At 43.7% G+C, this 69482-nt stretch overlaps 6 protein-coding genes across 18 annotated transcripts; 2 read left to right on the plus strand and 4 right to left on the minus strand.

The window, feature by feature from the left end:
* Positions 1–8574: 8574 nt before the first annotated feature.
* On the minus strand, positions 8575–19733 carry LOC128681063 (uncharacterized protein). 2 transcript variants are annotated; one of them, XM_053764629.2, is made up of 14 exons: positions 19502–19733; positions 19127–19158; positions 17847–18321; positions 16826–17377; positions 16429–16489; positions 15731–15789; positions 15359–15464; positions 14939–15098; positions 14588–14671; positions 13932–14057; positions 13462–13624; positions 13003–13118; positions 11645–11756; positions 8575–9475 (listed from the first exon to the last, which is right to left on the minus strand). In XM_053764629.2, exons 1-14 carry the CDS (start codon positions 19515–19517, stop codon positions 9468–9470), a joined length of 2070 nt encoding a protein of 689 aa, XP_053620604.1. In that variant the 5' UTR covers positions 19518–19733; the 3' UTR covers positions 8575–9467. The 2 variants fall into 2 exon arrangements, with proteins under 2 accessions (XP_053620604.1, XP_053620603.1); XM_053764628.2 differs by having other exon boundaries at positions 13034–13118; positions 19502–19732.
* Positions 19734–20091: 358 nt separating this feature from the next.
* On the plus strand, positions 20092–25333 carry Syx17 (Syntaxin 17). Of its 6 annotated transcripts, XM_053764630.2 has the most exons (8): positions 20095–20342; positions 20873–20983; positions 21812–21896; positions 22005–22067; positions 23109–23179; positions 23524–23673; positions 23790–23869; positions 24090–25333. In XM_053764630.2, the coding sequence occupies exons 1-8, from the start codon at positions 20223–20225 to the stop codon at positions 24277–24279; spliced, it is 870 nt and encodes a 289-aa protein (XP_053620605.1). In that variant the 5' UTR covers positions 20095–20222; the 3' UTR covers positions 24280–25333. The 6 variants fall into 6 exon arrangements, with proteins under 6 accessions (XP_053620606.1, XP_053620611.1, XP_053620605.1 ...); XM_053764631.2 differs by lacking the exon at positions 22005–22067 and having other exon boundaries at positions 20092–20342; positions 21804–21896; positions 23484–23673; XM_053764634.2 differs by lacking the exon at positions 22005–22067 and having other exon boundaries at positions 20096–20342.
* Positions 25334–27158: 1825 nt separating this feature from the next.
* On the plus strand, positions 27159–44569 carry LOC128681083 (RNA-binding protein 25-like). 2 transcript variants are annotated; one of them, XM_053764671.2, is made up of 19 exons: positions 27159–27513; positions 28610–28784; positions 29037–29261; positions 29617–29772; positions 30702–30808; positions 34250–34422; positions 36047–36145; positions 36485–36556; positions 37805–37999; positions 38134–38296; positions 38467–38712; positions 39431–39523; positions 39746–39814; positions 40504–40594; positions 41151–41222; positions 41715–42016; positions 42696–42803; positions 43016–43164; positions 43281–44569. In XM_053764671.2, the coding sequence occupies exons 1-18, from the start codon at positions 27436–27438 to the stop codon at positions 43154–43156; spliced, it is 2565 nt and encodes an 854-aa protein (XP_053620646.1). In that variant the 5' UTR covers positions 27159–27435; the 3' UTR covers positions 43157–43164; positions 43281–44569. The 2 variants fall into 2 exon arrangements, with proteins under 2 accessions (XP_053620646.1, XP_053620648.1); XM_053764673.1 differs by having other exon boundaries at positions 28643–28784.
* A 566-nt stretch (positions 44570–45135) lies between these two features.
* Positions 45136–47800, minus strand: LOC128681084 (uncharacterized). Its single transcript, XM_053764674.1, has 4 exons — positions 47650–47800; positions 46648–47379; positions 45944–46239; positions 45136–45357 (listed from the first exon to the last, which is right to left on the minus strand). The coding sequence occupies exons 1-4, from the start codon at positions 47786–47788 to the stop codon at positions 45160–45162; spliced, it is 1365 nt and encodes a 454-aa protein (XP_053620649.1). The 5' UTR covers positions 47789–47800; the 3' UTR covers positions 45136–45159.
* Positions 47801–48623: 823 nt separating this feature from the next.
* On the minus strand, positions 48624–51059 carry LOC128681102 (uncharacterized). The gene is made up of 5 exons (XM_053764708.2): positions 50869–51059; positions 50160–50597; positions 49920–50074; positions 49371–49495; positions 48624–48858 (listed from the first exon to the last, which is right to left on the minus strand). The coding sequence occupies exons 1-5, from the start codon at positions 50954–50956 to the stop codon at positions 48765–48767; spliced, it is 900 nt and encodes a 299-aa protein (XP_053620683.1). The 5' UTR covers positions 50957–51059; the 3' UTR covers positions 48624–48764.
* Positions 51060–52083: 1024 nt separating this feature from the next.
* LOC128681246 (uncharacterized) lies at positions 52084–55729 on the minus strand. 6 transcript variants are annotated; one of them, XM_053765014.2, is made up of 7 exons: positions 55456–55729; positions 55172–55232; positions 54547–54650; positions 53916–54020; positions 53441–53553; positions 52872–52990; positions 52084–52238 (listed from the first exon to the last, which is right to left on the minus strand). In XM_053765014.2, the coding sequence occupies exons 1-7, from the start codon at positions 55562–55564 to the stop codon at positions 52154–52156; spliced, it is 696 nt and encodes a 231-aa protein (XP_053620989.1). In that variant the 5' UTR covers positions 55565–55729; the 3' UTR covers positions 52084–52153. The 6 variants fall into 6 exon arrangements, with proteins under 6 accessions (XP_053620989.1, XP_053620987.1, XP_053620985.1 ...); XM_053765012.2 differs by having other exon boundaries at positions 53916–54023; XM_053765010.2 differs by having other exon boundaries at positions 52085–52238; positions 53916–54050; positions 55456–55720.
* Positions 55730–69482: the final 13753 nt, after the last annotated feature.

The raw sequence follows: 69482 nt of genomic DNA on the forward strand, positions 1-69482 counted from the left end.
GATCTCTGTCCAGAGTCGCCAATAGCTCTTCTCGCGCCCTGTCTTTGGCAGTGCGAATGGCCACCTGGAGTTCTTCCTTTGCCGCTCTATACTCCTCGTAGAGTTCCGCCTCGCGAGCAGCTGTATCTGCGGTGCGGCGACGTCTTCTCCTATGACGAGCATAGAGGCGGCGACGAAATATGCACCTTCGCCGGAGTTGGGCAATCTCTTGGGACCACCAGTATACTTGCCGTCGGGACGGTGCTCTCCGTACTCTGGGCATCGCCGCGTCGCACACAGCGGTTAACGTGTCCCTAAACCATTCCGCCTCCTCATCCACGTTTATAGGCTCAGCAGGAGGTGCCGACGCCCAGGCCTGTACTATCGTCACTTCCTTTAGCAGCTCCTTGTCGATCCGTTTTATGGCCCAACGGGGGCTGCTTACGTCAAGTCCGGTAGGCGTAGCTGGCTGGCCGGAGGTCTGGGCGGAGACACTGAACCGAATATACCGGTGGTCAGAGAGCGTCTCCACCTCCTCAACAACCCGCCAGTCCGCAATTCGTCGAGATAGGGAGGGGCTGGCGAACGTTAGATCAACAATTGAGCCACCCCTTTGTCGAATACAAGTGTGGGTCGTTCCCCGGTTCATGAGTGTGAGACCGAGTTGCAACGCCCACTCCTCAACTAGCTCGCCTCTCGCGTCCGCAACCGGGGAGCCCCACGCCAAGGACTTGGCGTTGAAGTCCCCGGCCACGATCACGGGGCGAGGATGGCTGCTGACCACGACAGATCCTAAACGTATGAGAAATGCCTCATAGTCGGCTAGAGCCCTGTTGGGCGAAAAATACACGCCGACCACTACGCAATCCCCTATCCGCGCTGCAACAAACCCGTCGTCCCTGGTGATGTTTTCAGGGAATTGCGAGCCTGAGGAAGGCGACGAGATGATGGCCACCGAGCAGCTAGCATCCCCCACCCAATCGTCACGAGGCGGAACAAAGTATGGCTCCGCAACTATCGCCACTTTGACACCCCACTCCGCCATGCTCTGACACAGAAGGTCTTGTGCTCTGGCAGAGTGGTTGATGTTGCACTGCAAGAATGTCGTAATTTGAGACATTATGGACATTCCATCTCAAAAGGTTCCACACCTTGTGACGATTCGGTGGGGGGTATTTTAGGCCGAGAGGCTGGGGCCTTTTTGGGTGTCTTGCCCGTCTTCTTATTGGCTGCCTTACATAGTTTACTGCCGATTGCATGATCGGCGGGCTTATTGGCCTCCGCGCATACGGGGCAATGGGGCGCCGCAGAACACGTCCTGGCCTCGTGGCCTCGTTTGCCACATCGGAAACAGAGGCCACTACAGTCTACCGCAGAATTGCATTGCGTCGCCACATGCTCACCCGTGATGCATCTGTAGCAGCGCATCGGCCTTTGCTTTAACAGCTTAACACTGGCAGACACCCAGCCAACTAGGAGCCGACGGCCATCCTCCAGCTTTTTAGCCACAGTCACCGGGCACGCTACAATCGAGGTCCCCATACCACGCGGTGCACGACGAATCTCGCCTACTTTAAGGTCCAGTTCAGAGCAAGCTCCAGCCTTGGCCAGTGCTGCTGTCAGCTCTTCCCTAGTCACGGAATCATCCAGGCCAGATATTCGCAGGTCTACCCGCTTTACCGGTCTGGAGACCTTCACTTCCTCCGGATTCAGGGCTTGCCTCAGCTTGTCGGCCAAGGCGTCGGCTAGGGGGCCACTAGAACTGCCGGGCACCTGCAAGAGACGGGCACCAGTGGCCGTGACCTTGCACCGCATGCCCTCGATACCCAAGCTCACAGTATCCACCTGACTTTTTGCTCGACCCAACACCTCCTCATATGTCACGCCATTTTGAGAAGCGTGCGGCTGCAGGGTCAAAACAACCGCTGCTGACCGGGGCGGGCGAAGCCTGGCTTCCTGCCGTTTCTTCTTCTGGGCCTCTTTTCTAGTGGCCTTCTTTTGGGACTTCTTTTGACCCACAGTTTGCCAGGCACCCTCTTCCGCTTGCTGTGGGGCAGCTGCCGCGGCCGCATCAGGTGCAGTCTTGGAAGACTTGGCCTTCTTCCTTTTAGCCTTCTTGGTTTTAGCTGGGGCTGTGCTTGTACTCGGCTGAGAGGGCGGGATGTCGACCGCCTGCGATACCTGTTCCACAGGAGTCTCTGCCAAAGTCGGCCTGGCCGCTGTCTTCTCGGCAAACGTGGCCATAGTTGGAGCTCTACCTTTGCTGCCCCGGTCAGAGGCCAATGTGGGTCTGAGGACTTTCCCCTCCAAAAAGTTTACTTTCGTAAGGACCTCTTCCCTGAATCGACCGAGTTCTTCTTTAAGGAGACTCGTCAGCTGTTTCTCCAGTGCTGGCGTGTCCCGCGGCGCTTCAGTCTCAGGCTGAGCTGAGCGCTTCGACTTGTAGACCTCCGTTCGAATCTCGTCTAACTCTTGACGAAGGTCAGCCATCTCCTGTTTTAGGCGAGCGTTCTCCGCCTGCAAGCGGCGCGTCTCGCTGGAGGTACATCTCTCCATTAGCTCGTGTGCTAAGTCTTCGATTGAGGCTGCCGCATCCTTGAGGGTCTTCTGGGCGGTGCCCTTCAGGCCTTTGGACATCTTCCCAACCGCTCTTATTGCCGCAACAGAGTTGTTCAGCCTCTCCTCTATAGACCCGGCAGTTAGGTCTTCCGGCTCGAATTCCGCCTCAGACCGAGTGGAGGCGCGTGACGCTGCCCTCTCACTCCTGACCGCCACCTTTTTGGCGGCTTCAGCCAACTGCCGATCCTCCTCACCGATGCGGACCTTCAGAAACTCGGCACGACGTGTAGCCTGAAGAGCCTCCCTTGCCTTCCCGAGGCCAATACATTCGCCGGTTGTCGGCGGTCTTCCTCTACCTCTCTTACCGCGCTGAGCGCGCGCCTGTGGAGGATTATCCTCATCCGTCGCAGAACTCAATTCCGGGCTCTCCGTGTTCCGCCGTTTCCTGAAGAAGCGGGACTGTCCGCAACCACTACTGGCACTCTTAACACTCATTTCAGAGTCTGAAACCTGTGCGACAACATCTCCCGCATTTTTTCCCACCACTTCGTCTCCCACCACTTCGTCTCCCATCACATCGTCTCCTACTACTGCATCAACAATTGCGTCCGAAGGCGCAAGGCGTAAATTGCCCCCCCCAGAATACGAGGGGCAGCCGGTGTCATTAGACACCGGGGTGGATTCTCCGACCGCGGTGCGGCCGGTACCACCCTGGGGTAGATTTTCTTTATTCACGACTTGCATTTTTTGAACGTTCCTTTTTTTAATTCAGGTGTGCGGTCACCCTAGCATTGACCTAAGCTCAATTACCCGATCCCACCCCAAACGACTGATTTTTCGAGTGGTTTACTCCACCGGACAGACTGAGGAAGAAAGGAAGGAAAAGGGGGAAAGGATAGAGCGATCCGCATCACCAGTCGACTCTCATTATGAGAGAAGTACCGGGAGCAGACCGACTCTTTAAGGATGGGAAGAGGACAGAGGGAAAGGAGGGAAAGGATTGCAGGACATTGGCCAGCAACCAACAAGACCCCGTAGGGAGTTATTGATTGCCGTTTCCAGGGTGCACCGTCCTGAGCCCTTGTTAGCCCATTAAAGCTTTCAAGGGATCAGGCACTCGGGGAGGTTTCCTGCACTAGCACCCCACCCCAACCTAACCTAACCTAACCTAACCTAACCTAACCTAACCTAACCTAACCTAACCTAACCTAACCTAACCTAACCTTTTTTTTTTTTTTTTTTTTTTTTTTTTTTTTTTTTTTTTTTTTTTTTTTTTTTTTTTTTTTTTTTTTTTTGTTTTCGCAGGGGAATGCATTTACGCACTGAGTGTGGGACTCCTGGGCCGCTATCCAGCCCAGACTACCCACTAAACCCCTGCGGGTGCCATCGGCCGCTTTACAGGGAGGCGCCTCGGATCTATCTAACACAAGACGCCTCAGCGACTGGCCGGTCTCTTTCGCCAGAGACCGGACTCACCATTCTCAGGGGCCCACCGACACCTGGTGGACCCCTGCCGTCGGGTGGGACTAGTCCCACCGATTTAGGGGGGCGCCTGCAGGCGCGCAAGGTAGCGCCTGCGTCGCACCCCCGTCCGCCTTCTGCGGATCGGCTCCGCGAGGGGGTGGTCCTCGCGGTTCCTTTCCTCGGCCTCACACACACCGCTGTGAAAGCGTCGCCGAGACGGTCAGCCGCGTCGTCCACCCCCATTCCGTCTAGAGGCGGGAGGCTCCAGCGGCCGACGATGGCCGCCTCTTCCGCCAGCTCCCGGTCAAGCCGCGTAAGGGCCCAGCGCAGGAACCGGCTGCGCACCCGGGACGATGATGCCGCCTGACATTGGGGGGCGGCCGACACCTCGAACCGAATATACAAGTGGTCCGAGAGTGTCTCCACCCCCCCTTCCACCCTCCAGTCCGACACGGAGCGCGCGGCGGAGGGGGTGGCGAACGTCAAGTCCACCACCGATCCGCCCGTCCGTCGCACGCACGTGTGGGCTGTCCCCTGTTTAGGAGAGACAGCCCCGCGGCCAGCGCCCACTCTTCCACCTTTCGCCCCTTGGGCTCCGTGGCCGGGTTCCCCCACGCCGTTGATTTGGCGTTGAAGTCACCGGCCACGAAGACCTTTAGGGGCGCTAACCGCCTTATTTCCGGCCCCAGGGCATCCAAGAACCGCTCCAGGGCCGGCAAATCCCGGTTCGGGGAGAAGTAAACACCAATTATGGCGTACTCTCCCCGAACCGCCACCACAAAGCCGTTCCCTCTCTTCTTAATCGCGAGGGGAGGGGCGGCACCAGGCCTAGCCACGATGGCCACGAGGCCATCCAGATCCCCCGCCCAGTGAGGCAGGGAGGGAACCGCGTACGGCTCCGCGACCACCGCGACATCCAAATCCCACTCCGCCATGGATTGCAGGAGGAGATCCTGCGCCCTAGCGGAGTGGTTGAGGTTGGCCTGGAGGAAGGTGACCCCCATCACTCCTCCATTTGGCCGACTGGCGCCTCCCCTTGCCTTCCCTCGCGCGGAGGAGGGGACGGCCCTTTCCCTCGGATCGGGGGTGGGTTGCAGGCCCTACCCCCCATCACGTGGCCCGCCGGCTTGCCGGCGTCGCGGCATACCGCGCAGCGGGGCTCCGCTGTGCAGGAGGCGGACAAATGCCCTGCCTCCCCGCACCTATAGCAGAGCCGGCTGCGGTCCGTCTGCGAGGGGCACAGCGATGCGGTGTGCCCCTTCCCCATGCACTTGTAGCAGTGCATGGGGCGCGCCTCCAGGTGCCGGAGCTGCACTCGACTCCAGCCTACCGTGAGGCTGCCCGCCTCGATCAGCTTTTTAGCCGTCGTGACCGGGCAGCGCATCAGGGCAGAGCCAGAGCCCCGCCAGTCTGAGCGGATTTCACCCACCCAGACCTGGTCCTCCGTGCAGCTCCCGGCTTGCGCGACCGCAGCCTTTATCCGCTGCGCCGTTGCCGCATCATTCAGGCCCGTCACGCGGAAGTCCGCGGTTTTGACGGGCCTGGAAACGTCCGCGACGCCGGAAAGGGCCGCCTTCAAGGCCGATGCAAGCGCATCTGCCTTGTCTGAGTTGGAGGGGCCAGAGACCTCGATTAGCCTCGCTCCGGTCGCACTCGGGCGAATCCGAAGCGAGCCGATTCCTAGCCCCTCCAGGCTCACCGCCTGCTCGGCCTTGAGGAGGGCGGAGCTGTATGTGGCCCCTTTTTGCGCTGCCTCTGGCTGTAACTTGAGAATTACAGCCGAGGAGCTAGGGGCCGACAGCTTGGCCGCCCTCGCTGGCGCCGCCCTGGGGGGTGCCTTGGGCGCCGTTGCAGTGGCCTTTGTTGGGGCCGCCGCCGGTCGCTCCGCAGGTTTGGGCTGGGACTTCTTTCCCACGCCCTTCCCCTTCCCCCTCCTCCCCCGGACTTCGACCCAGGGGAGCTCCGGGCATTCGTCGACCACAGCTGTTGAGGTCGACGGCCCGAAGGGCCCCCACTCTGTCGCTCCCCCAGCACCTACCCCCTTACAACCCCGCCTCTCAGAGGCCGGGCGTGCAGGGGCCCGAACCTCCAACTCCACCGGCTGCTCAAGCCGCGGCGCCGGACCCAGGCCGGAGGCCTCCTCAATGGCCGTCCTTGCAGCCCTCGCCACCTCGGAGTTGTCACCCGCCAGAGGTGGACGAGTGGCACTCCGAGGACATCCAGCCAGTCCTAGCGCTGCCAGACGGCCATCAATTAATCTGGCCATCCTCTGCTCCAGCTCATCTTCCACTGGAGCTGCCTGCCGCTGTACCGTCCGCGCAGCCTGAGCAGCCTCACGGCGGGCCTCCTCGAACCCCCGGCGGAGCGCAGCGACCTCAGCCTTCATAATGGCCACCTCCCTTTGGAGGCGACCATTATCGGCCTTAAGGCGTCGAACTTCGTCCGACTCGCTGCGCGCCACCAGGGTGTCCACGATATCCCTGATATCCGAGGAGGCCCGCATAATTTTGGAGTTGAAGCCCCCCTTGAGGGCGGCAGTCTTCCCGACGAGGCTGGTTATAATACCCAGCCTCTCCACCGCAGTGGCCATGAGTCCATCAGCACCCATGGCCCCAAAGTCCCGCGCATCAATGGGGGCCACCACCACATCATCGTCCCCACCATTCAGGGGTCCTCCCCTCCGGAAGGCCCGAGCCCCTAGAGAGGCCGAGAAGGAAGCCTCGGCATCCTCCTCTTGACTCCTCCTCGCTTCAGCCCGGGCCCTCGTCAGGTGCGAGGCACCCCGAGCCTTGCCCCTCTTCGCCACTGATTGTGCCCGTGGCACACCGACCTCAGTGTCGGTGCCGGAACCAGTCGCCACCTCAGAATAGAGGCGCTTGTTGCCCAGCACCGACTCCGACAACGAGGTGATGGAGCCCGCACTTCCCAACAGGCTCCCCATCCTCTCTTGGCCCACAGCGAGGCCACTCCCGTCAGTTTCCTCCCCAGCGGAATGTTCAGACCCTGAACATTCCATTTCCCCCCTTCCCTTTGTTTGGCCCTGAGAAGGGCCTTTTGGGTGGCCCTGAGAAGGGCCTTTTGGGTGGCCCTGAGAAGGGCCTTTTGGGTGGCCCTGAGAAGGGCCTTTTGGGTGGCCCTGAGAAGGGCCTTTTTTCAGGAAACGCCCGCGGGCGTCCCTCATTATTTGGTCATTAGACGACATTCTTCACAGTTCGCAAATTGCTCCTTCTGCACAGTGCACTTTAGCCGTCGGCCTAACCACTCCGTTACGGTGGTTAGGACGCGACGTTGCCCGGGGAACGCGACGTGGACGCAAGCACTGTGGGGTGGTTCCCCAACCTAACCTAACCTAACCTAACCTAACCTAACCTAACCTAACCTAACCTAACCAACCAACCAACCAACCAACCAACCAACCAACCAACCAACCAACCAACCAACCAACCAACCAACCAACCAACCAACCAACCAACCAACCAACCAACCAACCAACCAACCAACCAACCAACCAACCAACCAACCAACCAACCAACCAACCAACCAACCAACCAACCAACCAACCAACCAACCAACCAACCAACCAACCAACCAACCAACCAACCAACCAACCAACCAACCAACCAACCAACCAACCAACCAACCAACCAACCTTTCGAAGTCTATATCACGTACAAAATTTTTTAAGCGCGTTCTAATTTGCTTTATCGCCATCTAGCGTCACAATATCAAATTATTGTCTTCGCGTTTATGAACATTGTCACTTACGGACGTCTGCAACCCTCAGTTTTTTGCTTTGCTAAGGTAGTGACGACACAGCACGTTCTCAAGCAGCTCCGTTGTTTGCATCGATTTACGATTACTACGTTTTTCGTTTCTTTCATTCTAATATTCGAAACTTATTGATATAGTGCAAAAAATTAGTACTAAATTTCACGCTTCATTGCAGCATTATAAATTGTAGTGTGAAAAAAAAAAAAAAAAAACCAAATTCCACGAGTATTGTCTAAATTAGACAAGTATCATCATGCTGGCTCGTAGGTTCTCCCGCTGTTCAGTTGAATTTAAAATAACGCTTTGCAAAGTCTACTGCACTTCTTTGTACTTGGGAAGCCTGTGGGTTAACTACACAAAGAAATCGTACAACACCCTGCGTGTACAGTATAACAACGCCTTAAGGGCGCTATTGCAGTGTAGCAACAGCGCCCTGAAGTCGATCGCCGATAGTGGGGATTGTCCTCTACTTGGCCATTCCATTTAATAAAAACTAGTAAATCCTTAGTAGGATATAAGTACTAACACAATTCGTTTTTAAGATTACTAACACCACTGTTAAATATAACAAAATACAATAAATTGGCATGGGATTTTGGTATATTATAATTAGTTCAATGGATCTAACTTCAATAGATCTACTTGTTAAATCGATGTACGTATTTTCAGAGAATTTTGATCGTTGTTGAGGTTGCGATAGAGTTGCCTTCAAGGCATCATCATGGGTACATTCTGAGACTTGAGATCAATCAGAATGAATTGGTAAGAGGACTTTAAGTGGACGAAAATAAAACTACTATATAAAATTAATTTATGCTTTATTTACTAAATCACTTAACTAGCGACTTGCACAACGTTCTCTCCGCGAGATCACTCAAAGACAAACAAATAGTACAGACCATTGTATTAGTCAAATTAATTATATTACAAATATAATTATTACGTCAGAATATTTTCAGCAAACTTTCGGTCGTCTGATATCATTTCACTGCGATATCAAATTTTTTGCAATGCAGAAACCATCAGCCCCGACAGAGGAGCGCCTTCTCGCAGACAAAAATGGTTTACATGAATCGAGTTGATGTTTTCGTAATTATTTTAAAGTGTTTATTTCAATACTTAATTGCACCGAACGTATTAGGATAAACTTAACTAAGCAGCATCACAACAAGTCCACTGCTGGACAAGGGCCTCCCCACTGAATGGCGTCTTACAATATTACTATTTTTAACTTTACATTTAAGTTTAACTAAAAGGTCAAGCGCGAATCAATTATGCGCACTTAGGAATACCATGAGTCTACAAAATCTCAAAACTTACGCTTAAATTATACACGCTCAACTCACGCTTGACCAATTTTCATTAGTCCCGTCATGCCATAGGTGTCGTTTGTGCTATAAAAGAATAATTTTCTGTAAGTGCGAACTATTCAAATTCTATTTCGATCGGACAACGCCGAATTTGTATGGAGATTCGACGTAATAGGCAACGCACATCAATATCAACACAAGGAAAACAACGGAGCGGCACGAAGCAAATAGGGCCTGGCTCTTAGGATTCCTATCTGAATTGTGGTCTAGAGCGCCATCTTGCGGCCCTCGATGGAGATCTCGACGGCGCGCCGACTGCCGCTGCGCAGGCGCTTCTGGTCGATGAAGCGCTTCATCTGCTTCTCGTAGCGCGTCATCTTCTTTTTACTCATCTGGAAATTCAGCATTTATTTTTAAATGTCATGTCAGAAAAATTTAACGAACTTAAAGTTCAAATTGATTTATTCAATATACATTATGGCCGTAGAAGTTTTTGTGCCTATAAAACCATGTTTGGGGAATTTACCCCAACGATGTGGTTTTATAATTGAAAGTCATTGATAACCCTACCTATATTTCTTGATAAACTTAGTATGAATTTGATGAAACTCTGATAATGATCTGATTTTATTATAATTGCATAGAAATCGACTTACTGCAATTTTTATGACTTAACATATTGTACGTGCTCGTACAAGTACATATGTCGTTTTATCGATAAATTGTTGTCTCATAATTCTATTCTATTTACACCGTCGGGGCTTGTTGGACGGCAGCGGCGCGCTAGTGAGACTCACCCGGGACATGTCCACGTCGGAGGTGGACTTGGGCCGGTACACGTAGTCCTTGTTGGACGGCAGCGGCGCGCTAGTGAGACTCACCCGGGACATGTCCACGTCGGAGGTGGACTTGGGCCGGTACACGTAGTCCTTGTTGGACGGCAGCGGCGCGCTAGTGAGACTCACCCGGGACATGTCCACGTCGGAGGTGGACTTGGGCCGGTACACGTAGTCCTTGTTGGACGGCAGCGGCGCGCTAGTGAGACTCACCCGGGACATGTCCACGTCGGAGGTGGACTTGGGCCGGTACACGTAGTCCTTGTTGGACGGCAGCGGCGCGCTAGTGAGACTCACCCGGGACATGTCCACGTCGGAGGTGGACTTGGGCCGGTACACGTAGTCCTTGTTGGACGGCAGCGGCGCGCTAGTGAGACTCACCCGGGACATGTCCACGTCGGAGGTGGACTTGGGCCGGTACACGTAGTCCTTGTTGGACGGCAGCGGCGCGCTAGTGAGACTCACCCGGGACATGTCCACGTCGGAGGTGGACTTGGGCCGGTACACGTAGTCCTTGTTGGACGGCAGCGGCGCGCTAGTGAGACTCACCCGGGACATGTCCACGTCGGAGGTGGACTTGGGCCGGTACACGTAGTCCTTGTTGGACGGCAGCGGCGCGCTAGTGAGACTCACCCGGGACATGTCCACGTCGGAGGTGGACTTGGGCCGGTACACGTAGTCCTTGTTGGACGGCAGCGGCGCGCTAGTGAGACTCACCCGGGACATGTCCACGTCGGAGGTGGACTTGGGCCGGTACACGTAGTCCTTGTTGGACGGCAGCGGCGCGCTAGTGAGACTCACCCGGGACATGTCCACGTCGGAGGTGGACTTGGGCCGGTACACGTAGTCCTTGTTGGACGGCAGCGGCGCGCTAGTGAGACTCACCCGGGACATGTCCACGTCGGAGGTGGACTTGGGCCGGTACACGTAGTCCTTGTTGGACGGCAGCGGCGCGCTAGTGAGACTCACCCGGGACATGTCCACGTCGGAGGTGGACTTGGGCCGGTACACGTAGTCCTTGTTGGACGGCAGCGGCGCGCTAGTGAGACTCACCCGGGACATGTCCACGTCGGAGGTGGACTTGGGCCGGTACACGTAGTCCTTGTTGGACGGCAGCGGCGCGCTAGTGAGACTCACCCGGGACATGTCCACGTCGGAGGTGGACTTGGGCCGGTACACGTAGTCCTTGTTGGACGGCAGCGGCGCGCTAGTGAGACTCACCCGGGACATGTCCACGTCGGAGGTGGACTTGGGCCGGTACACGTAGTCCTTGTTGGACGGCAGCGGCGCGCTAGTGAGACTCACCCGGGACATGTCCACGTCGGAGGTGGACTTGGGCCGGTACACGTAGTCCTTGTTGGACGGCAGCGGCGCGCTAGTGAGACTCACCCGGGACATGTCCACGTCGGAGGTGGACTTGGGCCGGTACACGTAGTCCTTGTTGGACGGCAGCGGCGCGCTAGTGAGACTCACCCGGGACATGTCCACGTCGGAGGTGGACTTGGGCCGGTACACGTAGTCCTTGTTGGACGGCAGCGGCGCGCTAGTGAGACTCACCCGGGACATGTCCACGTCGGAGGTGGACTTGGGCCGGTACACGTAGTCCTTGTTGGACGGCAGCGGCGCGCTAGTGAGACTCACCCGGGACATGTCCACGTCGGAGGTGGACTTGGGCCGGTACACGTAGTCCTTGTTGGACGGCAGCGGCGCGCTAGTGAGACTCACCCGGGACATGTCCACGTCGGAGGTGGACTTGGGCCGGTACACGTAGTCCTTGTTGGACGGCAGCGGCACGCGCGCGCGCGACACCCAGCCCGGCTCCCCGGGTCTCACCGCACTACACACACACACACACACACACATATATACATACACCAGTGAACTAATATGTACGACCCGACATGAAAAGCATTCAAAGTTCGAAACATACAACTATACAACTGCTATTTCTGTGAAAACAAACAAAATTACGTATTTCCCAATTTTTTCGATATTCACTTCGTTTTATTCATGAATTGTGCACCGCATTTATAGCAAAATAAAGAATTAGAATTTGAAAATTCCGTCTTTCACTCTTTGTCGTTTTAGGGTTATGTACCTCAAAAAGTAAAAGCAGAACCTTTATGATCAATTTGTTGTCCGTCTGTCAAGGCCTTTTTTCTCAGGAATGCGTATACGTATATAGCAAAAATTTATATGACATATCCAGGTCGATGGTCATTTTAAGCTGCGAGAAAATCAAACTCGTAAATCAACGCGATTAAAATTTCTCGTCGACCTAGACTCGTGAAATTTAGCATCAAGTTAGCAATTACAGTACAGATAAAGGGAACAATCCTAAAATTATGTAATTTATAACTCGTTCAAAAAATTACCCACAGCATGCAACTGCCGCATGTTTTACAAAATGAACACCAAAGAAAGATGTGTAAAGGCAGAAATATACATGCATACTGGCTGCAAGTAGCTGGCACGGGGGACACGTCACAGCTCAACTGTTTGGTATATCTCATCAGTTTAGCTGTAATGTATCGTGTATCCCAGCGATCGGGGGCTGACCATGTGCAGTATTGTTTTAACATTACTTTTGAATTTGGCGCCATGACAGCTGCAAAACTATAGTATTATATTCGTTTTGTATTCGCTTGTTGTTTTGATGACGTCACCGCGAATCATTCGCTCATCACTTTTTGACATTTGATCGCAAAAATGACATTATGTCATTTTTGGGATCTTAAAAAAGTTGGTCGATAAAATTGTTTTGTGTTGTGAGAGGCATTGTAGAGGCGTATTTTTTTTGAAAATAATGTATTTGTGATATTTCTTCGACATGTATACATCAATAGAGGTCATTGTTGTCATTTCGTGAAAAGTGCGATATAATCATTCCGAAAGAAGTTAAAACAATCAATACAATCGGTTTTGATCGCCAATCAATATGAAATGTTCGAACTCTGGGAGGAAGAAGACGATCATGCTTCGTTGGTAAACATGGGTACCTACGAAGGTAATATTCATAACAGACATCACTGTCATGGTACCATTCGAAACAAGATTGTTACAAGGCCAGCCCCCCGCGTCACCTGGTTTGGGGTCGGGGTCGGGGTCACTGACCGCGGGTCGGCGACGGGCGCGCGCGGCGGCGGTCGCCCGCCCGCCATCGCCTCGTCCCGCGCCTGCCGCTCCTCGCGCGACATCGCTGCGCACACGTGTCTACATTGTTCTCACATCTCAACAGGCAAAAGGATATTGTGCGGTTCTATGACGAAACCACCACGCCGCGGGCAAATAATGTTTAGTGATTTTATTAACATCTTGACTCTTTCTTTACTGAGAGTAGATTGCAAACAATAACAAATTTAAAAAAATACGTTTATGAGGATGTATGTTTGTTACTCTTTCAAGCAAAATGTACTGGACGGATTATTATGAAATTTCATACACGGATAGAATAGACTAACACATAGGGTATTTTTTATCCCGAAAATCCCACGGGAGCGAAGCCCGGGGCGCAGCTAGTAAAATATAAAAGTGATGGTCACCCTTGAAGTCGGTGGAGAGGTTGAAGATGGGCCGCGCCCACTCGGAGATGAGGCGGCCCGCGCGCTCGCGGTTCTGCTTGGTCTCCTTCGGGTGCTTGTACAGGTACATCACCGCCTTGCCGATGCCCGACTGCTTCAGCAGCGACTTGTCGATCGCGGGGAACTGCGGGGCCCACTACCAGGTCTCACTATCGAGTCGGGTCGCAGCGAGGCGCAGCGAACCGACTCGATGGTGAGATGTGAATAGCGGAGTCACATTACGCACATCGCCACAAATAAAAGTAGCTCTTTGTTAAAATGTCATAATTAGAAGTTTTCGTTGTCAAACACGCAAAAAAGAAAATTGAAGTAAATAAAGTTACTCTTTCAGTGTGTTCTCGATCGCGCGTTTTACGCGGTGCGCTTTGAAAAGCGGTGTTTGGTATTTAGGTTCCCTATGAGGATACAGAGACGGTCACCGCAACACTGACATCGTGCAGCAGCTTGAGCACGGAGTCGCGGATGAGCAGACACGGCAGCGCGCGGTTGGGCATGGGCGCCAGCCAGTCGCACAGCACGTTGAGCACGTTGTGCTCCAGGAACGCCAGCTGCAGGTCCTGCAAGCGCGTGTCAGCGTCTACAACTACCTAGTATTTCAACTAACAAATGTCTTTCACGACATACGGACGGACGAATAATAGATTCGTCCGTCCGTATGTCACAGCCACTTTTTTCTACAACTATATTGTTGAAACTTGGTAAGTCGATGTGAACCGCATTAAGATTTTACTTAAAAATTGAAAAAAAAAACAATAAATTTTGGGGATCCCCATACTTAGAACTGAAAGTCAATTTTTTTTATCAAACCCATACGTGTGTATCTACGAATCTTCAAAAATGATAATAAGGTTTCTAATATAATTTTTTTCTAAACTAAATAGTATAAAATTGATCGTTCAGAAATGCGTACACGTATAAAGTTGAAATTACATAAAATATCAAGCTAGAAGGTCCCTTGAAGCCTTGAAAAAATTAAACTTGCAAGTTAACGCGATCAAAGTATATGACCACATGTTGAGAATTTTATAATTTCACTGGAAACTCAAAACCGTTGATCTAGAATCATGAAATATCAGCGATCGACTACCTTCTTGATGAGCTGCGACATGGCGGCCTTCAGCATGGACACCTTCTTCACGGCCGGCTGGTTGCGGCGGTTCAGTTCGCGGTCCTGCACACAAACACAGATTGTTCATTAATGTTCATGAATTAGGCGTATTTCGTTATTCGTTCGGAAAGGGCGGTGGAGAATCGCGGCTAGTTGAATGTAATGACCACTTAGGATCGACCCCGATTCTTCAATTTAATCATCAATTTTCTCTATTTTTTCTGCATATAAAAAAAATTATCGTCGAAAAAGTTCGATCCATAGATTTTTTTTGAGAATGAAAGTGTAAAGGACGTCGAGAGCCGAGATAAGAAGGAGTGCAGCGGTGACCTCATCGGCGGCGGCCCGCATCTGCTGCAGCAGCTGCGCGATGAGGTCGTCGTTGTCGTTGATGATGTCGATGTCGCGCCGCCGCCGCTTGCCGCGCCGCTCGTCGCGCTTGCGCGCCAACATCAGCTCGAAGTCCGACATGCCGCCCGTCGCCTCCATGCTGACACACACGACAGAGCCGACACGATATACATCAATCGTTCATTTAGCACCAGTCTTTATCGATACGGATCAAAGTTAAATAAATGACTATTGTATTTTATCAATTTTATGGCTCCTACACACTATCGGTGAATAGATATATATATATATAGCTCATGTAGTTAGTCGTATGCAAAGATAAATTTCAAAAATGGCAATCTAAAACACGACAGTGTAAAAGCGATCATCATTGGTTGTCATAGAGCAAGCGTCACTGACCTGCCGGGCGCGCGCTCGTCGTCGTCGGAGCCGAGGCCGAGCGCGGGCGCGGGCGCCGGCGCCGGCTCCTCCTCCGACCGCAGCCGCGCGCCGCGACGCTTCACGCCTGAACACATTACATTTCTCACCTCATTATTTCAATTACGTAAGACAACATTTCAGGATAAAAAGTACATTATGTACTTATACAAATTATAAATTCTAGCCGGGTCACGATTTCATTACAATCTGACTATACAATTTTTAAAGTAATTTTTACGAGCATGCTGTGTTCCCATCTCTCGTAGATGTGATGACCAGACCCATCTCTCGTACATCTTATGCATGACCAGTCAGTTTTGTGAACCCAAAATAAAAAATAATGTGTGTTACCTCTCCTGGACGGCGAGCCGGAGCCGGAGCCGGAGCTCGAGCGCGAGCGCGAGCGGGACCTGTCGGCAGTACGTGTGACTGGATCTTACACACTGACTTTACTCGTTACTCACAACACTAAATCAAAAACTAAATGATGAGTATTACGAGCTACTAGATGTTGCCCGTGGGAATTTTGAGATAAAATATTGACTATATAACAATCTATATTGACAATATAACAATCTTGGATAATGTACTTTTCTAATGGTGAAACCAATTTTGAAAATCGGTTCGGTAATTTCGAAGATTACCCGCCTCAAACATACAAACTCACAAACGTTCGCCTCTTTGTTATAATAGATCTCATAACGTGTTGGCCTCAAAATGTATTTAAATAGAGGATGAAAGAGAGAGACGGGAGCAGGACTGGGCCACAAACAATCCTAACAATGACTACAAATATTTTATTCAATGCATGAAACAATTCTTAAATTAAAATTAAATTCTTTCTCAGGTCGATCTCAGGTCATTGATCTCAGGTCGATCAATTTTATAGTTCTCAGAGAAAGAATTTCATAGTTCTCAAACAAAAAATAATCTTAATAAAAACCCTACTAAAGTCATCCTCCGGTCCGCCTTTGAAATTTTCAATTTATTCCCGAAAATATAGCACATTTTATAGTAAATTGAATGATTCATCTCAAAGCCTTTATTACCTGGATCTCGACTTGGAGCCGGGCCTGGACCTGGAGCGCGAGCGGCTCTTTCTGGAACCTTCTGCCAACACACCGTACAAATAATACATATAATAGTAAAACATTCAGCGCCCCGAAAGGTTATTTTTGAAATATATTAAATGAGAATGTGTGATGTACAACACCACGAAGAAATATTAAAAAAGAAAAGAGTGAAATAAAAAGTGTGTCTGTACATATGTTTGTTTGTCCCTTAGGAACGGATTTTGGTGAAACTTTTTTTTACTACTGATATATCCTTTCATCGTCACAAAGCCGTCGGCATGCCTCGGGCTCCGCGGCGTTGTGTGTGCTAGCATCTAGTATTCAAACTTTTTGATAGACATACTCAATAATTACTTTTGTGTGCATTACTAACCCGCGCCAACAGATTTGGATCTGGAGCGGGACTTCCTCGAGCCCGAGCGCGACCGAGAGCGCGCCTTCGCGGACCCAGACCGCGATCTGGAGCGGGACTTCCTGGATCCGGACCGCGATCTGGAGCGGGATTTCCTGGACCCGGACCGCGATCTGGAGCGGGACTTCCTGGACCCGGACCGCGATCTAGAGCGAGACTTCCTGGACCCAGATCGTGATCTAGAGCGAGACTTTCTTGACCCAGAGCGGGATTTTCTTGACCCAGAACGGGATTTTCTTGACCCAGAGCGGGACTTTCTTGACCCAGAGCGGGATTTTCTTGACCCAGAGCGGGACTTTCTTGACCCAGAGCGGGATTTTCTTGACCCAGAGCGGGACCTTCTGGATCCAGAGTGAGATCTGGATCGAGACTTGCTTTTCCGCGACCCTGATCGGCTCTTACGAGATCCGGAGGGGGAACGAGACCGGCTCTTATGTGACCCAGAGCGGGAGCGGGACTTGCTCTTCCGAGAACCGGACCGAGACCGGGACCGGGAGCGGCTGGCGCGGTCGCCTGTTTGTAACAATGACAAGTCTAAGACTAGGATTATCAAATCAACTAGGTATCTCATGAAACGTGAGTCGACGTCGATATGCTTATAAATACGTCTTTGGAGAAAAGACTGCGGTGGAGTTTGTTACTTTTTCATCTGCGCTTTTTCGATGTCAATAAGTGATGTATATCATCCTAAGTTTAATAAAGAATTTAAAATTTAAATTTAATTGGAACTAAGGAATAGGATGGCAAACTCATTTAACAGGATTAGTGTGAGATACTCATAACAAAATTGATTTGGATGAATTGAGTATAAGATTGGGACATGACTAGGACAATATCCATCAGACCTTAAAGCAGTCAGACTCAACTCTTTCATCCATCAACCCGACATGTACAATTGTATTAATATGGTAATTAAAAATGTACATTTAAATTTTGATTTAATTTGAACCATTACCTAATTATAATAAACAAAAGGTGTTACCTGCAGGAGATTTAGATCCCTTCTCCGCAGAAACACTGCGCGAGCGCGCCCGAGTGTCGTCGTCTACATCCATCTTCTCGGGCGACTTCGAGCGGCACTTTGAGCGGTCAGCGGGCGAGGCGCTGCGGGACTTGTGGGGACTTGCACTGCGGGAGCGGGACTTACGGGACCCGGAGCGCGATCTACTACTAGAGTTAGCCGGCGACGAGCGCGATTTAGATTTCGAGCGGGAGCGGGAGCGCGCGGGCGAGCCGCTCGGGGAGCGGGACTTGGCCGAGCCGGAGCGGGAGCGGGAGCGGGAGCGGGAGCGGGAGCGGGCACTTCCGGAGCGGGAGCGCGACACGGACTTGGACTTTGACCGCGAGCGAGAGCGAGACGCGGACTTCGAGCGCGAGCGCGAGCGAGACACACTGCGCGATTTGGATTTCAGCGAGTGAGGCGACCCGTCATGCGACATCTTGGAAGCAGACTCCACCTGTTATGGAGGGCTTAATGTTCAAAATCAATACATATATTAAAACAGCATCATGTTAACATAATGTTCAAGTCTTTTAATTTGACTTTGGAATAAACAATTTTTGTTTCGCTGCACCATCGTGGATTTACATCAGGTGTTCCAGATTTTCATTTTTATTTATATCTCAATAGAAAATGCTATCAGACTGAATAATTTCTGTTAAGTCCTTAATTCTATACTCCCTATAGTTTAGCTGTACCATCATAGGTCTGTGCATCATGCTCATCAGGCTGAATAACTTTTGTTAAGGCGTCATTTCAATATTTCCTATAGTTTGTGTAGTCAGGTGTTCCAGTTTTCAAAATCATTTATATCCTATATGTTGACCAGGCTTTATAGCTATACAACAAAAAAATTTCATTCAAATCCGTCCAGTAGAACCAAAGATTAGCGTGTGCAAACAAACAGACTTTTTTAAAATTCTTATTCTATTACTGATTCTCTATCAATCTCAATTTTTTTATTTAAATATCTTCAATGTACAAAAACACTTTTTTTACTGTTTTATTATATATGTATTGATGATTGATTGATTAATATTCTCTTAAATTTCAATTTTATTAATATATAAAAGCCATGCTCCAGAGTATATTCCCAAGCAAATTTTGTAAAAGAGAATTTCCATGTATATTATATTTCCACCCATAAAGATCTTAAATTTTTGGGCTTTGAAGAGAATTTTCCGGTTAAAATTTAAAGTTTAAAACCCTGGTTTCATAAGATTTAGAGAACAATTCTCTAAATGTAATAAATAACAACTCACCGATCTGCTGCGAGAGCGAGACTTCCGACCATCTGTAAACAAACATATTGCTCAAATACAAATAGGATATACCTACTCTCATTGTCATACAAATCTTCTTTCAAGATACAATAGACAAAATGAAATTGAAATAATATTAATTATCCGGATGTACCTATCACTACGTTTTAAAAGAAATAAGAAGGTGTAAACAAACAACAGAAAATACAAAATGAACTACCTACCTGCATGTTTTTTATACATTGACTTGAAAGCGATAGCAACAAGTACCGATAGAGGATATAAAGGAAATAATATGAATAATGAATATTCGCTGTTTCAAGTATTGTATAAGATTTAGGAGATATGGAAATAATACGACAACGGCAAACATACCTGTGTCCACGTCCATTCTGAAGTTTATACGAATTTCAGCAAAATACTGGGCTAGTTACATCAAAATACCAATAGGTAAAGAGTAATTTTTGCTTCGCCAACACCAATATTCATATCATAATTTGCTCGCCACCACTACAATAAGTAATTATTATCAATGCTTTTTAACCTCGAACTTACTCGAACGAAAAAGTAAATTTTCAGCAAATTGACGGCTTTTTCGTTTGACAGCGTTTCTTGACAGATGACAGATATAGTCTGACAGCCACAGGTGAATTTTTTTCACTCCATCATTCAGAGAGTAGGTAGTGTATAACAGTCAATAACCTACCCAAATTCATTGCAGGCAAGGCAGACACGACATCTTCATTGGCTGGCTGATGGATCACGCGCAACCCAAGAATACAGATGCGCACCCCATGATGATGATATATCTGTGGATACGAATGATATATGAAATGCTTTAAATATCTGTGTTTAGAATCACATATCTAAAAATATTAGTACCATGGAATTAGTAGACGTACTGTTGTACCTACAACATGTAGACGTCAGTGCCCAAAAAAGTATAAAGTCAATGTCATATCGTTTTGCTTTGTTTTGTTGTCATTCGTTGTTTTACCTTGTAGGTACTTTTTTGGTACTTGTTGATTGTTTCTAAATTTTAGTAGGTTCCTAATAAAAGTTATTATGAGAAATTAAATCTGATAAAATAAATACTATGGATGAAGAAAATAAGTTGCCATTGAAACGCGTGGAGCTCTCTTTGTCGAAGTTCAACGAAGTAGCTATTCCGCATCATTTGGACTTATTGCGCCAGCATAAGGCCAATATTCTCAAGGTTCGTCAATTTTATTAATTACCTACTTACAACTTACAAAACATTATTATGCCATTGTTAGAAAGTGAACTACTATATTCATTTCCCCTATAAGAAGATTTTATGTAAAGTACCTATGTCCGTTTTTTTCTTGTGACGACATTAGTGATCTATTAATAAAAGCGCGTGTCTAGTGAGTGAGAGTTTGGCAACAATTCTTAACAGCGTCGTATCTATAACAATACATGTAAGGATTACTTCTGCATCATTGATAAACCTTTTTCTCTCAGTGGCAGTGTCTTTTTCAGTACTTATTGACAAAACTACTTGCTACCAGAATTACCTGGCCTACAGACCAACATACATTTAATGTCCCACTTTACCATATCTTGTCTGACCTTATTGTTTATTTATTATGTTGATAATTATATTCTCTAGGAATTTGATTTTCCTAAAGGACCAATATTTTTTTGGGATGAAAGGCATTGTTATGCATCTTATGTCCTTTTTTATACTTCCAAAGAAATGAGATGAAACTGTAACATGTGCAGTATGAGGAGAGCGGTGAGTACGTCCGCGTGCGCGCGGAGCAGACGCACGCGCGGCGCGTGGCGGCGCAGCTGCGGGCGCTGCTCGGGGAGCTCGACGCTCTGCGGCGGCAGGTGAGGCCTATTTGCATACACATACCACATATTTCATAGTATTCTCAATAATTTGTTATGCATCGTCTGAAGGTCTACCATGAAACATACAAACACGAAGCATAGCATGTTAATAACGTCCACATGCTGTCACTTATTCCCATATTGTGTACGCAACATGTGAAAAAAGAGATATGCAATGATATGCAAATTACACATTTTAAGCTTCATTCAAACTGAGGCGAAACCCGCGCGTCATTATATTTGATTTCTCAATAGGAAAGAAGAAAATCTCAATAGGAAAGGTTCATGAGCTGAGTATGCAACATACATTTAGAGAGTTTTACACTTTAATACCCACTTTACGCAATGATTACTTATTTGATTAATTTAACTAAATGAAATATGAAAGTACATATATTTGATTACTTATACTAAATATATGATTACTTATTGTAAAAATAATTCAAGGTTAAAGTTAAACGGCACTTCAAAAAAATCAGTCGCCCGCTATCCAGCGTATATTTCGCTGCAGCTCATGGACTTCGCGTCAATTTGAACACGTCCATAAAAGTTAGCTGACGCAATCGGCGCGAGCAAATCGGGTCCCGCGCGGGTTTCCGCCTCAGTTTGAACGAAGCTTTATGTTTCATAGTAGTTAATATTTTGACCCAATAACACATGGAGCCATATGTTATTGGGTCAAAATATTAAAGTCTTTCCTTAAAAGTCTTTACTGCAAACATTTTAATTTTCTAAAGTACAACAAATCTGCAGTTTATAAAGTTATCTTATTTGGAGTAGTAAAGAGCATCAAGTAGAGACGGTGAACACAGAACAGTGTCGCAGGTCCGCTCGGAAGACCGCAGTCGCTTCGACGAGCTCACCAAACGCTCGCGCGACCTCACGCTGCGCGCCATCGTCGACTATCTGGGTAAATATATGTACTTTCATATTTCATTTAGTTAAATCAATTTAATACTTATAACAAAATATGAGAGAAAGAGTTACTATTTATAAATTGACTATTGATATATTATAGGCATCATAGAGAGCAGTTGTAGATCGCTCGTGTCTATGGGCAGCACGCCGCGCCGCATTCTCGGTGAGGTGTAGCGGGTGTTCATTGTTTGAGCGTATTTCTTACATTATGAGCAAAAGCTTCATTTAAGAATACTAACTAGATGGAGAATAAAAGCAATATATTTGTCATTGAAGCATGATGGTGGAAGTCTTGATATCGCACCAAGAGTACCCACTCTTGAGTAACATTTATGTTTCAAACTCATACTTCTATTTGGTTAGAGGTAATCTCATTCATTATCTTTGTGGCGATTGATTGAAGTGTTTCGTTGTTTGGATTGGCTTTTTTATAAAAATTAATATGATTTGAACTTAATGATAACAAATGTCTTCATTCTTCTTCATAGGCCATATTGTGCTTCAACCTTTCATTCACCTCAGCATTATGAACCAATCCACACTCACATACATATACGAGCATGTACTTTGTTGAGTATTGTCTGTGATAGTAGGACCCGTCAATCACTATCGTATTTCAGATTAAGTTGTTTGATGTCTACTCATCTAGAAAGCCCTACTTAAATCAAACAATAGTCCATTTAGTATGGGTCCCTAACCTAATCTGGACCTAATGCGTGATGGTTGATCTGACACTGAACCAAAGTAACATTTTGCCAAACATTGGATTGGAGCTAAAACAGATAAGCGTGCCAACTAGTAGTTCCCGATAAGGGTAGCGCTGCTATTGAGTTATAAAATGATATTTGGAAAAGGCTTTATATTCTCTTTGGACGCCGGGCGAAATGTTATATATTCCGTTTATCCTTTCGTTGACATTCGTTTTTCCCAAGAACAAAAATCTTTTGATTACAAAGAAAACTTATGATGACAAGCTAGTGTAGCCAAATCATGAGACGAAACATTTCCATATAAATTCCCGGTTCACCGCATTTAGGGGTTGTAAAACTTGCGATGAGCCCTCTGTCCCGATTCTTCTCGTGTAGGTATATCTAATATGCATTTCTCTTTCTCGTATGAGCGAAACGATATGACGAAGTTTATGATTGTCTTCCTACGGTATCATAATGTTCGAGTCAAAGAAAGTGCGCTATCGCTCCTACAGAGACGCCGCCGCAGCCCGCGGCCGCGCGCTCCTCGGACTCCGTGGGCGTGCTCGCGCAGCTCGACGACAGGGTGAGGGCTGCAGACAGACATCAACCTTACAAGTATCATTTTCATATGCATTCGTTTGCAATCACTCGAACCGCATTCGTTTGCAAAGACTTTCTCTCTCACATCTACACCGGTGTTTCCGGTCGCATTCGGGGTGGTGGTATCGCGAAACCCAGGGTCGGCGTAAAAAGTAAATCATAAAACTGTGAAGACTCGGCTGGGATTTGACAACCGGATGCCTGGGATCTGACGTCACCCCTCGCGATTGCTGTAGTTGACTAATGCCTATAAGCTACCAAGGTTATGTGGAGTGGTCCTATTCTACAGCGGAGATATACATGGGCCGTGACGTATTGGCTGTGCAGGAACAGCAGGAACAGCAGGAACAGCAGGAGCAGGAGCTGCGGTCGCGCGAGGCGGTGCTGCGCGGCTGGAGCGAGCTGCAGGGCGAGGTGCGCGCGCTGCACGACGCCTGGCAGCACGTGCAGGCGGCTGCGCTCGCGCAGAGACAACTCGTAAACACTTTGCGAATCTTATTGCTTTCGATTACATGGAGATTCTAAACATCCATCATTATTATGTCCATCATTATCTTTACGATTCATAAATATCATGATTTTTCTGATCCTAGGTTGATTCGGCGTCTAGCAACATCGAAACTACTTCTGACAACGTGGTTGCCGCTCGCGCCGACCTGTCCGTAGCTGAAAAGTAAGTCTAAATATTTTTTTAATTAAAGTGGAATTACGTTCTCATAATGTTCTTTCATTTGAGTCGGTGTTAATTCATTCATTCAATCTTCATTATTCGCTAAAATAAAGAACACTTTAAAAAAATACTTCAGTATCCATAAAACTTACTTCAGTTTCAATATAACTTAGTTGTTTAAATTTCAAGATAGGTGGAAAATTGTTAGTTGTTAAAACTCCAGACTGCGTGTGGGCGCATACGGCGCAGGCGGCGCACTGTGCGGGGCGCTGGTGGGGGGCCCGCTGGGGGCGCTGGTGGGCGCCAAGGCTGCGGCCGCGGCGGGGCTGGCCGGCTCCGCGCTGGGGTACGCGGCCGCGCGGCTGCTGGGCGCGCGTCGCCGGCGACAGATTGATTGTGACAAGGACGAGTGATTGTGATTATGTAGTGCCAGTCGATGTATTTTGATACACAAGTTATTATTATTTCATGCCGATTGGAGTCAAACATATGAATATATTCCCCTTCTGAAAAGATCCCACACATTAGAATAATTGCAGGTAAATTACAAGTCTTAAGTGTTTCATTTAAAACTAGTTAATCACTTTTTAAGATATGTCTGAACTGAACCAACGTTTTTCATAGAAGAATAAATGTATAGTCAGTATGTAAAAATTAGACTAATGTAACTTAATTGTATGATAATGTCTAATAGCACTAAATGTATTGCCTTTAAATAAAATTTAAATGTACTTATGTTTAGTTGTGTTATGTTGTTAATGTGGCACTCATAGTTTATTTTTGATTTTATCATAGTTCATATATATTATTATTATTTAATTACAGCACAATATTATTTACTTTCGTACTTAGTACAAATAAATATACATTAGGAGCCATTTGAGAGCGAGTAATCACATTTATTTAAGAATACTGTTTTATGTTCTTAGCAACATTGTACAATTTATAAGTTACTTTTTGAAAATAAACAATCTTTTTTAAAATAATGTTACTTTGTAGGTAAATGAATATCAAATAATAGTCATTATGCTGTGATATTTAGCAATCGTGTTTGTGCTGGTTAGATGTATAAATAGACCCCAGACCATTTGTGTGCGTTCATATCAAGTGAAACATATACTTTCTGAGTAAATATCTGAAAACTTATCAGTAGCTACCCTCTGCTTTAGGAATAATTTCTTTATTTAAAGCCTTCAAGTGTGCGACACCGCTTGCTAGCCTAGGGCTACCCTCCCCTCCATTATTTCCATTTGGTCCGGTCCTGTATTTAAGATTTTGCGGACCCTGTCCAAATCATGTCGTTTAGGCACGAGCTTTACTAATTTTTAATCTGACATTTTAGTGATCTGACAAAGCTTGAGTCAGATAAACTACATGTGTTATGTGGCGCTTGGTCTGAGGCGTAGAATATTATGAGAGACTATTTTATATTTCTGTATTGAACAATAAATACAGTTTTATAAACTTTTTGTAGTTTTATTCAATATCTACTAATTTTGCCCAGGGTTAATTTTCATGTTACGAACAAATGAAGCAACTCTTTATTATAAAGATACAACACCGATATATCCTTACACCAAATATCGAAATCCGTCCAGTAGGTTTCGTGATTGCGCTACCGCCATCCTTGAACACTTTCTTTCGCATGAAGTTTTAATTAGGGTGGGCGAGTATTCCTTGTTTTATTATAAATAGGGCAAAATAATCACCTCACTATAGTCAAGGAAATCGTACATTTCAGTAAGAAAAAAGATGATGCGCTTGCGCATTGCGTTTGCAGGTCTTGTAAAAAATGATAATTTTGGCCTCATACCATCGAAGTACTTAGTACATATTAGGTATGTTATACCTAGGATGATCATGATGTGGAAAGCGGTTACATCCTTTTTTAGAGTTCAGTACCTTAAAAGGTAAAAACGGAACCCTTATAGGATCACTTTGTTGTCCGTCTGTCAAGCAAGGTCCTCTTTCTCAGGAATGCGTACGCATAAGTATATAAATAGTTGAATTTAACATGACATAAATCCGTCGATGGTGCATTGTAGCTGTGATAAATGAAACTAAGTCAACGCGATCAAATTATTTGACCATTTATCTTGAAAATTTTAGGGAAATGTAAAACCTACAGGTTCGTCCCGTTGACCTAGAAATCCTAGAATTATTAAATTTGGCATGAAGTTAGTAGGTACTTAGGTACCTATTTTATTAGGTAAAATTGTAGATCGAAAATTATCTAATATATAGCTCGTTTAAAAAAATGGCCATTAAAATTTTTCAAGTCAAAAATCAAAAACGTTAAAATTTCTCAAATCATATTTGAAATTTCGTTAGCTTTGCCAGCGGTTAAGGACATGATATTTGTACCATGGAATAGGGCATATTACGCAAAGCTCAGCGCAGATGGCGCTACCGGTACAACTAAGATACACAACATTGCCAATGGAGGCAAAATGCGCCAATTTTCAACATTGTTGCAAATTTACGATCAAAAATACCTTCTACGCAATCGTGGTGCGAGTTTAAAGGAAAAAGGATGGATTTAGTGGATTATCCTGAAAATAATAACACTATTTTAGGTTATGTTCTGCATTATTTTGTCAACTGTGGTCATAAACTGATATAAACTTGATTTTAACTGAAGATCTTACCTGTATGAAGACCATATTTTAAAAAGTCTTCACGTGTGAAGTGTTCCGAGTTTCTTTTCAACCGTTTACTGGCTCGAAAATTTTACAGCGTGAGGCGTATCCCGTAGTTTTTGAAGTTTTTTTATCTTATGGAAAACGATTTTTCTCAATATTTCAGCACCCAAATATGCTACATTGTTGTATATTTTCACAAACGAATGCTTACATAATGAAAGGATTAATAAAGTACTCTAAAATAAACGTTTTAATCGACATAGCAAAAGCGGCAAAGCTTTTGTGTACCAAACATACAGTGCTGTACTTACTCTGGTGGTATAAATGTGCAGTAGGTAATACTCCCTAATGATAAACTTCACGTCATGGGTTAAGTAAGTAAAAACTTCGTACCGGAGTACCTACTAATTCCATACTTCACGTTTGTTCGCGATAAACTCAAAAACTATTGCAAGGATTTTGACGCGGATTTCAAGAATAGATAGTTCTGAACAAATTTACAGATGAATCAAATTAAAACGAGCTTACGAGCTACGAGCCCACTCAAAACATCATAACATCATCCCTTTTTGCAGGCGGCAGGATTGACTGCATAAAAATATGAAGAAAGCCTTTTTCGGAAAGGGTCGGAAATAATGGCAACACTGTCTTTAAAAATCAAATTCCAAGATGGCTGTGCTGTAAAACAACATGGCAGAATTTTAATTGAAATGATTTTAAAGAATTTTATAGTAATAGCTGTGCAGAAAGCTCATAGTTTGAATTTCTAGTTTAATAATTAGGTCTATATTTTTTCCACAAAGTGGAATTAAACTAGTGTTCTAGATAATTATTTCCTTTCAACAAGTGAAACGACGCTTTTTGTGGTGATAATTTGTGAATAGTGATAGCTGGATGAAATAAGGGCGTTTAGACTTGTGTCATAGCATGTCGTACCCACCTCGGCCGCCGATGGTGCCGTACGGGATAGCGCCCAGTGTGGTGACGGTGCCAATGGCCACGCACGTAAGTACTGCAAACTTTTTCTCGTCTAACCTTAATCGTAACCGGCCTTATAGTCTGATAACCGTTTTACGTATTGTGTAGACACTGTTCTACTGTTTAGTCTAAAGCAGCAAAGTATATTTTGTATTCCTCAAAGATATTTTGCCCATCAATTTTTCATATTTCTACATTATATTGACCAAACGTAATTTCCAAACCAAGTCTGTATCACTTAGTTGTTGATTTTTATTTATCTCAGTATGTCTTTTTGATTAAGTACTATACTAGTGGTATAAAGTTTGTCATATTCAGCATATTATTGATTTACATTAGATTGGTAGGTTGGCTTACCAGAACTCAAGTAGTTTGGCAATGTCACTCACAACTGTTGCAATATCACATAGTATTTCTCCTTTTTCCTTCACTCATTTTGCTGTGTTGAAGTGGTAGTGGTCAAGTCGTTAGGAACCTCCTGTGATCAAAAGGTCCCATGTTTAAACCTTACTTGTGCCGCATGAGTTTGTATACTAGTTTTGATAGACCACTACTTGCTTACGGTGAAGGAAACCTTGTGAGGAAAACTGCACACTGGTTGACAGTTTTATTAGTGTATTCACTACACATCTAGTGTCTTTAGGTGACTTCAATAAAATCTGACACCAGTGTTACCAATGACACTCTCATTAAGAAAACTAATTTTGATAGGGCAACAAAACACACTGGCTTTTATTTTGCACTCATAGGTAACTGTTAACTATACTTACAGGTACTATGTTCTTTTTTCTCTATTCTACAAACACATTTACTCAACCAATGTTCTTGAAATTTTGCATATATATATAATTAAGAGTATGAAGAGTATGGAGAAGGAACATAGGGTACCTTTCATCCCAGAAAAACTATTATTCCCGTGGAATATGTGAAAAATTAAATAAAAACACTAGATTTGGTGGTACTGTGTGTATTGTAAATGTGCTATGGATATTTTATTTCAACCATCCCAATCCCATATTAATACGATTTACATTTAACTGTATATAATACGAGTCTAACCCAGAGGTTCCCAGTGCCGAGTTGCATGTGAGACGGTCCATAGATATAAAATACATGATTGCAGCTACAGAGTGACACGTGTGAGCCTGTGTCGCAGGTGATGGTGGGCGCGTACGGTGCGGGCGGGCGCGGCGCGCTGCTGCCGGCGCCGGCCAGCAAGGCTGTGATCGCGCGCGGGCCCACGCGCAACAACGGCGCCAAGGACAGCAGCGAGGGGCCGCCCGTCACTGTCTTCATAGGTAATGCTGTTGCTTCCATTATTATCCTATCTTGACAGTCCCAAACTTAGTGAAATTGATTGTGTTTATGAAAAAGTCATAAGTAGTTATGATTGAAGCAGTAACTAGATTAGACAAATACAAACGTTAAATTCTTTGTTCCATGGAGAATAGTTACTGAAAAGGTTTCCCTTGCTTATTTTATTTGAGAGAGCGTAAAACGTCGTAAGCGAATGCTCTCCATAAAGTACTGCCATTGGTGATGTGTGGCAGGCAACATAACGTCACGCGCGCCGGAGCCCATGATCCGCGCGCTGCTGGGCGCGTGCGGGCCCGTGCTGAGCTGGAAGCGCGTGTCCACGTTCGGGTTCTGCGAGTTCGCGTCGCCCGAGGCGGCGCTGCGCTGCGTGCGGCTGCTGCACGACCGCCCGCTCGCCGACAAGAAGCTGCTGGCGCGCACCGACGGCAAGATGCAGGCGCTCGTCGACACCTACAAGAGTGAGTGTAGAGAAGGCCAACTTCATTAACGAGTCGATTAACGAGACGCAGCGAACCAATCACATTGCGGTGCGGTTGTCACAATGGCACACTGTGATTGATTAGCTGCGTCCCACTGCGAATCGACTCGATGGTGAGATTAAATAGCAAAGTCGCAGTCTCACATTCAAACTGAGGGGAACCTCGCGCGCGAGTTCCCCTAACTTACGAGCGTACTTAATTTAACAACTTTGGTGCTCGCCACGTCACATCCATCAGTTGAATGATAACGTGTGCCAAGTTAAGTTTTCAAAATGCCTCTTAACCCTTCAGCAATTTTTATAGAAAAGAAATCCAATTTTGCTCCTCTCCGCAGCGGAGCAGCGGTCGCGGCTGGAGGCGGCGGAGCGCGGCGCGGACGGGTACCTGGACGCGCGCCAGCGAGCGCTGGACGACGCGGCCGCGCGCAAGCTGCAGCAGATCATGCTGGACTACCAGCACGACATCAACAACTACGAGGCCAAGCAGAAAGGTAAACCGCGCGACCGTTATGTTAACTCTACATGTGAAGTCAAACGTGTACACAGTACGACACTCCCGGCGGAAGGGGCAAACCCAAGAAATGGTGGCTTGATGTCGTTAAAGATGATATGCGTGCCCGTGGTCCAGTGGAAGAAGTAGGAAAGCGGGCCCGGGGCCCCGACGCTCAACCGGAAACAACCGGGAATACGCTCGGACGCGAGTTTTGGCTATAACATCACGCAACTCTGTGTGCATTTTGACACTGAATCCGACTGTCGCCATGGGTTCCGTTCAAAGCCGCTCTAGTTCAGTTAGGTCCCATGTTAGACACAACGAGAAGGAAAGGCGATTAATCGCCTTTCCTTCTCGTTTTATCTGGATAGCAATGAGTTTGTCAGGCATCCTAGCACGTGGCCTGAAACATCAAGATATTAGAGGCAGATGTGTAACTTTCAGGCCAACTGAACTTGTCTGAATACAGACTGCGACCACTGAGTGTTTCCCAAGCTCTTCTGATTTGTGCTGATTTATTGGAAATTAAAGATTATACTTACGAAACCCTCAGTACAGCTGAGACCGCCCAATGACATTGCGAATGCCGATATTTCTATCAATAAATTATTATATATATATACTAATCGACTATACAACTTTTAAAACATTTTGACGGAACAGACATGCGACGGAAAGCCAGCACATGGTTCTGTTCTTTCCTGATATAAGCAAAAACGTCATTTGTAAAGGATGTTATGGTACGTGACACTGCACACAACTTTATTGTAGCGAATCTGCGCAATTTGTGTAATATTTAGATAGATTTTCTTAGCTCGTTCGCTTTGTTGAAGGCCTCTTTCATCAATGGGACAGTGAGAAACTTTGAAAGCATGATTATTACGTGACATGAGCCCGATATGTTAATGGAGGTGTGGTCGGTTGCAGAGGAGCAGCTGTCGAAGACGGCGCGGGTGCTGGAGGAGGCCGACATCTCGGAGGAGAAGCGTGACGTCATCCACCGCGAGATCGGCAAGTTCCGCGAGAGCATGAAGGTAGCTGTTCTTTTGTTTGTACAACAAGCACAAGGGAGGGTTTCAGAATTATACTTAGCATTTTGAGAAAATATTTCATTTTTATTTTGAACACTTTGTCGATGTATTCGATGAATACTAGCTTTCCCCGAATATGAAATATTGGGAAACTGAAAGCGATCTACTTTCAAGTCAGAACAAACAGAATTCCAAACGATTGGACTTGTGTTCGCGCAATTAATGTCTGGGTGACGATTTTATCTATTTATTGATTGTGTAAGAAACGGCTGTTCCGGACGACACGGCTTCTGAGAACACTCCTTTTCCATTAGATTCACGTTTAATGAAAATCTAAACAGCAGCATAGTTTATGTTTCTTACATTTTTTGTCCTTTTTTTCCTGATTTTTTAATTGTGGTGCATCCGCGAACCGTACACAAACTTTTTTTAACTATAATGATATGCAATTTGTAAAAATATTTTTGTCATTTCTTGATTGATTGCTTGGTTTCCTTATTCTTCATCGTTTCTCCTTTGTTTACATTTTGTAACAATAAAGTAAGTTTTGTTATGTTGTATTGAATGTCACATGTTGGTAAGTGTTCTCTTTTGTAACTACGTGAATGCACCATTATAGTTATCAAACAGTTGGGAACACAAGGCGCAAGCACACACGTCCCGTACTCTGATATTAGCATGCAGATCGACATATAAAACAAATATTTCATACATAGTTTATGCTTTGGGCATTAGTCTTTTGCTTTGCGGAGATGTGTGTTCTCGCCTTTACTATGCTGTTGTGTGAGCTGTTAGTTACTGCCGCCTACCTTACACTGGCCGGTGTGACAGTCGACGAGAGTCCAGAATGAAAGGTGTTTGAAAGACACGATATCTACTTGATATGTTCCATATTTTATTTCTATATAGTTCCTATAATACAGAATTATATGCATATAAAATCCTCTCCTATTTGACGAGTCATCACTTTCTAAACATGTTTTCTCACAAGGGAGCATCCGAGAAGTAATATTTCAAATTAAGTCACTGTCTTAAAATGACCACTTTCCAAAAGGAAAATAATTCAAAAGCCTTTATTTATTTATTTTCTGGGGTCTCACACCGAAATATAGATGTATAGTATATATGTATGTTTCAGTATATATATATATGGTTAGTACCCCCGAGAGTAGATCCAAAGGCCAGGTAGTTGTGGAGCCGTGTCGGCGGTCCTGCGCCCTCCGCGCTCAACGTCCTTCAGACTGAATAATTGAAACTAAATAGGAGCCTCCGCACTCAGACGATAAGATCAGCTTAGAGCCGAGATGGCCGCAGACCGGGCGCCAGCAGTGCGCGGCTGCGGGCGCCGCGTCGCGGGCGCCGCCGGAGTTGAGTAAGTGCAGGACACAGAATATGATACGAGACGTACCAGTAGGTGGCGTTTTCAGGTGCGCGGGGCGGAGGCGGCGGCGGCGGCGGCGGGGGCGACGGCCGGCTGCGCCCGCGCTCCACGCCGAGCGAGAACAAGTAATTGATATGTCGCGACTATTACATTACGTCACATTATTATGTCTACCAAACCAGTTCAATGATACTTTTATTTCAACGTGCGTAAGCTCTTTCGTATGTATTTGTCGTTAGGATCCCAGTTTACGTCTGTCTGTACGTATCTTCGGCGGTACAATGAACGACCTCGACTAGACTGTACAGTTTACTTTCTGATCTGTGCTCAGTGTCCATTACACTCACTTGTCGTCGATGTGTACCAACTACCTACTATGACAAGGTTTTACTGCCAACATTTCATTGAACATCGATTGGAGTTTATTTCTTAGCGTCGGCACTTACTGCACTCTGTAATAGAATTTAAATCGCGTTTCCGCCAAGCGAAGTTCTATCTGCAAACATACGAGCTTCTAAACTAACAATTTGTTAGTCTTTTTCGATTGCTCATTGAAGCATGATTAAAAACAAGCAACTTGGAAATCTAAGGTTAGTGTCTGCAAAATCATTGAATGTTTGGGCCTCGTACCTCACTCTGCGGAGAGCACACAGTCGGTCTCACGCGGCGAAGCATCGCCTGGATGTCCGCTGAGCACCGCCGCCCCCCCCCCCCTCTCCCCCAGCACACACACACACACACACACACACACACACACACTACAGGGGACGAGCCACGGCTGACCGTTACGAGCGTGGACTTGTGTATTCGTGGTAAGCTTACCATGCTCTCTCATCTCTCATTTTAAATTAGTCAAGAGCGTTCGTGTTCGTTTTGGCGGTTTATCGACTAATGTTGGCGCTGTCTAGTCCGGTTATGCCTGGGCTAACCTATATTTAAATAGAGACGACACACGTATGAAACAGGTCATTATTTGTTGTAAACACTTTGGAATTTTTAAAGTGAACATTTTTACTTAAGTCGTGAATGCAAGTAGATTTTTCGTTTTTTTTTTAAGTTTGTGAGAAAAAATAAAATCTCATTAGTTCCTTAATGGTACTAGATAAAACTGGGATACTGGAAAAATGAAGTGTAAGCACACATTGAAATAGGATTAGACATAATATGTTTTGATATCGAATTAGGTTAAGAGAAATGAGGCTGCATGCGAACACACAGTGTCCCGACCCCGGCCGCGGTCGCGGCTGCTTGACATTTATCACACTGATGTTTCTTTTCAGATCTCTCCACGTCGGTAAGAGAACTCTAGTGTTACATATCTATATGCTAGCGCATTCGCGGCCGAATACTCGTCACATTCAAGTTGTGATTTCCGTAACGATCATGCCGTCCCTGTCTGGCGATCAGCTCTCTCAGAGGGTCAGTGTGCAAGTTGTGGCAGTCATCGGCTGAACTGGGCGGGGATTCGGTCGCGGGCGGCGGGAGGGCAGGCGGGACTTGTACACGGCGTTCAATATAATCATAATAACACTTCGACTGTGATTTTTTAGAAAACTGCTCTCCCGCCGTAAAGGCCGATCGCGGACGTGGGCTCGCAGGCTACACAGCAACACGCCTTGTCATCACACACACGATACATACGACATACGTGCGCTCGTATTTGAAATCATACTGGAACGGTTATATCGTTTTAATGCTAATAATTTAACAGTAAATGCTCATTAAACTATGGGAAATATCGACAAAGCAATATGTTTCAAAAGCAATAAGAGGTTCTCTGATACATCCGTGATAGTTTGCAAAAGTTGGACTGAATTATTATTCTAGAAACGCGACGTGCGCGTCGCGCCCTATGCGCAGTTTAGTGTGACATCAGGCGGCTTTGTCAACAGCCCAGCTTTAAAACTGCCAAGAGCTTTTATGATATATTTAACGGTGACGAGATGTATTTGATAGCGTATCAGTTTCGGTATGAGTTTCGTGCGGGCGCTCGTAGGTCGCGGCGGTGCGGGCGGCGGGCGGGTGAGGGAGCGCGGTCTGACCTCGCGTTGTTGTTGGTCCAGGAGGAGGCGGACGTGGTGGTGCGCCGCAAGAAGGACAGCAAGGACGAGCGGGACCGGGACCGCGAGCGCGAGCGGGACCGGGACCGGGACCGGGACCGCGACCGGGACCGCGACCGGGACCGCGAGCGGGACAGAGACAAGGATAAGGACAGGAGGCGCAGGAGCACTTCTAGGTACATATTCGCATTATATCAATAATAAATAAATAAATAAATAAATAAATAAATAAATAAATAAATAAATATATTAGGACAAATCACACAGATTGAGCTAGCCCCAAAGTAAGTTCGAGACTTGTGTTATGGGATACTAACTCAACGATACTATATTTTATAAATAGATACATATATAAATAGACATCCAAGACCCGGGCCAATCAGAAAAAGATCATTTTCCATCATGACCCGACCGGGGATCGAACCCGGGACCTCTCGGTTCAGTGGCAAGAACTTTACCACTGCGCCACCGAGGTCGTTTGTCATTACAAATCATTTGTGATTACAAATATTCTCTTATTATGGGAGTATTTCTCCTATAATAAGAGAATATTCATAATGTATTAGTAGCACAAATCATACTTTAGTACAATTTTCTGTTTCCCGCTGCGTGTCTCGTCCTGCAAACTTGCCCAATCCCACTTCCTGCTATGTAATGTAGATATCCCGTACGTTTTTTGCAATGTGTTCCGTCCTTTTTCCCACTACGTGTCTTCTCCCCATTTCCCGCTCCTACTCCCACTCCCGCTTTCTGCAACGCGTGCCGTCCAATTTTCCATGACGTTTTACGTCCCGGTTTTTTATTAAAACATTTTTTGTATTTACTATAAAATGCCTTATAGATAATTATAGAAAACAGATAACGCGTCTTTTTTATGGTCGCGGACGTTTTTATGGATCTACTAAAAACCTATATTTTTGTAGTACATTGTTAGGGTACAATGTTAGGGCCAGCGCACGAACGTAAAGTTTTTCGTTAGCGCTTTTTTTTGGGATTTCTTTATAAATGTTGATTGATCTGGCTGAATACTAATTTATTTCAAAACAAAAATGCCTATAGCAATCTCGGATAATGTAGCTTTCTAATGGTGAAATAATTTTTGAAATCAGTTTGGTAGCATCGGAGATTACCCGCCTCAAACATACAAACTCAAAAACGCCTACCTCTTTATAATATTAATATGGATTTGTGAGAGAGACACCATAGCGTGATTTAGAGAATTAAAAACTTTAGCGGCGACATCTAGTGATTTATTTCGGAAGTACAATATATATATAATTTTGTCTGAGCGAAACCATAGCGCGTTTTAAAAGTCTTGGTGGCGCATCTATTATCTTTATGTTCCAAACTAAAATATAACAAAATTAAATTGAAAATTCTAATTATATCTATATGAGACTTTAATCGATAAAAACAATTTGTTTATATTCTGTTTACACCTTTTTACCTACAAAATTTTAAAGTAAATCGGCTCCGTGGTTTGTTATTTTAATTTTCCTACAGGACCCCCCCCTCATTTGCCGCCATGAAATGTCTTAATATGTTAACCCGGTATATAAGGTATCTACATACCAAATTTGAAGCAAATCGGTCTAGTAGATTTCGTGTGATGCGCGTTCAGACAGACAGACAGACAAAAATTTCCAAAACTATATTTTCGTCATCTATATCAGTAACTAAGTATATTCCATGAAGAATTTTAAAACAATATCCAATGTACAAATTTGGCCTCTCTTCAATTTTATTATATGTATTGATGATATTGATATTGTTGATAAGTTGTCTCAATCGTTCCGTCAGGGGCAAGGATCGTCGCGAGGAGCGAGACAAGGAGCGCGAGGAGCGCGACCGGGAGCGAGAGCGGGAGAGGGAGAGGGAGAGGGAGAGAGAGAGGGAGAGGTCAGGAATATTATTTCTAAATTATTTATTTCTGCATGAAATGTAGTTTTTTTTGTGTTATTTGTCACTGCGCCACCATCACATTTTTTATAAATTCCTAAAATGTTTTTATCAAATTATGCCAAAATAGATAAAGATATATTTTTTTAGCTTATTATTTTATTTTTCTTCAACCGATTCAAATATCCATATAATACAGTTTAACATTATATTACATTCATATAAATTGTTACAGTCGTGAAATATTATAATGATCTAAAATATATCTATTTTGTTGCATGTGTACCGTGACACGTGGCGCGTGGGCACAATGAATAAATGGTGTTTGTGTTGCCACAGGGAAGTGAGAGAACGAGAAAGGGAGCGCGAGATACGCGAGAGGGAGAGAGAGCGCGAGCGCGAGCGGGAAAGGTGAGCTTTATTTTGTTCTGTGTGTGTGTGGACTAGTCTCCACACCAGAGCTTGTGTCGCTACTATTGCGCGTCACTTAATAAAACATACACTGCTACTAAACTCATTTATTGAGGTGAGAGATTAAGTATTAACAAAAAAGAAACCATACCGCGTTTTAAATCGGTACAGCGCCATCTAGGGACACATTTGTGACTTAAACTCAAACTCCTTGTGTATTGAGACGGAATTCAACAAATACAAACAAATATAAGAATAATGATAAACAATACAGTATTACGTCTTCATTTTTTTACGGGTTGGACAAAGCCAGTAACACAAATTAATCCATCAGTTATCTTAAATCGAGAAACTAAGAAATTTTGATACACAAAATTGAACATTCCGCCCACCAAAGATACTTGTTCTTTCTCAAAACAAAGAAATTAAAACTAATCTGTGTAGATGTAAAGGTTTCAATATATTTTGTAGTACCTATCTTTTATAGTGACCCTCGTGCCTCGGAAATAACTAAGTTATGGAACGACAGCAAACACTGAAATAAACGTGCGTCGATAACGAGTGGTGAGCGAGTCTCGAGCGCGCGGCGTGATCTGTTATCGCCGCTATTTCAGGTTTATGCGAGTCGCTATCGGAGCCCCGCGGCTCGCGGTTCAACGCCCGCCCGACATTATTATTTCCTGAGCGGATCGAATATAAACACTTCTGAAATACATTATTGTGAAGCGTTTTATCCTGAATTGTATAAAAAGCGATGTAACGGCAACGACCGCGGCGCCGCCACAGCGCGATGCTGGCGCTGCACCCGTACATCCGCACGCGGCGCGAGATCCGCCGCGCGCTGCGCCCCCCGCGCCCCCCGCGCCCCCCGCGCCCCCCGCGCCCCCAGAGCCCCCAGCGCCGCCGGTACGCGCACCGTCTACATGACGCACACATAGGGGTTGCAAATTTCTATTAACTTCGTACATTTTGAAGCGTTATACAGCCTGCCGCAGTGTGTGTGGAGTTATAACTAGGTTAACCTGCCGCCACCTGACGCAATTCCAGATACGGCAGGGCCAATATTACCGAATGGCCGCTCGCTCTCAATGTGTTCGATGTCACCTACTCTGTTCAATATTGTACCATCGAATATGAAACAGAATGGAAACATGCGTAAACCTGCCAAGAAAATAAATTTCTTGGCAGGTTTACGCATGTTTATTTTCATCATAATAAACACCACAAAATGGAACAATTTCGGTACAGGGAGCGGGAAAGAGAACGCGAGCGGGAGCGATCGCGCGAGCGCGAGCGCGAGCGCGAGCGAGACCGCGAGCGCTCGCGCGGGCGCTCGCGCAGCGAGGCTGACTCGCGCCGGGAGAAGGAGATGGAGGAGGAGGCGCGGGAGAAGAAGAGGAGGGAGAAGAAGGCAAAGGAGAAGGAGGCCGCCTACCAGGACAGGTGCAACTCTTTTATAATAAAGTGTATTTTTATGACTTTGGAAGTCTGCTGTGGGTTTGAATACATTTTTGATGTCATTAAGTGGTGTATTGAATTCGAAAATTTTGAATTTTCAATAAGTATATACATTACAGACTACGCAACTGGGAGAGCCGTGAGCGGCGCAAAGCGAAAGAGTATGAGAAGGAGAAGGAGCGAGAGAGATGCCGCGAGGAGGAGAGGGAGAAGGAGGCCAAGCGGTTGAAGGAGTTCCTCGAAGATTACGACGATGAGAGGGACGACCACAAATATTACAAAGTCAGTGCAAATTTAATTTTCACATTTTTTATTTTATATTTATTCGGAAATTGTATAAAATATTTTTTCATTAACAAGTAATCACTTATCACTCATTGAAAGTGTGACATCACATGTGAGAGAGAAACGATTGCGGAGCAGAAGCGTCATTAGTGGGCGTGACTCGTCAGGGCAAGGAGCTGCAGCGGCGGCTGGGCGCGCGCGTGCGCGAGGCTGAGGCGGACGGGAGGGAGCGCGCGCGCGAGGAGCGGGAGCTGGAGCAGCTGCGGCGCTGCGTGTTCGGGGAGCGCGCGGCGGACGACGGCGAGGCGGCCGCGGCCTTCGAGCGGCTGCGGCGCCAGCACGAGGACCAGTACCGCCCGCGTCTGCTGCTGCCTCCCGCCGCGCAGGCGCTGCGGCAGCGCGAGCGCAACGAGGTGCGACACTTACGCGTATTTCGAACATGGATTGCAAAAAACAATTTTGACATCCTCACTTTAAAATTTGAGCTCTGATTTAGTTACCTTATTCTCTGGGCCCCGGTCCCGCAGCGCCTCGCGCGCTCGTTACTGACGTACTGATAGCTATGGTTGAGGTAGCGACAACTCAATATCTTGGGCCAGATTCTCATGCAGTCCGAGTTGATTTTGTCAATTTTTTTTCAATATCAAATAATTTATTCAGAAATTAGGCCTTCCAGGAACTTTTTCACGTCATATTCTAAATTAAATGATGTTTACCAAAGCTACAAACTACTAGCATTTCGGAAATTTTAACATAGCCTAATGAGATAGAACGCTTCCGTATCACTTTCCAGCCTGTCTGATATAAAGCGACAATTTGAGTCTTGGGAACCACGAAATGGAACTCAAAAGATATTAGCGCTCTGTCCTATTTCTATTTCTGTATGAGTGAAACGAAATACCAAACGAATACAAATATATAAACGTCTATATATTTGTTTGTTGCGCGAGAATCGGGCTCGTCTCCAAGGTCGATGTATGTCTTATTTACGGTTGAATGAATACTAGTGTATTTAGATTTCATTAGAGGAGTATGTAGTAGGAATTCGATACGAGCATTAGATTTAGTAGACAGACGTGTTGACACGTCTGACAGATACAGTACAAATACAAGTAGAGTCGCCGCCGACAGAGTCGCGCCCGCGGGCTGCGGGCGGCGGCGCGGCGACAGCTGCCGCGCGGCGCCGAGACCATCGACTCCGACTCCAGCCGCCACTCGCCGCAGGTCAGTGCTTCTGCGTTTGTTACCTCATTAAACCACCACTCTATACGCACCCGTGAATATCGTATGAGACGACTGACAACTGATAAATAACAATAAGCAGTTGACGCGGTGCGAACCACAGTCACATCAATTTCCAGATGTTTTTACTCTGATCTCACTCAGTCACAGCTCCGAACTAGCCTAGTTAGATGTTGATGAATGTTGATTGTGATTGTGTGACAGAGCTCGGAGGGCGGAACCACGCCGCCGCGGCCGCCCACGCCGGAGCTGCGCGAGCGACAGCACAGACACGTGAGTTCACTTCTGCATTACTTTGTTTTTCTTTTAGGAGTTACAGCGAAGTACATAAATTATATGAATGTCAATATATAAATCGATGCTAATTACATTGCTCCGCCTATTGTTACGATGCTTTTTATTCTTGTTCCTCACCAAATCCTATAATATTATATTATATTTGATAATAAGGTTTTCTACATCGATTTCGTAAAGAGGGTTGTTATCAAAGACAAAGAAAACGATGGTACCCATTAGTGTACCCGAATGAGATTGAAAATTTCCATACAACTTCCCAGCCCACTTCGTGCAAAGCGGTGAGACACAAATTATATTAGCGCTGTGTCCCATTTCTTACGTATTCGTAACACGCATTTCCCTTGTATGACCGAAACGAAAGATATGACGAACCGTAGACAGAGAATCCTTCATTTCACTCATACAAGACATGTGCGTACTAGAAATACATGAGAAGAAACGATACTGAACTCTGACATCTTTAGCCCCTCATCGCATGCCCGGCCCAAACTGCCATTTTGCATACCATCAGCCGGATTGGGCCGGGAAGTTGTGTGGAAAGGGAAATCTATGTGATTTGTCGAGTAGACACTCGTCCGTCGTCTGTACATTCGGTCATTGTGACTTCTCTGTGTATGGGTATCATAGTAGCGAGTGGTGTATCTGAAATGTACTGACGTTGGCAGAGCGCGGGCGACAGCAACACGGAGAGCCCGGCCGTCAACTCCCCGATCACGATCAGCTTCAGCAACTCCTACAGCCCCCACCACAACAACGGTCAGTGCACAGCGTGTACTACATTCCATTATCATGTACCATAAAGTAGATTTTTCGTGGAATATCACATATATCGACGGGACTTGGAACGAAACTTTGTTACTGTGTAAACGATTGAAGCGGTGGTGGTGTAATGGTTAAGACGCCCGCCTGTGAATCGAAAGGTTCGAATCCTACTCGTGCCACATGAGTTTGTATACCAATGACTGACTCATGTTTTCATCGACACCCATTTCCTTCCGGTGAAGGAAAACATCGAGAGGAAACCTGCACACTGGTTGATTATTAACTTGTGTGTGAAACGGAGACGGCAATGGCAAATCACTCCATTACTAATGCCAAGAAAGTTGTTATGTGTCTTAACGTAATGACCGCGACCCTCAGCCATGAGGAATACGAAACCTCAGCCAGTAGAAGAAGAAACGATTGGTGTCTATTTCGAATTCCTACGCTGCGACTTCTGTTTTATTGAGCGTGTTATTGCTAGCACTGGTGTCAGAAGTTCAGTATGAAGCCAGAATGAGCAATAGTGTTTGTTTGTTTGTTGCGCCCGCAGACGGCACGCTGGCGATGTCCCGGCGCGTGCTGGCGGCGCTGGACGACGAGCCCGCATCGCCGCCCGCGCGAGGTTCGTGTCACAATAATTACATTACACGTTATATAACGATCCTTCCAGGTGTTGCGTGACAGAGTTACAAACATGCATACTATTTCCGTTCCTAAATTTTACTGGAACAATAATGATACTTTCTGGGATGGTAGCTACTCTATGTCCTTCTTCGTACTTCAAACTACATAAATTCAAAATTTCAAGAAGATCGGTTGATTAGATAAGACAATTTTACTTTCATATTTAAAATTTTAGTTTGGGGTTCTACTAGCCTGCCGTGTACGAGTCTCCTCAACCTGTCGCCACTAACATATTTTAATTTATTTTCCTGCAATAAAATATCACACACAAATATGTTTATTATAAAAATAATTTATGAACTATCAAAGCACTTCGGAATTGACTTTAATTGTCGCTACAAATATCCACATGAAGTTGGGCAACCGAATGTCAACACCCTGTGGATAGTCCTCATATTGTATGAGATTTACTTTGTTTTATAATTCGCAGTCAAAGATAGGAAAGAAAAAGACAAAGAACGGTTGAAAGACAAAGAGGAGAAGTTGAAGCGCTGCACGCCGCCGCCTATGGACAAGCACGCAGACAAGCACGCAGATAAGCACGCAGACAAGCACGCAGACAAGCATGCAGACAAGCACACAGATAAGCACGCAGACAAGCACGGAGACAAGCAGACAGACAAGCAGACGGACAAGCAGAGCGACGACAAACGGAAGCAGGTCAAGAGTCTCATCGACAAGATTCCGACGCAGAAGTCGCAGCTGTTCCAGTACAAGCTGGACACGTCGCAGGTGAGCCACTGATCCTCGATAGCGACAGCAAGACATAAGATATCGTAATCCCATCGACGATAGCAAAATGTATATATGGAAAACGAACAGCGCCTCTATCGTACGAAAAAGGAGGTATTCAGTTTCCATATACATTTTGCCGTTTTCGATACATTAATGTCATGGTATATCCAGCTGCTGCATGGACCATCACACCGCGGCAATAGCGGCGAGCTAGTCGGCCAGTTTGAGTTGTCTTTACTAATATCGTTATATTTTCTTTGACCGACTGTTGAACATTCTTTAAGCATATTAGTGTTGATAAGATGAAGACAACGGCAACAAACATACACATAAATAAATAAAGAATACTTATGGTACCAAGTGTGTGCGCATCACAATAAGGTGATAGCCACGGCTCGGTGTTACGCTGAGCAAAATGCCCAGCACTGATTTTCAGTCGTCACCTAGTATGTAGTAGACTTTTGGTAGCTTGATGTGCTGTTGACTGTATACTTACATTTGAAGTATAAAAAAAAGTATTCCAGTTTTTGAAGTCAATCAAAACAACCCGTACTAAATAGACTTTGTATCGCGGCCAACATGTAAACCCAATCCAGTGAAAGTCGGCATGGGGGTGGAATATAACCTTAAATATGACACAAGTATAAGCTGAATTGGTCGACCTGGACGTTTGCAGATCGACTCTGTGCTGATGGAGAAGAAGATCCGGCCGTGGATCAACAAGAAGATCATCGAGTACATCGGCGAGCCCGAGCCCACGCTCGTCGACTTCATCTGCAGCAAGGTGCGTGTACTTCACCATCACCACCACCTGGGACACGACATCTACATCGACCTCCGTTATAATAGCATTGTTTTTTCGTCTGAACTTAATGTAGTTCTTTGTAAATAATATGAGTTTGAGTTTATATGTTACTAGCGACTTCGCTCGGGTAAAACATAACAATTAAGAGTAAATCGTGAAGAGACAGACGTATAACGTATAGAGTGTGTCAGGTGGTGGCGGGGTCGGCGCCGCAGGGCATCCTGGACGACGTGCAGATGGTGCTGGACGACGAGGCCGAGGTGTTCGTGGTCAAGATGTGGCGCCTCCTCATCTACGAGCTGGAGGCCAAGCGCCAGGGCCTGCACAAGTGACACGACAGGTCAGCCGTTCATTTCATCTAATTGCGTATCGTCGCCTCATTTCGACGTAATTTTTACTTTACATATTTTGACTTTTATTCGCAAGCGATACTAATTATATCTTTTCTGTCCGCAGGAACCCTCCCTCCCCCGCGCGCCCCCCCTCGCCCCCCTCCCACCCGCACGCACACACGCACGCACACACGCACGCACACACACACGCACACCCGCACACACACCCGCACGCACACCCGCACGCACACACGCATGCACACGCACACGCACACTACTCACACACCAACCCTCCCCCGCGCGCTCACACGCATAGGCGACCCGTTGAATACGTGTACGGGGAATATCCGCACTGAACAAATACTGAGGATATAAAATAACGAAAAGAACAGAAGTTATTGGACTGAGCTTAATGTAAATAATCTTCAATCATTTGTATTTGTATCTATTTTCTTGATGTACGCCGTGATATTGTCATGACATAAAATAACAAAGTTACTTTTGTTCCATGAACTAGACGCTGTTGTCCTGACTCATGTTGCCATTTTATATGAGTGTGAATATGTAAAGAGACAACGCGATCTACGAACATCTTGATTACACGTGACACCGTAAACGCGAATATTGTTGTCAATGAATTTTTCAAAGCGTGGCGCGCAAATTCAGTTCAATTCGATTTGTTTAGCAATTTGAATTTTTGTGCTGTACGTGTAATCGAGGTTTTAGATCTTTCTTTATGTAGAAGTATTGCTGCTACAGAACTGGTGTGTGCAACTATTCATCAATTGCGAATGTCACGCTGAAACAGGCTTTAAAATAAATATGTATAAAGTTAGCTGTATTTGGGTTCATACTTGTATGTGCTTCTTCGCTCAATATACGTACGATTTAAGTGTGAACTTCAGTAGGAAACAATATTGTTATGGTATTCCTGTATATTTTAAAAACGCGGGTTGTGTTCGACATTGTATTCCTTGACAACAATGAAGATAGAAAAATAAAATTAATGTGTATATTTTAGTCCTATTGCAATTATAAATAAACTTTTAAAACTTACGAGAAAATATTGTGTCAAAGAAGTTGTGTGTGGTGTCGAGCCAGTGCGGGCTGATTCACAATGTGACGGGAAAAGATTGAAGCCGCGAGGCGGCGCTAGTGTGCTGTGAGATGGTGATGGACGACGTTGATCTAATTCTGAGGAGAGAATTAGTATTGTGAGCTCTAGTCGAGTGCGGTCGGGGCGCTGGTGCGTCTGTCACCTTCGTTTGTGAATGTGAATTGTAAATTATAATGTAGTAGAAGACGCGCGCTGAGCGAGTTGAGTGAGTGAGCGGCCGCTGTCGCCGCAGCGACGATGTAATTATGTTAAGTTTTAATTAATTACCTCCTAGCGATAATATAATATTGTCAGAATTTTGTCGTTTCATTTTTCAATCAATGAGACCTTACAACTTCGATATGAGAAATGCTACTTCATACTGACCTGACAGCTGACTCGGGAGCGTGCTGAGATAAAAAAATAACGGTAAAACTACTGGTAATAAGGTTAGTGTAGTAACAAAGGCAACAAAGGGACTATAATCCTGTAACCCTAAAAGTAAGTTTATTGGTCTTCTATTTTAGGGCTGCGCTAATGAGATGGTTTCGCCGGGGCTCTTAAGACGTGGTGGTAAGAGGGCAAAGGTGGGAACAGGCTGCCCTCGACAGAGATTCATGGAAAATGGAAGGGATGATTTTTGCCTAGCAGTAGGACATGGGCTAAAAAACAAACCAAAAAGACAAGTATTAAACCTACAATCCAGTAGTCTGATAGGTTTAGCGTAAAGGGCTTTACATGCTTTTAGCTTATGTAGGCATTAAATTCCCGACTCGGCGCGGGGGCGAGTGGACATCCGACGATCCATCCAACCGTTAGATCGGAAATTGGCACGAAAGATACACGATACGGGAATATTCAATGAGTCAGCAATAAAAATGAGTAAAGACTACAATTTAATGGAGCATCATTCGCACCCGAGCACGGACTTCTTGCAGCAGTTGCAGCACTTGGGCAGGACCTGCTGCGGCAGCTTCGTGTGCGCGAAGTTGCGCTCGCGCTTGCGCGCCGCCTGCTGGTCCGCGTGCCCGGGCTCGTACACGCGTCCGCGGCTGTCGTACTTCGGGCCCTCCGGGAACAGGATGTGGCGGTGGCAGAACCGGCCCTGTATTACTCAATTGTTAGGCCTTTACTGACTCTAAACTTCTACCAGTTCACATGCACGAGTCGACGCATGGGTTAGGGTTAGCCATCGTGAAGCTCAACCAGGGAAGGAACTTTACCGCAACACTATCCAATTTACGAATATTGGATACGAGTAGAACCGAGGGCACAAGCTACTTTATTCTATATCTCACTTAACTTATCTAAGATTTAAAACGTACCTACGTGTTCGTGGATCTTTATTTTAGATGGAGCTCTGGACTTGGGCCGACCGGCTCGACTGCCACCATCACATTTTTTTCAATTTATTTTAATGAATAGCGAAAATAAATATATACCACAGGAGATGCCACACTAGAATTTTTATAGTTTTCTATTACAAAATCGGTGGTCACCAAAATCTTTATCATAAATTGTGACCACATCATATTTCACGAGGATTCACGCCCCAGATTTTGAGAAAACTGTAGACAAATGCCCCTGATAAACCAGTTCCTTTCATCGAGAGAAGACGTCATAAAGAAACTGTCCCATCTGACCTACATAGTTATATAAAATGAACTGTAGAAAGGTAGGGAGAGTAGTACTTTTCTCTTGAGCGCCTCGACGCGCTCGCCGGTGGCGGGCAGCATGTCCAGCTCCTCGCTGGGGATGGTGTCGGCCGGCAGCGTCACCGCCTCCATGTCCGACTCGATCTCGAAGGCGCGGTGCCGCATCTCCCCGCCGCCGCGCCCGCGCCCCCCTCCGCCGGCCCCGGCCCCGCCCGCCACTCCGCGCCCGCGCGGCCCGCTCTTCAGGAACTTGCTCAGCAGCCCCTCCTTGTCCAGCAGTTGGTGCAGCTTTTCGTATTTGTTGCGTTTACGACGCGCGTCAATATTCGAGGCTGGTGAATGTAAATTAGTTTCCAGCGTCATGTCACAAGCTAAGGATTTTCATGGTTGCATTTAATTTTGTGAATTGTGTTACATATCATTGATGCGGATTTACAGTTGTATAGCGGAAGGTTCAACTTAAAATCTGGTATAGGTTTCATCGCGATAAGTTGCTTAGAACCCGAGACTCAATAATAATAAGTTATGAGCGTACGCACAAAATAAACGCGGGCGAAACTGCGGACAAAGGCTTGTAATTTATATTTCTATGTTGTATTGGTTTCGCTTCTAGATGTTCCACTGCTGGGCAAAGGCCGCTTGAGCAAAGTATGGAAATTATTTTTTGAATCTCACATCTCTCCTATTTTGTACCTATATAATAAGATTCTACATTTAATATTATATAGAGAAAGAAGTACCTGTTTTTGTTACAAATCCTCTGCTTTCTGGAGTTTTAGTCGACCTTTGGTTCTTCAGATGAGCGCCTTCTGTTTCGCTGCTCACTTTCAGCCAATCAATTGGCTTTTTAGCTTCTGGCTTCGACGGTTTGTCCCCCGACTTCGTGTCTTGCAACATTAATTTGTTATCAAATCTTTTATGCTGCTTGTCATGTAACATAGCATTTTTATTAAAAACTTTTCGTTCGGAAACTGGTTTCCAGATTTCAAAATTTTCTTCTTTTTTCATTTGAATGTCGTGCAACACGGACTCGTCATTATTTGTGGGTATACTTTTACGATGCGACTTTAGGAATTTTTCATCAGACTTAATTTTTTCCTCTACATTTTTAAAATGTAGTTTTTGAGATTGTGTTTCTGTTTTTTCGTTTTTTTCCGCACCTTTATCGTGTAGCATGTGTTTGTCATTTAATTTAGTGTCTTTGGGCGGCAGCGTGGGGTTTGTGTCATGTGGCTTGCCCTCGTTCTGGGATTTTTGTGTGTCTTGAAAGTTACGCCGCGCCAAGTCAAAGTTTTTCCTGCTTTTCGCCTCCGACTCGCTGATGACCTCATCTCCATTACCGAGGTAGGGGTTCCTGATGTCGGCGCTGGTGGTGGGCGGGTCGCGCAGGTCCTTGTAGTCGTCGTTGTTCTTGCGGAGGTCCTCCTTCAGCACGCTCACCAGGTCTACCGACTTGGTGGCGCGCGACAGATCTGAACACATTCAAATGTTGTGTGTAAATGTTGCCGTACCACAAACTGAGTAAGCTGTAAATCTGTCTAATAAGGGTATTAGAAATATTATAGTAGATGAGTCGATGGATTTTATTATTAGGTAAGTAGGATCACTAATCAAGGTCAATTGGTATGGAAAGACAGAGCAGGCGTATGAGTAGGGTAAAATCATGACCTGTGTGTTATATGGATTAACTTGAAATTCTCACAATAGTAACTCTGAATTGTACTACTAAAAATAAAGAATACCTTTCTTCATACTCGCGGCGTGGGTGAGGCCTGCCCAGAAGATAGCGGAGACCAGTAGCAGTGCTCCCGAGTCAGCGGCCGACATGGCGGCGCACGAGAATTTAATGCGACAATAAAATGGCGGCCGTAAACAGATCATAAAAGCAGATTGCGAAACTAAAGCGCTCGATAGAATGCATGCGAGGTTTGGGCTTGAGTTATTAGGTACACTAGTCTGGCTGGAGGTCGCATGCGGGAACTGTTATTTACAAGAGGAAGCTTGTTGTACTGTCAATGGACGTCTATGCTAATTATCTATTAGTTTATTAGGTACATGTGGTAGGTAACAGGTAATAAAATTAGTAGGAAAACCCGCCAAGCGTGACTTTGATTCGCGCTTGGAGGGTTCTGTAAAAAGGTTCATGAAACAAAACCTTAGGTGGTCCGTTCCTAAAATTATAATAGATTTCTTTGATCTATACCCTCTATAGCAATTTATTACGCGTTTTCCTAGTTTCTTTAGCAGCCGCACTGCGTCGGAACCCAGAGTTCTGTTTTCCTGCTATTGACATTCTTATACATTGCTTGTATTGGCTCGCATATTAAGCACTTCTATAAGTATATATCGATGCGAGTGAGTAGGTACTTAAGTATATGTATATTATAACTTTGAAATTTGAAAATATACTTACTTAGGTACATCAACGCTATCATTAATGGTTAGTTTCAATCATGTGAGGGAGAGATCGATCTAAAAACTTCACAATCAGATGAACATTTTAGTACTTAAGTAGGTGCCGAATGATTTTTTTTGAAGTGAATACTCGTTTTGAGTTTGTAAGAACACGTAGATCTTTTGTTTTAAAATTATCATTAACGCATTACTTACGAATTTACAGGAATCAATATGTTTTTATCGAGAATATGCTACATTGCACCGAAAGAGGACAATTTAATTAATCCAGATTATTATTTCAAAATAATACAACATAGTATCAACAAAAATATATTCACAAAACAGTACAAGATGTGACACTACGATATTACCTGTGTGGTTGAGGGGGAATCATAGTGTAGGCACTCAGTCTTGGAGCTATGGGTCAAAGGGCCCTTAGCTCTATGGGCCAGGGTTGGGGTCACCGGGGCACCAGCGCGTCGTCATCCCCGCTCACCGCGCTGTTACCCTCCGCGTTCTCATCGTCGCTGTCCACCCTGTACTGCCGTCGGCTCCTGGACACAATATGATTCCTACAATTTATTTTGCCTATTTATTCGCGATACAAGATGGTGTCTTGTTTACTCCATCTCTGTGCCTGTTGGCCATCAAGGTGGCTATCGAGTTACAACACTTGTCGGAGACTTGCCAGTGACGATTCACTAAGAAATAAAAATGTAGGTATTATACATAGAGTACCTACATGCAATACAAATAATGCGTATAACATCGGTTAGTTAGTAGGTAGTAAGTACTAGAGATTATTTTTAAAATGGGTTTTGCAAGGTGTAAGAAGTAAACTGCAGATTGCTGATACACATATTAGTGTAGATTTGATTATAATTTTAAATTCTAAAGCACTAGTCGGGCGTGTCGGAGTGTGGTGTGAGGATGAAATAACGTTAAAACTTTATTGCTCCAAATTATAAAAAAAAAAAAGTATGAATGCTTGAACGCCATGCGGCATTCTCTAACTCTCATAACCAAAGGCTATGTGTATGGCAAATACATCGTAAGAAGAACTGACTTGGGCAGCTTGAAGTCGGGCACGGGCCCGGCCACGTGCACGGGCGCGACCAGCACGGCGCGCCCGCTCAGCTCCGTCTGCAGGAAGTGCGGCACGGCGCCCGCGCCGCGCCGGATAGCGCGCTCCTGGACATAACAACACAAGTTCTCACACCAGAGTAGGCAATCAAGCGCTTTGGACACTTTCTGGTTAATATAATTTATCTGCTTTTTCAACTCATAAAGAAAGGTTAAAGTGTGGTTTACCATGTATGTTTATGGACCAAAGAGTATCTCGCTTAAGTCTGCATAGATTGCTCAAGATCGACCTAGATGGCATGAAGAAGGCCTACATCCGTGTGGCAGAAAAACACTGAGAAGAAGATACATTGCATGAAGATAGTCAGGCAGATGATAGAAAGTATTGACATCTGAGAATGCCGAAGTCCGCGTAGTGTGAAGAAGAAACTGTAGTGATGAGAGAGTCAGATTATAAGCTTGCAATGTGTTTTAAACTGAAGTAAATTCAACTTCAACAGTTTTATTACAGGAACACGAGATGCAATCGTACCCCCTTCACGGTCAGTAGTTTGTACTTCAGCCTCGCTGTCGTCTCCTTCCCTAGCAGGTACGGAGCGAGCGAGGTTTCGGGCGGAGTGTTGTTCATGGAGCTGTGGGGTTCTATCGCCTTCAACATCGGGTCTTTGACGGTCGACAGCTCCGGCTCTGAATAACAAAGAAACCAGAAGATACAAGTCAAATATGCTGTCAAAAAGGTCCAAATTTTATAAATCCCAAATTACACGCCTACCTTTTTCTGTATCGTCTAATTTCACTCTTATGTCAAGCGTCTCATTTAGTGACTTCGAAAAAGATTTAGATTGATTTTCATCTGATTTAGTTTCTATTTCTTCTGGTTTCTTATTTGAGTCAACATTTTCTGCTTTCATCTTTTCTAGTAAGTTCATAAAATTTGATTTAGAATGTTTTTCATCCGGATTGTTTTCACGGATCTCTTTGAGTATTGATACCCTGACTGTATCGATAATTGAGTCACTTGCATCATCTCGGTTACTACGTCTGGCATAGTCAATGCGATTACTGTCATTCGCTCTATTTATATTGATGAGTTCCACAGTATCGATTGCGGGGTTGTCAGGCTGGCTGTCCTGATAATCGTCGTTGTTTTTCCGCAAGCTCATCTTCAGGACGCTCACCAGATCCAAGGACTGAGTAAAGCGCGACAGATCTGGAAACAAGCGCGTTGTTTGGTTTTAAATTAAACGTTTTGTTTCATAAATCATCAGTTATTTTAATAATTCCATGACTTGCTCTAATTGTTTCCTTATATATGATTAAGGAGGATGGGCCACAACCCAGTGCGATTATAATAGGTTTTGAAGACTGTAAACTAGACCGGGACTAACGGTTTGACGTAAGCTAAACGTGTTCGAAATGCGTTATACTTTCAATGATGACTTCATTTGTAGTTGATATTATTATGTATTTAATATATTTACCTTTCTTCTTGCTGCCAGCAAGAATAGGGTCAGCAAATAAAATCATAAAATAGAAAAGTAAGATTGCGTCCAAGTCCAAACCCAGCATAGTGCGCTACTCGAAACAAATGCTCAATAAATGGCAGTCGCAGCCATAAAGCTGATATAGATTGCGAAACCGCCTCTCGATAGCATGTAAATACGTAGAAGCAGCATTTCGTAGAATGTTGCTTGAATAAAAAAGAAAATAGAATATATATTAAAAATTAGAATTTTTGCCAGACACTTTTATCGATTATGGCCGAGACAAAATATACAAGTTATTTTTAGTAATAGTTAGGATTATATTTAGTAATAGACTCGTTCAGCGGATTTTATACAAAAGCAAAAAAAATCTGAGTTTTTTTCCTAAATATTCCTAAAATTATACTTATCGATTTTGTCCCTTTTTGAATGAACAAGTATTTTTAAAATGTGGAATATTTTGTGAATCGACCGTAATGAATTAGAAAACCGTTGGTTTGATTAACATTTCGACGGAAATCATTGATTGAATGTTGCAATGAGCGATTTATATGCAAATTGACCTGTGGTTTTTAGGAGTGTAGACGGGCGAGTTTTTTTATATTATTTTGACTCACAAACAGGTTCGGTAAATGGTAGTGTATCAGCTAGAATGTGAAATGAAGATGGCAATAGCAAACCATTCCAGGATAGTCGTGTATGTTTCGTTCCACATAATAACCATCAGCTACAAAGAATACGACTAACAAGTTAAATGCATTGTTTGTTCTTCAGCCTTCAAGTACCTATCTGCCGTTGTCCATGTATCTGAGAGAGATCAGCCGAGCGTGCCTACACTGAGGCTCATCGTCCGTCACCAATTTGTTCATGGCAACTAATCCCAACCACACCTATTCTTATTATGCTATTATATCATCAATTTAGGTAAGTAGGTACCTAGGTATAGTTAGTTTTTTTATTCTTTTCTATGAATTCACCTATTAGGAATTAAGTTTAAAAATTAGAGTCTTCCTACTCATTCCGTGATTAATTTATGCCATCATAAAGTTGACAGTTGGCGCATGACCAGAGCGTCTCGTGTCTGCCTATTCGATGTATTTTTAAAAGCAACTTCATCTAATGTTCATTCTGCCAACTATCATCACAATGTTCATTCTATTCAATTCGAACTCGTACTTAAAACATTTTAAACCTTAAAAAGGAGACTTTTATATAAGAGGTATGCAAATAACACAACGGGTAACAACAGACTATATTGGCGCAGTATCGCCAGGCGCTGGAGTCAGCTCGGGTCCAGCTCTGGATCCGCGTCGTCTTCTCCCGTGATGTTGTCGCCGTCACTGTCCTCGCGGTACTGCCTTCGACTCCTGGACAAGATTAATAATTTATCTCTCTCTCATCGTCGAGCTCCTAAAAGGTGCTTTGTAATTCTTGTCCGAGTAATCGAACTAATAGAAAGTAACTTGCGACATTTGATTACAAACAGACAGACAAACATTGGGAGAAACACAGATGAACCTAAACAAAAGCTTGTAAAATAGTATTCGTCGTTCGCGCGCTCGGACTAGGCAGTTGGACTAAGTTCTCACAGTCTATATTAACCGCTTCCAGTTCACATGCACACATGTACTTTCATTCGTGGAGAAATGAAGAAAGAGGATGACCGAATATAAGATAAAAATTCTTTGACAGTTCTGAAACGGAATTAAAGTTTAGGAATTATGTTTAGTTAAGATCTGTAAGACTTTGTTGAGAGAGAGAGAGGAGGGTGGGAGGTGGGGGAAAGGAAGGGACAAGGGGAAAATTAGGTAGGGAACAATGTCCAGCAGCTGGACATTATTATGCCATTCTGCTAGCCCTGGAAGAAGGGTCAAACTCAAGGAGTGCTATATAGATTACTAAGGATGCCGAAGACTGTTAGAAATGGTTGAGAAAAATTACAAAAGCGGTTCCTAAACTTCGATGCTTCATGACGGAAACAGAGAAGAATAATGAGTTACTTGGGCAGCCTGAAATGCGGCAGCGGTCCGGGGCTGAATGGAGCGACCACCACGCTGTCGTTGAGCGCCGTCTTCAGGTAGCGGAGGACGCCGCCGCTGCGTCGGCTCAGCCCGTGCGCCTGTTGTCCAGCAGGAAACAAGGATCCATAAGGAAGGAATATCGACCAAAGACCCTTCAACCTCAAAATATGCTTTTATAACATGAGGTTGAAGGGCAGGCGAGGCAGATGGTTTTTACTAATGCGGATAGAAAAAAAATCATATCCGTGCAGTACACCGCCGAGAAGTTTCCTCGTAGGGAGTCTATTCTGGTACACGTGCTTTAGTTCTGAAAAACTAAACCAGTTTCAAGCCAATCCTGGGTGCATCAATAGGTCATGTTTATCATCCTAACGTATTATCATGTAAACTCAGTGAGTATACAACATTTCAACTCAAGTGGCTAAAGATATCTGCTTCAGAATTGAGTTGCAAGATTCCACCACAACTCCGACCTCATACATAGAAGTAGATGCCGCTTGAGAGCGGTCTACTAATAGTGTAAAGTGAAAGAGCTAGCATTGGGTTACCGTTAGGACTTTGTACGGCAGCTCCGTGGTGGTGTCGCTGCCGTGCAGGTAGGGGGAGCCTGGCACGAACGACTTTATCACCTCGATCCACTCGTCTCTGGGCGTTTCCGCCGCTGAAACGAGATTACACTTGTTGAGGCGGGCGGATTAAATTAAAAACTCACATCACACAAAAAAAAAACTTGATTTGGTTTGATTGACTTGAAGATATTCACTTGCCTAGCAATTGTAAACTATTCTTCGCTGCATCTCACTTCGAATCAATTCGATGGTGAGAGGTGAAATATAAACCCGTACTAATCCCTTTGAGCGTTTTCCTTGTTTTTTCCACAGACGTTGAGTTTCGTAGCGCAGGGGTTTGCTCTCTTACTTTTTCGCCTCCACATCTCGGCCGTCGGAATCTTTAGTTGGCACGCATATCATCCTTGACGACATTAAGCCAGTACTTCTTGGGTAGGCGTTATTGGCCACTCACCATCCGGCGTGAAGTCAGGAGTGCTGGTGACGTCACGCTCCAGGTCGCTGCGCTCGGAGCCGCTGCCGTGGAGGTCCGACAGGTAGCCATTGAGCACATTGCGGTCTACTGAAAAGTCGCTCAACTCTGAGTCGTCTGAAACATCATTAAAATACCTACTGTGACAGACTTAATGCGACTTGCATTGCACTATTATTTTTTTCATGTATTACAATTAACAAGGGCTATGAAAAACAATTTTGATATAACGTAAGCAGAATCGACTTCCTAGTTCATGGACATCCAGCGTTGGACTTTTACTTGGCCGCCATTTTAGAATCCTTCTGCTTCAACGGCCATCACTCCATTTTTTGTTTGTCTATAAATAACTAATTCTTATCTTCCGGTATTGGGAGCGAAACTTCGAATGTGTCAGATGCTACTCCTCGAAGAAAATTGTAAAAGTCAATCAAGGAAAAGAGCTTATAAACTGGAGATTCTTTTTTTAGGTCATACGCCAGAAATCACCAATTAAATCTAAATGCCATCATATAGCTAAACTTGCCTTCGTGTTTCGCAAGTGTTGGCTCTGTCTGCCGCGTAAGGGATAAAGATGCGCTACTGTGATGTCTGTATTTTGTATGTCATTTACCTTTCTTGGCCTCTTCCTTGCTGATGTGGTTGTCCCTCTCATCGTGGTCGTCCTCCGCGGGCAGCGCGCGCAGAGCCGTCTCCACCTTCTCTACGCTGTCATCTCTGTGTTAAACAAGTCGCCAAGTGCGAATCCGTAGATACGCACTTGGCGACTTTTGAGAAAAATAGACATCATCCTATCTTTCATTTCGCTCATACAAGAAAAAGAAACGCTAATCAGAAAAACACGAGAAGAAACGGGACAGAGCGCTAATATCTTTGTCCCTCATCTGTGTCCAATTTTACAACTCTTATATTTACGCTTTGTGTGAGCGCCGAGACTGATCTATCTCATTTGGCTATGATAGATCGTTGTCTTTAGTTTTCTGTATCTTTGTGCCGGACTCGCTCACGGGGATCTATTGTAACAACCATTGGTTAGGGATGCCTATATCAGCGAAATATTACTTTATTGATATTAGTTATATGGCAAATTAAGTAAAATATTTCGAATGTTATGTTTAAAAAAGTACGCAATCTGTTATGCGTAAATATCATTAGGACTAACAATTATGTCTTAAAATTGTATGTAAAGGATAGCGAGCCCTCTGCCATGGGAGTTGCTCCTCTGCCAGCTCGGTTACCTCGGCTCGTAGTCGTAGTTGTCCTCCATCAGTTGGCTGCGCAGCCGGAACAGAAGATGATCTGCGAAGAAAGACTTCGTTTTACCAATTTATATTTTGGATGGATAAGCCGTCTAGAGTACTACTGCGAATAATATCTTCGAGTAATCTTTTTTGGTCACACTACGAGTATAACATTAATTTTCAGCCAAAATTTTTTGTACCGCCCGTTTCTTACGCGCGATACTCTGCGCAATAAAAATATTCAATGAAAAAGTTTATATGGCCTTTTACCCACATCTTACCTTTGTTTGGTCTTCTTTTGTTATTAGCAATATGCCTAGCTAATGAGCCATTAGTTAAGTGGTTACCGCGCACCCCATCGACCCACAGCAGCAGAACAATAAGCAACATGGAAAACAATATTATTTACACCCTAAATCTTCACCTGAGAAAATAAATATATTTTCAATTTGAATATAAATTCTAAAAACGTCATGACTCAGGCAAGTTTCTGCAAACATATTTTTTATTACGTTTTTTATGCAAATATGATGTTAAAAAACAATTGCTTCGATGAACTTGAAAATATTGTGATCGATAACAATCATGGTTTCTTTGGATCCAGCGTGGTTCGTGTGTCTCGGTGCAGTTCCGCCTGTTTGTACAAGTTGTGCCTGAACACGCCGGTCACAACCCAGATATTATAAAGACAGATTTCATGTCGATGCAACTAATGTGACACCATTTTAAAATATGTGCATAATATTCGAATGCAAAAATAAAATATAATATTTCTTTAAAACATAACTATAGAGTATAGGATAGGCCACCTCCAAGCATGGAAGAAATTGGCTCCAGATTCTCCAGCTCGTGGCTCAAGCTGCACGAACAATGTTGTGATTTCTAAATGGAAAACTATTGGATATTAGAGTGGATACTGGATATTAGAGTGTTGGCTCCAACCAAGACGGCGGCTTACAAGATGCGCTCTAGTCTACGATAATCTATCTTAAAGACTGTTGGAGATTCTCAACGATTAGTTCAAATCATTTGTTCAGAAATTATACCTTCACAGACACTTTTTCACGTTAAAGAACGTTTTTCACCTAAAATGGGAACGAGAATAGCAAAAATGATATTTTTTTATCGCAAACTAACTAACGTATACTCGATGTATCTAACTAGTACACTATATCATTGGAATATTTACATCTGAAGATTGTTCTGGATATTATTTCCTAAACACCTTGGTATAATGTTTATACTAGACCCATTGCGCTGTTAGATATTATGTATTCTAGAAACTCTATACCGGCGCAACAGTCAACAAGTGCTTAAAACGAGACGTCAGCGTACAATACCTGGCGACCAGGAGAATGGCGGCGCGACAGAACGGAGACTTCACTACACATAGTTATATTCCTCACGGTTGAACATGTTCTTGATGTCTTCGGAGGCAAGCGTTGTGAAAACTATCAAACACGAGTCAGAAATTTGGCATAAAACCCATTTGAGACTAGTAGAATTAGAACCTGGTATTTTTCGCCCAAAATTGGTCAAAAATAATCTTAATTGCACTTGACCACTATGGTATCACAAAATTCCCTTAGCAGCAAAACCGCGAGCCATAGCCAGTAAAAATACTAATTATAAATTTATGTAAAAGTACAATAATAATAACATACGAGAATTTACCCTCAATGTTACACTATTTAAAAGAACCCGACCGTATCCTTTCTGTCTGCATGGAGCAACGCTAGACTTCCTTAGAAACTCGAGAGCCAGGACCGAGAGCGGCGATTAAGGGAATCGTCGTGAAACGCGCTCTGAATAAGGAGTGTTTAATACTTGAGAATCCTTTCAGCTGTGTTTTTTGGTTTACAGCTGAGGAGAATCCCAAACTTGAATTGCGTAAAAAAACAAGGACATTCTAAGTAAAGTTGTTAGGAGAAGATAGATGCAATAAACTCCAACTTTTTGAATTCTCAATACACACGTTTTTAATTTACACATTATTACATTTTTATTTTTTGCACTAAATGTTCATTCATTCCGTGAGAACACGGGATTAAAAATTTAAAAAATGTTCATTTCAACTTCGAAATACCATTACATTTCTTAAGAGCGTTAAAAAATACTCGATCGAAATCTAATCTCCATCAATCAATTTCCAAAGCAACAAACTTCAGCGCAGCCTTTTCTCCAAAGACGTCAATTTAACAAATGGCGAGTCTTACAAGTATATTAGAACCAAGTGGACGATACAGTCGTTGTATTTATAACATTCTAGAAAATGTCGACATCCCTCAGCCATGAGGATGATACGGCTGTGAGATAGAGATAACTGCTCAGTGCTTGAGTTGATCTTCGAACCAGCAACAGACCAATCGTTTCATTGTAAACGACTTACTACATTAACATCACATTCGCTAAGCAAGTCCTCTCGTGTCACCTTCGGAAGCGGCAGCAGAGGTCCAGAATCAATAGCTTTTAGCTTCGATGCACCACAGCACATTGCACTGTCAGAATGTTATGTTTGTCAAAATATTCGTTCACGAATAATTCCCAGCGTAAACTGATAAGTACGAAAGTAAACACCAATATCATTACCATTTTAGTTTGTTTTCTCCTCCCACTGCCCCCCACCGACCACCACCGGCCCACTGCTGAATTACGACAACAAACAATAATTGTCTATGTTTTACCAAGAATAATCACTAAACAGTATAAACGCAGTCGCCCTCGCCAGCTTCTCCTGTTCCGCAGATTGTAAAAAGCGAATCACGTGAAACTGCAACGGTTTTTTGATTCAACGTGCATATTTTCGTCGTATTTTGGACCAACGCACAGTTGGACGGTTGGTCCAACGCACAGTTGGACGGTAGGTTGAATGAAGTCTTTTAGTAAGTAGTGAACAAAGCGTTAAAACCCGCTCCTTTTTGCCCGGTTGTGTAATGATAAGGTGAAAGAAGATGATGACATGGTAATGTGGTAGGATAAGGAAATGTCCTTCTGTTTGTTTGTAGCGTGTCCTGCGGCGCCGCGACTCCAGCGCGCTACGGGCGCGACTCAGCGAAACTATATCGCTGTTTACTGAATGTCGATATCTTGCGGCTTCGCCTGTGAGCCAAATGGCACTGTAATGTCCGGAGATAAGGCCCGGAATGGCTTGGCGGAAGAGTCGAAGAATGTCACTTACAAGGCATTGAGTATTTTAAAGTTTTCGCGAAGGATTGCACGTTTGCGTTTTGGCACAAAAAGAAGGAATTGATAAAAAAGGGAATAAGTGGGTAAGTTCGTATGTTTGTTTACAAAGAAGTTGGGGTGTGCAGTGAATTTCGTAAGAGTACACTAAGGGATAACATTGGCAGCTGACAAGCGATAATAACATTGCGATGAAGGAATGACGTCAGGTCGGCGGTCGATTGTAAAATCACAGCCAAAATTTCAAAATTATAAAGCAAAATACAAACCCCGCTATGTATTACATTACAATTTATGTACACAATTCACTCTCTCAACTGAGTGTATTTCCGGTTCTTCCTCAGCCGTTGAGCGTCGGAGCCCAGGGTTCGCTTTCCTACTTTTTCATTACTTCGCACTGTCGTCGTCATCCCTAGTTGCCAGACAATTTATGAACACTAAATAACAGTAAAAAACTTACAAATAGAAAACTATAATAAGCACAAGGTTGGTACTCTTTTTATTTTTTCTGTTATAATCTCTGCCTATCATGTCATATATTTCGGGTAAATTCCTTAGTAATAGCAACGTAAACCTAGTGTAGTGCAGTGCATCGTAATTTCAACCATTATCTAAACTCACCGAAGCCTGCCGTTCAATCATTCAAATCATTCATTCATCCCATCCGAATTCCGACAGTAATCAGAGGTGCACCAGCCGACAGCGGGCCGTACGCCTGTCTGCCCCAGTCAGTGAACGTCTCTGGACGTACTACCTACTCGTATAAGGTAAGACACATTTGATAAAGGTTTGTCTAACATAATGTGCTTCCGTTTTGTTAAGTTCATTGTTACAATATTTTTCCTAAGAATATAATTGAAAATTCAGTCGGCGTTGGTTGTCGCAACATGTCAGATGCCTTCAGACGACTTTAATAAAATCTGACACCAGTGTTAGCAATAACACCCTCGATATTATTGAATGAATTATTTACGGAGCACAATGAACTATTTAGGTATATGCAGAAGTACTTATTGCGGATATACTTATGTAAATAATATTTTTAAAACTGTTTGACGAAGAATTTTTGCATTATACATAACTAACAATATGGAACAATAAATGGATGCAATAATTTATTTAGCAATTATAAGAATAGGGGCACACTGTCGACTATCTCATGAACATCCACTGGGTGTATCCACAGCCCTACATTTACGACTTCAATCAGATCTGTCTGTATGTGTCTGTGCCGAACAGCAGCAAGTTCAGCTGGTAATTGATACGTAACGTACAGACAGACAGACCCACAGCCTACAGGGCATTGCTATCTGGCAGATTATTACGGGCTCACAATTTCAACAAGCACAAAACATATAGGCTAATTTCCAACTAGTCAAATATTGTCTGTGTTTTGCCTCCATCTATACTTATATTTAACTTTTAAGGTTCAAAATTCAGTTCACTACATAGTAGAAAACAAAGGCGATTCCCGCTGTCTGGCTGTCTGTCTGTCCCTATTATATGCTTAGATTTTTAAAACTACGCAACAAATTTTGATGCGGGCTTAGTAAGAGATAGTGTGTCCTAAGGAAGGTGAAGAATTTATTATGGTTTTACCCGAGCGAAGCCTATATCAATATCATTACATAGTATAAAACAACGTCGCTTCCCGTAGTCTGTCTGTCCCTATTTAAGATTAGATCTTTAAAACTAAACAACGGAAATCCGTTGCGACTGTATTAAAAATAAACACATCAAAATTGATGTGTTTTTTAGCCTCAGTAAATTAAAGTACCCTTTTATAGTGCATAAAATAAATATAATTCTAGTAAAATATGTTTTTCTAAGACAAATGCAATAAGCCTACTGTTAAATTGCACTGCAATTGCATGCACTTTTATATACCTACGCAGGCTGCGTCGATTGTGTGGGGCAAAAACTGTAATGGTTGTGGTATTGTTCTAAGAATCTCAGTCGATACAACGCGGCCCAGAGCTTGAGCGATAAGCGATTGGATTCATTGGCCAATTACAAACAAAACTAAATATATTTTGTTTCTATTAGGTTGCGTCTTGCTACTTTGTGTATCAGTTTTGTTTGTGATGACATATTTATCAAATAGAATGAAAAGAAAAGTTTGATAACACATGGTCAAAGCAAAGACAGAGAGAATATGTAGACGTAATTAGGTGCTATGTGTTTTATGTTTCATGGTAGCTCAGGTTATAAACCTACTCGTGATGCGATAAAACAATCCTAATGCAGTCCGTAACAAATGAGAAATCTATGTTACACTGGTGTAAACAAAAATTATCATACTATCTTTTACAACCATTACTACTTTTATTTTGGCTTGTATCCCCGGCTGCCGCCGCCGCCGCCGCTGTCACCGGGAGCACGCGTCATTAGCGTCCGCGATGGTATCGCACCGGCCGTTGTTTTTGCACGTGATTATTGCTAAGTGAAATTTGATTATTGCGGGTTGATTTGGCAAACGATAATTTGTGTTGCAGCATTTATGTGTGTTAGATCAAAAAGCAATAGAATTTAAAATGTCTTAAGGAAATAAAGGATTTTTTTAAAGGACTGTCGAGCATAATTCGAATCAAGAGTTATATTTTTTGTTAAACTAAAACTTTGTCATAACAAATTTTACATTAAAAAAGTCGAAATATTTTAAGGACAACGTTGGTACAAAAGTTACAAAGACGAAAAATTATTATTATGATATTCACGTACACAGTTTAAGTAATTTATATTTTAAAGGAAAATAAAGGAAAAATCACCTTTCACACCTTATTTAAAGACAATACATATTAATGCATACTTATTTTACATTACTATTCTCAAACAAAATACCTATACGTAAATACTTATAACATAAGAGTATCATATAATACTAACTAATAATATAATTGCTAAAGTATGTTTCTTTGTTACCTGTTTATCTGCTCAACCAATCTTCTTCAAATTTTGAATGCATGTAATTTGAAGTACGAAAAAGGATAAAAAATTTCTTTTTATCCCGTAAAAATTAATGATCTGGTGGGAAAAATTAAGAAACTCTGCGGGCGAAGCCGCGGGAGGAAACCTAGTCTTTCATAAGATACCGACAATTTATGCAAAAACATTGCAAGACTAAAGTAAATATTAAGTACTTACCTCAACGAGCAACACGACAAACCGATCGCAACGCATAAAATGTGGTGTTTTACTGTAAATAAAACTGTTCGGGTTTCACTCTGAGCGCGAGTACTTACAGTAATAGTCAGGACGCAGTATTTCAAATGCTTCGTTACTCAGCGCATGAAGGGCAGCCGGGGAGCTCGAGTGCCGGAAGTGCCGAGTAAACGGTCAAAGGCTCAAGTGTATATATTTACAAGTTTTGCAAAACTTAGAGACACCTTTCCTATTTATTATTTGTCAATATTTTAAGATATGAAATTGAGAAGAAACGAAGTTTGTTTCATTTGAGAATTGAAAAGATGTTGAATCAATTATTTATGCCATTCAGTTTACATAGGCTGGGACTATGGGAAGAAAAGCTTTGACAGCTGATAGGCAACAGAGGGTTGACGTCAGTCGGGTAGCCACTTCTATTATTATAGCCAAAACTTTAAAATTTGAACGCTGGTTGTCAAATGTTACGAGTAACTAGTGCTCCATATGACTTCGCTCGGGTCGTAAAAAATTTATAACATACCTAATCTCAAACTTACTGAATCCGTTTCGAAAGACGTAAGTAAAACTATGACACGAGAATCTTATATATTAGAAGTCGTATGGTCCCAATCAAATGGCTTTCTATACTTTTAACTCCATGATCCAATGCACACGTATGCGCGGGGGTGGGGCACGCGGTGAGGCGAGGGGGGAGGGGGCATGCTTTGCTATTTCTTTGAATATTATTCAGGTGACTCTCAGGCTTACTTCAGTCGGCTTTGTTTCCATTGTCGGGTTTCAACAATTCATGATTATTTAAATATATAAAATTAGCTGTTTATCTATGTTTACCCGCCTTTTGCGGGTTGATTTTAAAAAACAGAGTATTTTGAGGTTATCTTCAACTACATGTGTGCCAAATTTCATCAAATTGGTCTAGCGGTTTAACCGTGAAACCAGGACAGACAGAGAGACTTATGCATTTATAATATTAGTATAGATAAAATGTAGTAAATGTAATATTATTATTTAACGTCCATTTAGGAGGCACAGAGCCGTTAGCTGTACCATCTGCGACTGTGTATAATATTTGTATTTGTCCGTGCTCCACAATAAAGATAATTTGATTTGATTACGATATTGCTTTCATGTTGCTCTGGAAGTGAAAGAAAAACATAAATGTCCCGGCGGTGTCTTCTGCCACGTAGATTGTAAAAACGATCGGTATTTGGCGATTCGGCTGCAGAACTTAAAGAAGTGTGAAATATTTTTATTACACGATATCGTTTCGTGTCTTGAGTCAATGGAGCCGAGCGCGCAGCTTATTCACGGTTCACGCGCCGTAATAACGAACGTCGGAGGCACGTACGGTGGCGCCGCCCGTGCGCAGTGTGGTAAACAATGTATCATACCTCCATTTTTAACCCCCACCCGAAAATAGAGGGACCTAGTTACAGATAATGTACTCGCAAGCGCCGCGGCTCGCAGGCTTCTTTACAGAAGCTACGCGTCGACTCTATCTGCAACTGAATTTGGTAAGGAGCAAGACCATGAAGAATCTATCATTATTTTTGAAATAAAAGTTGTCCCAAAGCCTCTTCCATTGATCAAATTTGGCTTGGTGGATAAGTTTGTATGGGAAACATACACATTCACAGGTACTTTTTCACGTAATTAGCCTTCCTAATGGGCTAACATAAACACAACATAAAAATATAACGTCTCATACAATTCTCCATTTTAATTATTTTAATAATTTAATGCATGACAATTAACAAACAATTTTAAGTATTTAAGTAAATGGCACCTAGCTGCCCCAGTGTTCGCTGCGCCCTCGCAGGGCGTCACCTGTACTTACTTATTATCTGTGTAGCATCTAACATTTCCACTTGTGACATTGCAATAAATGAATCTGAATCTTCTAACTTAATTTCACTTAAGTAACACGACAGCGGAAGCCTAAGCACAGCTGTTACATAACTAAGTATTCTCAAACATAACTTGAACTTACGAGCACAAGTTCGGGGCAATCGTTTGTTAAAGCTAAATAAGGTCAGAGACACACACAGAACGTACTCGGAGCGCACATTACTTACTTCTAATGAAATTAATTTGGCGCAAAGAGACTTAATGTCACTGCATTCATATGATCAAAGCGGCCAGTGCTTTTGTTTGGAGACTCGAGAAAGTAATTTATGGAATACATTCGTAATATATCAAAGTTATGATAAAATAATGAGCAACAACAGCATTTCAAAATAAGATTGAAAGACGGGCGGCCGTTTGTAAAACTACAGCCGAATATTTCAACATTTAAGGTTGTTTTATATGCTGATCTTGGGCTTCGCTGCGTCATAACCCTATATTTTTTATAAAAATCGTTCTCATCTTTCTTTTGTATTTTAATAATATGAAAGATACAGAAGAAATAAACTCATTCAACAGTATTAAGGACAAATCTTTAACAAAATAATTCGTATCTATAATTTTAAAACAATTTAATATAACATTTCTGAAACATTAATAAATTAAACATATTTTAACATGGCGCGGAGAGGGGTTTAATGAAATCGTAGCGCATTACGAATGCAGCCGTGCGGCGTAGCGGCTACGGCGTAGCACTGCTACGGGCTACGATTTGATTACATCTCATCGCGATGGCCCGCTGATCAAATTAGTCCATTTAGATTTGGGTCGAGAACGTAAATATGGTTATCCGGCTTTGGAACGTTACGCGAGTAATATACTGGAATGGACAGTGTAATGGCGAGCTTTGTAATGAGAAGCGGCAGTTGAGTGGTTGACGCGTCAGACTGTGGTCGAAAGGTCCCAGGTTGAAATCCTATAATGGATTTCATTTTTCATACGAAATGGAGAAGATAGTAAAGCGGATTCTGAGATTCATTAAGGATGAAACCGGGAAAATCGTATTGCCTATCAACATGTCAAGGCTAGTCGTCGATAGCTCTACAACATCAGACACCCACTATTTCTGAAATCTACAGGTAGCAGACTGACACGTAGATCAACAAAAAGATAAAAATTGAGGACTTTTCGTCAAAGAGGGAACAATATTTTGATTTAAAATGTTTTCTGCTTATGTATCCGTTTGCATTTCACTTATGTCACTATCGAATAGATTCGAAGTGAGTGACATCGAACCAATCACATGGCGGTGTGGTTATCGTCGCGTCACAACGGCGCACTGTGATTGGTTAGCTGCGTCTCACTGTGAGTCGACTCGATGTTGAGATGTAAATAGTAAAATCTCACTCCGCACACAGCTCAGCTGAGATATATATGTATAACTTGATGCAGTATATACGTGTTGTGTTGTTGCACTCGGCCCGGCTGAGAAGTGCCTGCGAGCATTCCTGGTAAAAGGTATTTTGATATTACTAGTTATAAAATGTAATAAAGTCGCTCGGGTAAAACTATAATGAAAAAAGTAGTAGTATATTAATCCTGAAAGTTGCGTCTGTCTTTCTGCCAAATTTCAACAAAATTTTATCAAGAAAAATTCAAATCTTTTCTCTTTATAATATTACTATGGATATGCATTTGTTTACCCATAGATTGAAAAGTCATTCCAAATCGTATGTTTTTTTTTTGCGAAAATCTTGGGCTTTGGGGCGTCACAGCTCCGAATGAACACGCGAAGAAGAGATAGAGATTCAAAAATTTTAAGCGATGATGTCTCTTAATTAATTAATCAGTCTACAAAAGTCAAAATTATTGAAATCAATACCAATTTAACGTTTAACAATTAACATTAAAATTATTATCATGTACTTCATTTTACTAACATTCAAATGATTGAGCTGGCAGTCGCCAGCCTCTAAGCTGTCTGACATTAACAGAGAAATTCTACTGTAAAATATTCATCGAAACAGGCGCAAGGATAATTCATAGTCAAAACCAAACTGCAGATATAATAGTAGCAAGCTGGTCCCAGGTGTTGCGAGCCCACTGCTAAAAGCTTTATCTATTCCGGGGCCGGCGAAACAGTTTCCAAGCTACGGAGGAACAAATCAATACATCAGCCAATGTTTCAATATTTCACAAAGTTCTAGAAGCTATTTGGATGCGAAAAATAGAGTGTTCCGATGCACAGACGTCAAGGTTGATACAGAGCCCGCGACGGCGCTGAGAGCGCCGCTGTTGTAGACCAACCAATGCATAAATAATTGGGAAAGTTAGTTTACCTTAATTAGCGGCCCGTTCCGGTTTCGCTCGGGTAAAAACGTAATAAATTATACCCCTAAACCTTCCTCAGGAATCACTCTATCCATTGGTGAAAGCCACATGAATATCCGTGCAGTTTTTGAGTTTAACGTGAACTGACAGATAGAAAGACGCGGTAGAGGACTTTGTTTTATAATATATAAGGACTAGTGCTTTAATTAGTGGTCAATAAAATCCTATATTCATTACAAAACTAATATATACCTATAGTTGTCTAGCTTCATTATTACTTAAACTAATTGTGCATTTACGACAACGATTGTGATCGCCACCGATTGTAAATTATGTCAACAGTGCTCAGTAGAATACTTTTATATAAAATCTATTCTATAGTATAGTATAAATAAATAAATAATAAATAAATATATTAGGACAAATCACACAGGTTGAGCTAGCCCCAAAGTAAGTTCGAGACTTGTGTTATGGGATACTAACTCAACGATACTATATTTTTATAACAAATACTTACATAGATAAACATCCAAGACCCGGGCCAATCAGAAAAAGATAATTTTCCATCAGGACCCGACCGGGGAGTACAATTTGCAGTACATTGTTTTAGTTTCATTGATATAAAAGAAATTGATAAAAATATCTTACATGGGTCTTACATGGCCCAGGGTTTAAGTCCGTCTGTTCTTAACTTGTGACATTGCAAATAGTTAACTTGTAAGTTTAAATAAATAAATGAATGAAGTTGATCTATTTCAGAATGCGGTCTACATCCGAGACGATCGCAACAGCGCGCCGCTTCCAGCCGGCTCCGAATGGAATCACATCCTAATTGTTTTGTTTCATTTCTTGGAACAACTTGTGACATGATTCGATAACGTCAGAAGTTGTTAACAATCTGACGAAGAATATTTGTATTCAAGTGATTTATTAATAGAACTAAATCAATTTTTTTCATCAGCACTCGATCACAATTCTAATAATGTTTCCTTAATATGATAATACTAGTAGCCCGTCCCATCTTCGCTCTTGTAAAACCATAATAAAACTTTCACAGAAATCACCCTATAGATAATCAGATATAATTGAAATCTGATTATCGTAGGTATAATTGAAGTTCAGGATTCGAACCATCAACAGTAAAAACGTGAATTCAATGGTGTTTACCGCGTGTTTATAGCTTCTATGGTTTAGGCTGGGCGTTCATTATTATATATATATATATATATATATATATATATATATATATATATATATATATATATATATATATATATAGATAATCATACTATGTACCATGTACTTTATGTATTGTGTACATACCATGTACTTGTTGTATTACTGAAGAAAAAAATTCACATGGCTTTGCATTGTTGTTATGAGCAAGACCTGGCGATGAACCAGACCTACACGGATATAATTTTTTGTCACGTTTCCGAGTAGAAACAAGATCTGAATAGAAACAGACGAAAATGAAATATCAAAAATATAGAGCAAATACTTTTTTGCTAGGTTACATCTATTCTAAAGATCCGTAAGTAATGTGCATACGGAATGTGTGAAAGAGTGAATCTATTTATTTGTGGTGTGAATGCGCTAACACGGCATCCATCTGCCGAGAGTAGGGTGGCCAGGATCGCCGTGAAATCTACAGGAAGGAGCAGATCAATGGCGCAGCGGTTAGCGCGCTCGGCCTGTGGATAGTGACGGTTAAGGCACTCTTATAATGGTCGCTCTTTGGATGGGTGACCTAAAAAGTATTATCTCGAGTTTATATGGCATTTTTGTTCAAAATCGACTTGTTTACATATTCGTCATCAGTCAAAAAAGAGGCATGTGCTTGTATTTTTATTTGGATTCTGAAAATATGTTGGATGTGGCCCTTTTGCTTAAAACGATGTAATATATTAACAAATAACCTCGAGCTATGTCATCCAAGCTCTCTCATGTGACTCCGGCTGTATGTTCCGCTCATGGCACAAATTGTTGGTCATTTCATGAGTACTTATTGTGCTTATAGATAGATACGTGTTATAGAAAGTTTTATATTGTTAGCTGTTTTTAAAAATTAATGTGAACCATGGTGCCCCTACTCGTGACGTCACAGCCGACGCGACACTAAAACCCTTTCAGTTGGAATGCGCTTCCTCTGAGGGCCGACTGTCGAAGCTGTAATGCCGGTGTGCGGAGTGAAGCACCACAGATAAGCTAGGTTTAAACTTCCTACAAAGATTGACATATTTCGAGATTCAGAGACTCACAATTTGCATTGCGTTTTGTTTTTTTTTGTCGTACTAACAAACAGATAAACAGGCATACGGCCTACCTTATGTTGAGTGGTCACTACAGCCTATGGGCGCTTGAAACACAAGCAATGCTTCGTGTCCTAGGATCTTGTGCCACAGCACCCTGTAGCCACACCGCCGAGAGGCGGTAGTAGAAGGGCTCTCGCCCTTCACACCGGAACATAACAATACAAGCACTGCTGTTTGGCGGTTGTCATAGATTAGAGTGAGATAATCATGCAGATGACCATACCAAGGTCCCTCTGTCTCCCGAGTGACACGAGAACACGAAGATGACAGAAAATTAACAAACCCCTATATTTTTGGGTAAAACCATAATAAATTATACACTTACTTTTCTTTAAACCGCTCTATTTATTTAATAATCTGAATCAAAATCCATAGCGTAGTTTTAAAGATCCAAGCATACATACGGACAGACAGACAGCGGGTAGCGACGTTGTTGTATACTATGTAGTGAAGAGAAGGATTTTTAAAGTATTGCTATTCCCAAGTGTCCATAAATAAAATGGAGTATCACTCGAAATATTAAAAACTGTGATCATCAGGACCAGGCGCCCATGAGACCGTTCAGGTATTAATTCCCAGGTAATTATGAGAGTGCCGCCCGCCCTACGCCGCCCTACGCCGCCCTGCGCCGCCCTGCAGCCACTTCTGCCGCCCTATTCCCAGAAGACTATTCACTGTAGTAACTCCGGATATTTTTAAACCTTGATTAGGGAGGGTTGTGAGTAAATATATAAATCTATAGGTAGGTAGCTTATTTTTTGGAATAACTAAATAAAATTGGAGTTTTTCTGTATTCTTACTAGCGAAAAAATTCCGAAAATCGGTTGAGTAGCTCCGAAGATTTTGTAATCTTCGGAGCTACTCAACCGATTTTCGGATTTTTTCCATCTTCATACAAACTAGACTAGTATGGGTTTCTAATTAACGTTCTGTAATTCTGGACGTGAGTGGGGTGCTCCTCCCGCGCAGATTGTAAACGTCAATCAAGAGAAGGCTTATAAAATAATATTAATAAGGCTTATTAAAGTAGAATATTATTATAGAATTTACAAATCACGAAGTCACAAAGTAAACACTTGTGTGACTCTTTGAAGGTCTATCAACATGATAACTAACGGCGAGCACTAGCTGCGAGACTACTAGTGGCCCGACCCGGCTTCGCTCGGGTAAAACATAATAATACACATAAACCTTCCTTAGGAATCACACTATTGGTGGAAACCGCCTGAGAATCCTTGAGTTTATCGAGAACAGACAGAGAGACGCGGCTTAGGATTTTGTTTTATAATATGTCAGGATGAATTGTATTTCTAAAATAGATTCGTACATACAGACGTAAATTCCCTCCGGCCTCCTTCCCCATTTGTTGTAGCTCCAATCTATCGCCAAAGAATAATTGACGGCAATTTGAAAAATGTTCGCGTATTGTTCGCGAACAAAACGTCGAGGTATCATAATGTTTTCCATTT

This window comes from Plodia interpunctella, chromosome 26 (assembly GCF_027563975.2).
Source record: "Plodia interpunctella isolate USDA-ARS_2022_Savannah chromosome 26, ilPloInte3.2, whole genome shotgun sequence".
Lineage (NCBI taxonomy): Eukaryota > Metazoa > Arthropoda > Insecta > Lepidoptera > Pyralidae > Plodia > Plodia interpunctella.

Bases quoted from the DNA above. Each gene is read 5' to 3' on its own strand.
- LOC128681063 (XM_053764628.2), bottom strand. The intron at 18,322-19,126 runs GTGAGTTGTTAT...CCTCCATAACAG, and splicing joins CTCGCTCTCGCAGCAGATCG to GTGGAGTCTGCTTCCAAGAT. The intron at 13,119-13,461 runs GTGACCATCACT...ACGTGTGCGCAG, and splicing joins CCTCTCCACCGACTTCAAGG to CGATGTCGCGCGAGGAGCGG.
- Syx17 (XM_053764630.2), top strand. From the start codon at position 20,223: ATGGATGAAGAAAATAAGTTGCCATTGAAACGCGTGGAGCTCTCTTTG. The intron at 22,068-23,108 runs GTGAGGTGTAGC...TCGCTCCTACAG, and splicing joins CACGCCGCGCCGCATTCTCG to AGACGCCGCCGCAGCCCGCG. The intron at 23,870-24,089 runs GTAAGTCTAAAT...TTAAAACTCCAG, and splicing joins GACCTGTCCGTAGCTGAAAA to ACTGCGTGTGGGCGCATACG.
- LOC128681083 (XM_053764671.2), top strand. From the start codon at position 27,436: ATGTCGTACCCACCTCGGCCGCCGATGGTGCCGTACGGGATAGCGCCC. The intron at 30,809-34,249 runs GTAGCTGTTCTT...TTGTTGGTCCAG, and splicing joins AGTTCCGCGAGAGCATGAAG to GAGGAGGCGGACGTGGTGGT. The intron at 42,804-43,015 runs GTGCGTGTACTT...AGAGTGTGTCAG, and splicing joins TCGACTTCATCTGCAGCAAG to GTGGTGGCGGGGTCGGCGCC.
- LOC128681084 (XM_053764674.1), bottom strand. From the start codon at position 47,788: ATGATCTGTTTACGGCCGCCATTTTATTGTCGCATTAAATTCTCGTGC. The intron at 47,380-47,649 runs GTATTCTTTATT...GAATGTGTTCAG, and splicing joins CGCCGCGAGTATGAAGAAAG to ATCTGTCGCGCGCCACCAAG. The intron at 45,358-45,943 runs GTACTACTCTCC...TGAGTAATACAG, and splicing joins TCGAGGCGCTCAAGAGAAAA to GGCCGGTTCTGCCACCGCCA.
- LOC128681102 (XM_053764708.2), bottom strand. From the start codon at position 50,956: ATGCTGGGTTTGGACTTGGACGCAATCTTACTTTTCTATTTTATGATT. The intron at 50,598-50,868 runs GTAAATATATTA...GCTTGTTTCCAG, and splicing joins TGCTGGCAGCAAGAAGAAAG to ATCTGTCGCGCTTTACTCAG. The intron at 50,075-50,159 runs GTAGGCGTGTAA...TTTGTTATTCAG, and splicing joins ATTAGACGATACAGAAAAAG to AGCCGGAGCTGTCGACCGTC.
- LOC128681246 (XM_053765010.2), bottom strand. From the start codon at position 55,564: ATGTTGCTTATTGTTCTGCTGCTGTGGGTCGATGGGGTGCGCGGTAAC. The intron at 54,651-55,171 runs GTAACCGAGCTG...TGTTTAACACAG, and splicing joins AACTACGACTACGAGCCGAG to AGATGACAGCGTAGAGAAGG. The intron at 54,051-54,546 runs GTAAATGACATA...ATGATGTTTCAG, and splicing joins CAAGGAAGAGGCCAAGAAAG to ACGACTCAGAGTTGAGCGAC.